Here is a 72,089-nt window from a genome sequence, read left to right as displayed (position 1 = left end):
GGCCAATAACTATGGAAGAAATTGAAGCAGTCATCAAAAAGCTTCCAGCAAACAAAAGCCCAGGACCAGATGGCTTCACAGGGGAGTATTACCAAACATTCAAGGAAGAACTAAAACCTATCCTTCTCAGACTACTACAAAAAAATACAAGAGGATGTAACGCTCCCAAGCTCATTTTATGAAGTCAGCATCGCCCTAATACCAACACCAGGTAAAGACAACACAATGAAAGAGAATTACAGGCCAACATCCCTCATGAAAATAGATGCCAAAATCCTCAACAAAATCTTAGCAAATCGGACCCAGCAGTACATCAGACAGATCATGCACCATGACCAAGTAGGATTTATCCCAGGGATGCAAGGATGGTACAATATCCGAAAATCAATAAACGTGATACATCACATAAACAAATTGAAAGAAAAAACAACATAGTCATATCAATGGATTCAGAAAAAGCATTTGACAAAATTCAACACCCATTTTTGATAAAAACTCTCAGTAAGGTGGGAATAGAAGGATCATACCTCAACATAATAAAAGCCATATATGACAAACCCACAGCCAACATCATACTCAATGGACAAAAACTAACACCATTTCCCCTAAGAACAGGAACAAGACAGGGATGCCCACTCTCACCACTCCCGTTCGACATAGTACTGGAAGTATTAGCCATTGCAATTAGACAAGAAGAAGAAATAAAAGGCATCCAAATTGGAAAAGAAGAAGTAAAACTGTCCTTTTTTGCAGATGACATGATATTATACATAGAAAACCCTAAAGACTCCATCAAAAAACTTTTAGACTTAATAAAAGAATTCAGCAATGTAGCAGGATACAAAATTAATGCCAAGAAATCTATGGCATTTCTATACACCAATAGTGAACTTGCAGAAAGAGAGACTTAATAAACAATTCCATTTACCGTCGCACCAAAAAAATTAAGCTACATAGGAATAAACTTAACTAAAGAGGTAAAAGACCTCTACTCAGAAAACTAAAGGACATTGAAAAAAGAGATAGAGGAAGACATAAACAGATGGGAGAACATACCATGTTCTTGGATTGGTAGAATCAACATCATTAAAATGTCCATACTACCCAAAGCAATCTATAAATTCAAGGCACTTCCCATTAAAATACCAACGGCATATTTCACAGACCTAGAATGAACTCTCCAAAAATTCATCTGGAATAAAAAAAGACCCCAAATAGCTGCAGCGATCCTGAGAAAGAACAAAGTAGGTGGGATCTCAATACCAGATATCAAGCTGTGTTACAAAGCCACTGTTCTCAAAACTGCCTGGTACTGGCACAAGAACAGAAATATAGATCAATGGAATAGAATAGAGAGCCCAGAAATCGGCCCGAACCAATACGCTCAATTAATATTTGACAAAGGAGGCAAGAACATACAATGGAGTCAAGATAGTCTCTTCAATAAATGGTGTTGGGAAAATTGGACAGATACATGCAAGAAAATGAAACTAGACCACCAACTTACACCATACACAAAAATAAACTCAGAATGGATAAAGGACTTAAATATATGACAGGAAACCATAAAAATACTAGAAGAATCCAAAGGCAACAAAATCTCAGACATATGCAGAAGCAAGTTCTTCACCGATACAGATCCTAGGGCATTGGAAACTAAAGAGAAAATGAACAAATGGGACTACATCAAAATAAAAAGCTTCTGCACAGCAAAAGAAACCATCAACAAAACAACAAGAAAGCCCACTACATGGGAGAACATATTTGCCAATGTTATCACTAATAAGGGTTTAATCTCCAACATTTATAGGGAACTCATACAACTCAAGGAAAGGAAGATAATCCAATCTAAAAATGGGCAAAGGACCTAAATAGACACCTTTCAAAAGAGGACATGCAGAAAGCCAAGAGACATATGAAAACATGCTCAAAGTCACTAATCATCCGAGAGATGCAAATCAAAACAACAATGAGTTACCATCTCACACCTGTCAGACTGGCTATCATCAACAAATCAACAAACGACAAGTGCTGGAGGGGATGTGGAGAAAAAGGAACACTCATGCACTGCTGGTGGGAATGCAGACTGGTGCAGCCACTATGGAAGACACTATGGAGTTTCCTCAAAAAACTAAGAATGGAACTCCCATTTGACCCAGTGATCCCACTTCTAGGAATATATCCCAAGAAACCAGAAACACCAATCAGAAAGGTTCTATGCACCCCTATGTCCATAGCAGCACAATTCACCATAGCTAAGATCTGGAAACAGCCTAAGTGCCCATCAGTAGATGAATGGATTAGAAAACCGTGGTACATCTACACGATGGAATACTATGCTGCTGTAAAAAAGAAGGAACTCTTACCATTTGCAACAGCATGGATGGAACTGGAGAGCATTATGCTAAGTGAAATATGCCAGTCAATGAAGGAAAAATACCACATGATCTCACTCATTTCTGGATAATAAAGACTATTATAAACTTATGAACAAAAATAGATACAGGGGCAGAGCTGCCTCAAATAGACTGTCAAACTACAGCAAAAAGGCCAGGGAGGGTTGAGGGGCAGGACGCGAGGGCGGCGGGGGACGGGAGGGCGGGGGGCGAGATCAACCGAATTACTTGTAGGCATGCATATAAGCATAACCAATGGACATAAGACACTGGGGGGTAGGGGAGGCCAGGGGATTGTCAAGGGCGGGGGGAAAAAAAGGAGACATATGTAATACTGTTTGTAATACTTTAAGCAATAAAAAAAAATGAAAAAAAAGAGAAAAGATATTTCTTGATTTTCAAATTCAGGGAGAAGCTCAGCTTTAAGGTTAGGAATGATAGGGCGTGGCCTGCCAAACAAGATTTCATAGGGAGTAAAGCCCAGGGTGTAAGGGGAGTTCCTCACTTGGTAAAGGGCATATGGTAGGAGAGCCACCCAGTCCCTGCCAGTCTCCATGGTTAATTTAGTAAGGGCCTCTTTTAGGATTCTATTCATCCTTTCTACCTGCCCTGAACTTTGGGGTCTATAGGCACAATGCAATTTCCAATCTGCCCTTATAGCCTTGGCTACTGCCTGTGTTACCTGTGAAATAAAAGCTGGCCCGTTGTCTGATCCTATCATAGCAGGAAATCCATACCTGGGTAGGATGTCTTCTAGCAGTTTCTTGGCTATCGTCTGAGCTGTTTCATGCTTGGTTGGGTATGCCTCTACCCATCCAGAAAAGGTGTCTGTAAATACTAAAAGATATTTATAACCATACTTCCCTGGCTTGATTTTGGTGAAGTTGATCTCCCATTGAGCTCCCGGCTTGGTTCCTCTGAGCCTGGTTCCTTTTTGACTCGACCTGGCCCTCACGTTTGTGAGTTGGCAGGTCTTACAGGTGGATACAACTTGATTTATTTTGGAGTTTTGCTGGTGAATCTTGATTGTGGCATGCTGGATTAAGTTCTTTAATTTCCGGGCCCCCAGGTGGGTGGACTGGTGCATGCTTTCTGACACTGGGACTCCGAGCTGATCTGGCAGTATGAGCTCCTTGTCCAGTGTATACCACCATCCCTTTATCTCCTGGGCTAGGGGAAGTTTCCTGATCCACTGCAACTCCTCCTGGGAGTATCTGGGTTGGTCTGGTATAACTGGGTCCCCTGGGTCGGGTAGTTGTAGGGCCATGGTGGGGACCAAAGTAAGGGCCACTGCCTTGGCTGCCTGGTCAGCCTTTTGGTTACTTCTTGCTACCGGGTCATCAGTCTTCTGGTGCCCTTGGCAGTGGATTATGACTAACTTGGCAGGAAGCCATAAGGCTGTAAGCAGGTTGAGAATCTCCTGCTTATTTTTTATAGTCCGTCCCTCTGCCGTCAGTAACCCCCTCTCCTGATAGATTGCCCCATGAAAATGAGCTGTGGCAAACGCATAACGGCTATCCGTGTAGATGTTGAGCCGTTTTCCAACTCCCAGTGTCAGCGCCTTAGTGAGGGCGATGAGCTCTGCTCGCTGGGCTGACGTTCTGGAGGGTAGAGCTTCTGCCCATACAGTGTCCGTTTCAGTGACCACCGCTGCCCCCGCACACCTGTGCCTGTCCTGTATAAAGCTGCTCCCATCCGTGAACCAAGTGGCCTCAGCATCTGGGAGAGGCTGGTCGATCAACTCCTTCAGGAATCCATGTACTTGCTCTAGGATTCCCCCACAGTCATGCAGTGGGGCATCTAGGTCAGGGTCGGGCAGCAAAGTGGCAGGGTTAAGGGCCGCACTGGGGTGGAACCGCACTCTAGGGGGGTTGAGCAGAAGGCTCTGATAATGGGTCATACGTGCGTTGCTCATCCATCTATCAGGAAGCTGTTTCAGGAATCCCTCAATGGCATGCGGGGTTGTGATCCAGATTTCCTGCCCCAGGGTCAGTTTGTCGGTGTCCTTGACTAAAAGGGCTGTTGCCGCAATAATTCTTAGGCACGGCAGCCAGCCGGCAGCTACTGGATCTAGCTTCTTAGACAGGTAAGCTACTGGGCGGGTCCAGGGGCCCAAGGCTTGAGTTAAAACCCCCTTCGCTATTCCTCTGTGTTCATCTACAAAGAGGTGAAAGGGCTTTGTAATGTCTGGCAGGCCCAGGGCTGGAGCAGCTAGGAGGGCTTTCTTTAACTGGTTAAGGCAGCCTCTTCTTTCTCAGTCCATTCAAATGCCCTCCCCTCTTTGGTAGCTTCATATAGGGGCCTGGCGATCTCAGCAAAACTCAGTATCCAGAGGCGGCAGTAGCCGGCCGATCCTAGGAATTCCCTTACTTCCCTTCGGGAGGTGGGAGTAGGGATTTTCAGGACAGTTTCTTTTCTGGCATCTGATAACCACCACTGTCCGCCCTCTAGGATGTATCCCAGGTAACTTACCCTCTCTCTGCATATCTGAGCCTTCTTCGCAGATGCCCGGTACCCTAACGCCCCCAAGGTGGCCAGCAGATCCTGGGTCCCCCGCTCAGTCCTCGGCCATGTCCGCATTAGTCAGGATGTCATCTACGTACTGAAGGAGGGTGAGGCTGGGGTGCTCCCTCCTGTACTCACACAGATCCTCGTGTAGCGCCTCGTTAAAGATGGTGGGCGAATTCTTGAACCCCTGAGGCAACCGTGTTCAGGTTAATTGTCCACTGTAGCCCTCCTCCGGGTCCTGCCATTTGAGGGCAAATAAGGGTTGGCTTCGGGGTGCCAGCAGCAGGCTGAAGAAGGCATCCTTTAAATCTAATACGGTATACCAGACTCTAGAGCAGCCGTGGGCAAACTATGGCCTGCGGGCCGGATCCGGCCCATTTGAAATGAATAAACCTAAAAAAAAAAAAAGACCGTACCCTTTTATGTGATGATGTTTACTTTAATTTATATTAGTTCACACATACACTCCATCCATGCTTCTGGTCCGGCCCTCCGGTCCTGTTTAAGAACCCATTGTGGCCCTCGAGTCAAAAAGTTTGCCCACCCCTGCTCTAGAGGGTGCCAAGGAGCTCAAGAGAGTATATGGGTTGGGAACTGTTCGGTGTATATCCATGACTCTTTTACTTACTTCCCGGAGGTCCTGTTCTGGTCGGTAGTCATTCGTGTGAGGCTTCCTGACGGGCAGGAGGTGGGTATTCCAGGCAGACTGGCAGGGAACTAGTACCCCTAGGCTTCGCAGTCTCCGGATGTGAGGCTGGATTCCCTTCCGGGCTTCCTGAGACATAGGATACTGCTTCATCCTTACTGGGCCTTCTCCTGGTTTAAGCTCTACTAGGATTGGGGTCCTGTGAGCAGCTAGTCCTACCCCGCCCCTTCTCTGCCCAAGCTGTGGGGAATTCTTGTAGCCATCTGTCCATGTTGTTCTGTATTGGGGACACTTTCTGGTGGAGGCAGTACTCATCCTACAGTCTCAGAGTCAGGACCTGGATGGGGTGGCCTTTGCCGTCGGTGACCTGAGGCCCCCCTTGACTGAAAATTATCTGAGCTCCAATCTTGGTCAGTAAGTCCCGTCCTAATAGTGGGTAAGGGCATTCTGGTATCACCATAAAAGAGTGGGATACCCGGCCGGTTCCTAGATCTACCGTTCTTCGGGTAGTCCATGAATATTGGCTCATACCTGTTGCCCCTTGTACCCAGGACTTCTAGCTTGCTAGCTTCCCCTGAGGTGTGCGGAGGACCATATATTGCACTCCTGTGTCGACGAGGAAGTCAATAGGGATCCCCTCCACGATAAGAGTTACCCTGGGCTCGGGGAGGGGGTCCAAACCCCGACTCCCCTAATTGCTCAGTTCATGCAGCTCTAAGATTTTCACTCGATCAGTCTTGCTTCACTTCCCGCCGGCCTTCTTTGGACATTCTCAGGCCCAATGCCCTATCTCCTTGCAGTAAGCACACTGATCCTTCTGCAGCCTCCGCCTCCCTTCCCTGGCAGTCTCCTTACCTCTTTTCCGGTCACTTGCAAGCTGTCGGAGGTGACGGTCCTGTTCCTCAGGAAAGTCCGCGGTGGTAGCCAGCAGTATCCTGGCCAGGTCTCGGGTTTGCTTACTGCTGGCAGCCACCACAGTGCGAACCTGTTTATCTTCAGGAGCCTCCTTGTTGTTGTACACCTTTTCGGCTATTACCAGCAAGTCCTGAAGACTTTTCTCCCCTAGTCTATCTTCTGCAGTTTTCTCCTAATGTCTGCAGCAGATTGGTTTACAAAGGCCATGATAACAGCCACCTTATTTTCAGGAGCCTCTGGGTCCATGGGGTTATAGGTACGGAACGCCTCCATGACCTGCTCTAGGAAGGCCGCTGGAGATTCATCCTTTTCCTGCTGAATATTTCCTACCTTAGCCAAATTAGTCAGCTTCCTAGCAGCCATCCGAAGACCACCCCCCCCCCATTAGAGTCTGCGGTAGACTCAGAGCCTCTCCTTACCTTCTGCCGCGTTGAAATTCCATTCAGTCCTAGTTAGAGGAAAGGAGGTATCTATCTGAGCCTGGTTGGTGGTAGGATTCCCGTCCACGCCCAGGACTAGCTTTCGGGTCACTGAGGATCCTCTCCCTCTCCTCGGTGGTGAATAGGACCTGCAAAAGCTGCTGACAGTCGTCCCAGGTAGGCTGATTGGTGAAAAGAACAGAGTCTAGTAAATCAATGAGCCCTGCCAGCTTTTCAGAGAACTTAGGATTCTGAGCTTTCCAATTATAGAGGTCACTAGTGTCAAAAGGCGAGTAATGATGGGGCTGATGGCCCCCCTCATCCGGGGGACTGGTGGCTCGCAGGGGTAGAGTCTTAATAGTGGAGTCGGTGACGGAGGAAGACTGCTCTCTCTGAGCCCTTTGTCTGGTATAGGGTGGGCTTCCCACTGGAACTCCTCAGCGCTCTGCTTTCGGAGCAGCGTCTGCTTCCCCAGATGGGGGCTGGCTGGATCCCTCCAGCACTGTAGGGGACTGATATGGGGGAGGAAAAATTAGTTCTTCTTCAGTTCCCCCCTGCAAGACAGGGTAAAGGGGAGCTGATGGCTGAGTGACCTTCTTCTCCTCCTCCATCTCTGTCCCCTGCAAAGCAAGAATAGGTCTCGGCTCTGGAGGATGTGGATCCTGGAAGGGCTTAAGCAAAGAGGGTGGGTCCTCCACAAGGTCCTGCCAAGTAATAATGTAAGGGAGTTGATCAGGATGACCCTTCTTGGGCTGGGAGACGACGTCTCTGACCCGACGGATGGTAGGGAGGTCGAAAGTTCCCCCTGCGGCCATCCGACATTGAAAGTGGGCCACTGACCCTTCCGTACCTCCACAATGAGGAAGTTGGCTCTTCCCCTAATCTCTTTGAGATGATCAATCATAATACTTAAAGGAGTAGTCTGAGTCTGTCCCATAATGTTCGTCCATTAAGTCCACAGAATAAAATAGAGAGACACAAACACAGACAAACAAAGGGTACCAAAGAACAGTCTTCCAACTCCGCGGAAGCAAAACCGAAAGCTAGACGATGGCCTCAGGCTGACCGGCGGATCCATGTCCCTCCAGAAAGGAGGATCGGAACGTCTTCTGAGTCCTCCTGCCTGTGGTCCTCCAGTGCGTCCACTTAGAACATGTCGGGCACAACCAGAATACCAGAGATGAGCTCACACCAGAGGGACAGAAACACACAAACACACAGACACCTACCACAGTCAGTCAGGCTCTCCAGGTCGGGGTCCCTTGTGGGTCTTGGGGATCCCGGACGAGCCCCCAAATATTATGCCCAGATTTCAAGATCCCCAAAGACCACCATGGAGCCGGGTCTGATGCAAAACCAAAGAGCCTTTATTCAAGCTCGAGCTTGGTCTCTCCGCCTCTACCAACGCAGCGGCAGGATGCAAAAGAGCCCCCAGTCCCAGAAGTACAGCAAGTTTATAGGGCTTGGGGTCAGGTGGTGGGGTGATGCTCGGACCACTGAGTTGGCTGATTCCGATTGGTTGGGTGAGGGCTAGGGTCCAGTTACACAAAGACAGGATGTGGTTAGCATACCTTTGGCTTTAGGTTATTCCCCTTGCATTTCCATTGGCTGATTTAAGGGTGGGCTGAGTAACTGACACATTCTGTGGATTTTTTCAGAAAGAGGTCATGTCGGGGACATAGTTTCACAAGATGGAGGATGCAGTACAAAATGGAGTCAGTCCTGCTCTGCCCTTTCATTATCAAATTACCCAGGTCCACACCTTTAACACCAATAGGCAAGAGTTGATGCTGAACTTCACAACAATCTGGAATTGAGTTTGCTGCCTCATGATGTATTAAAGGTTGAGCTTTAACATCCATAGAGGATTTTGGAGGTTGACATAGACTCTTCAGAATGATTTGAGAAGTTTGTATATCATCAAGAGCAAAGGTCCTCAAACTTTTAAAACCGGGGGCCAGTTCACTGTCCCTCAGACTGTTGGAGGGCCGGACTATAGTTTAAAAAAAAACTATGAACAAATTCCTATACACACTGCACATATCTTATTTTGAAGTAAAATAACAAAACGGGAATAAATACAATATTTGTATTTGCATGTGGCCCGTGGGCCATAGTTTGAGGACCCCTGGACTACAGGATCTTCTGTCCCACTGATACTTATCTCTCCTCTCCCCTCTCACATGCAGGAACACCAACTTCTGTTTCTCGAAAATCCTGACATGTCCCTGACCCAGTCCCCAGCTCTAAAGCCAGCCACTCTCCTTCCTGCTGCCTCCACCCTACCTGCGGCAACGCATTCTTGCCCCAAGGTCATCGAGGCTCTCACTCAGCCTTGGGCAGGACTCTCAGATTCTCCTCTCTCCAATCCTGACTTAACTCTGTTTGTGGATGGAAGCTCCTGCCTGGACCAACAGGGAGGTCGGAAAGCCTTCTATGCAGTAGTGATACCCGAGTGGACCCTGGAGGCAGCCCGATTCCCAGAGGGTACCACCTCTCAAAAGGCCGAGCTCATCGCACTGACCCGCTACCACACCTGGCCAAAGGGAAGAGAGTAAACATATATACAGACTCCAAGTATTCCTTTCTGATAGCCCATTGCCATGTGGTTATCTGGAAGGAAAGGGGCTTCCTCTCTAATAAAGGCTCACCTATTATCAATGCTAGACTCACAACACGCTTACTTGATGCCTTACAGCTTCCCTCCCAGGTAGCCATCATGCACTGCTGAGGCCATCAGACAGACTCCTTGCTGGTTACTCCTCGCAGGGAAATGCCCAAGCAGATGTGGTACCCACAGGCTTAACTCAGGGTGAAGGGTCCGCAGCCCCGGTCCTGTTCCTTTCCCTTCCATCCATTACCCCTCAATACACAGAAGAAAAAAAACAAATTCCTGCAGGTGTAGGCTCTCTGGTCCTGAGGGACGGATCTTTATAAACAACAAAATCGCCCTTCCTCAGGCCCAGACAGGGGCCATTGCCCAACAAATCAACCGGTCTTTGCATATTGGACCACTGGCACTTTGGAGGTTCCTCGAACCCCTCTTCACCTCTTCCAAACAGCGGGAGGTGATCACAAGTACCTGCTCCTCCTGCCCCACATGTGCGGCTGTCTCACCCCAGGGAGGGTTGCGCCCCAACTTTCCCACCCATCAAATGAGGGGACACCTTCCAGGGCAGGACTGGCAGGTAGACTTCACCCATATGCCTCCCCACAAAAAGACCAGGTATCTGCTTACCATGGTAGACACCATGACAGAGTGGGTGGAGGCCGTTCCCACCAGCAAGGAATCTGCTGAAGTGGTGGTGAGACCCCAATAACACACATAATCCCAAGGTTTGGCCTCGCCACCTGCATCCAATCAGACAACGGCCCAGCTGTGATATCAAGGGTGGTCCAGCAGGTTAGCACTTCTCTTGGCATCTTCTGGAAACTACACATACCCTACCGACCACAATCATCAGGTAAGATTGAGAGAATTAATGGACTCCTTAAAGACCATCTAACTAAACTCTCTCTAGAAATTTGCAGCTCCTGGCCAGACCTCCTGCCCATGGCTCCGACCAGAATCCGGGCTACACCAAGGAGCCCCACCTTCTTAAGTCCTTTTGAGCTTCTATATGGGAGATCCTTCTTGCTCAACAACTGTCTCCCTATTGATCCTCCTCCCTTGGGTCCTTATGTTCCATATTTGTCCCTACTCAGGCAGCTGCTCTGAGAACACACAGAGAGGTTTCTGCCCAAGCCAGAACCAACCAACCAAGGATCTCTAGGACTAGCCCTTCACCCTGGTGACTTGGCCCTCTTTAAGAATCTACATCCAAAAGCCTTGGAGCCTAGGTGGACAGGACCTCACACTGTAATCCTAACAACCCTCACCGTGGCCAAACTGCTTGGTGATCCGTCGTGGGACCACCTATCCAGGCTCAAGAGGACCCCGGAGCAGCATGACTTTTAGAATGTGAGGTGCTGGGCTCCACAAAGGTCCGCCTTAGTCGCCCCCCCCCTCCTCCTTCTCCTCCCGGCCCTGAGCAGCCTACACCCACCCCACCCGCTTATGTATGGAGGTTCAAGGTCTGTGAAACCTACTATCAGGATGACAAACAAGTCACCCGGCAGGTAGGATCTCAGCATTGCCCTCTGGTCAGATGCCAGATGGAGATCCTGATGGCTGTCGAACTCCAGTCAGTGTCCAACCGGGGGCAATCCTATGTCTGTTTTGCTTATGACCAGCAGGACCCAGAGACTTGAAATCAAGATGTTGACACCTATGGGCGTTGCCACTGGAGAGGCTGGGTCACTCATGATGCCTAAGACGAGGTTTGGACTAGGCCCTTTTTCTGGAAGGATGGGACCTTCAACATCAGGGTCAGGGATCTCTGTGACCAGCGATGGGTTACGGGTGTTATGGGAATGCTATACTGGAATGATTGGAGCTCTACCCCTTCAGGGACCATTTATATCTCCTGGGAATATGTCTTGGACCAGGAGGCTCAAATCCAGGTTTCCAACAGCATCCTTAAAGGGAAGCTGCCTGACTCCCCCGTGTAGAAGTCCTATCCTCTTGACTCCGACTTATTCAACATACTCTACTATTCCTCAATGAGACCCACACCCTGCCCAATGTCTCCCGCTGCTTTCTATGCGACTCTCTCCAAAGGCTTTTGCTGGCTGCCGTCCCACTCATAACTCCTCCAGGAGCCCAGGGGCAAGGTGAATGTGAGCCTCCCTTGGCTGTCATTCCCTTTTGGAACCCAAAACTTCAGAACCCATGCTTCCGCCACGGATATGCTACAAACCAGTAATCCGGTAACTGGGGGACGAGAAACTTGGAACTCTACCCAAAACTACACCGCAGCCAGTCTCACCAAGGCCAGCCCGGGTACCTTCTTTTGGTGCAATGGCACCTTCAGCAACTGCAAAAACTCCTCTGACCCCGGGCCTTGCTTCGTGGTCACAGTAGTTCCCCAACTAACCTTGTATGGAGAGTTGGAGCTCACCTGGCTGCTCCCTTCATCCTGCTCCTGGGCCTGCTGGGCCGCCTTCCTCCCTGTCATGTTAGGGGTAGGTATCGCTGCCTCGGTAGCCCTTGCGGGGGAGGGAGGGGGCTCAGGAACAGTCCGGTCACTGCTCAGGAATTCACTGACATGCTCCAGTTAGCCCTGGAGTCTCCAACCACCTTTTTAGCCTCCCTACAATAACAAGTAACATCAATACCCCAGGTAGCCCTACAGAACTGGCGTACCTTAGATCTCTTGACAGCAGAAACAGGAGGGACCTGCATATTCCTTCAGGAAGAATGCTGCTACTACATCAACGAGTCTGGAGTAGTGGAACAAAAAGTGCAGATCCTGACTAAGCTGAGTGAAGAACTACGTGCAAGACACTCCCAGAACAACTCTCCTTTCGGCTGGTTCCAAAGCCCCTTAGCTATCTGGATCCTACCCATGATAGGACCCCTAATTCTCATCTGTGTCTTTTTTCTCCTAGCCCCCTGCCTCCTTAAGTGCATCCGCTCCTGCACTGCGGAGATGTCACGGGTGACTGGTAATCAGCTTCTGCTCCATCCCTACACTCGGCTACCCTCCGACCTGCTTCTGCCTGACCCCGGCCTTTAACCTCCCCCCCGCCCTTTGTCCCTGGTCAGCTGGGAGTAGTCAGAACGAACCTGCGCCCCCTATCACCAAAACACCTGGATGTTAGGTCGAAAGGGGGTCCAGGAGCTGATGCATGCCTCCACCAGGCAGATGGTAACATAAATACTGAGCCCTTCCTAGAATCTGTAACAGGACAGTTCACCAGGTCAATAGTGACGCAGATACTGGTCCCGCCCTGGAATTCCTAACAGATCAGCTACCAGACAGATGATGACACCTGGAAACCATGTCAACCCCCGAGGCGGGAACACTCACAACTCATGCTCCCCCACCCTCACTGAACAGCTGTATAAAAAAAGCGCCCCCCTCCCAATTGGTGCGGATCCACATGCCCTGTCTTTGGGGTTCATGGGTCGCCCAGGGACGCAGAATAAAACCTCTCATTCCTTCCTTTTCTGATCAGCTCTCTTTATTTCCCATGCTGCCTCCTGAGCCACCTAACCTAACAACTACCTGGTGCACATGAATTTTGATTATTGAAAAAATATCTACTTACTATTTTTATGTCTCCAAAATCATCTTTAAAAGAGCGAGTTAGCCCAACTGGCTCCCAGACAAAATTAAGTATTAAGAATCTCAACAGAATTTTTTTCAAATTATTAAAAGTACTACCACATATACTATGATAGAAAATAAACAAGAATTACAAAAATGTGGTAACATTAAATTTAAAACAAGTTCCCAGTATTATCATGTGTAATAGTACAATGAATTGTGAGTCAAAGCTTAAAAGATTTAAAAAAAAAACCACACACACTCACACATACACACAAACACCCAGGACTAGTGGCTGCCTAAATTTCAGAAATATTTATCAGATCCACCTGGTTTCTTGCCCTCTTTGTTTTAGCAGTCTCCTCTCATCAGTGAACCAAGCAGAACACTGTAGTCATTCACTAAGTAGGTAGGTGGCTTTCTGACCTACTCCAGGAATCTCCCTGGGGGAATTCCCAAATCTCTTCAGACAAATCCAAATTACTGATTTCTTATCTGACCAGGAATGATACTTACGATAAACCTGTAAATGCATCCAGGTTTATTCTGAGTCTGGTTTACTAGTCTGATGATGGCATCTGCTTTGTAAAGGAGTGCTTCAGAGGCAGTGTTTTGGTGTGAGAGAAACAGCTATCCCTCTAGGAGAGAGAGTGCTTTTGTGGGCATCCCACTTTCTGAGTTACACTTGAGCCCCACTCTGGAGCCAGAAAGCCTACAGTGACGATCCCACTTAGTACTTGTATTATCTTGGGTGGTTTACATAACTTTTCCGTACTTCAGTGTCCTCATCTGTAAAATGAAAATAATAATTTTAACACTTACCTCAATAAGTTCCAGTGAAGATTTTGTGAATTAATGACTATAAAGTGATTAGGGAAGTGCTACGTGTTAGATAGTAATGACTTAGAGCATGGACTACAGTGCTGTTTCCTGCCTTTGAATTCCAGCCCCATTAGGTAGGTGATCTTGGGTAGGTGACTGTACCTTTCTGTGTCTCCATTTCCTCTTCTGTAAAATTGAGATAGTATTGAGCTCAACGGGTTGTGTATTGAATGACTTAATATAGGTTAAGCGCCTAGGACAGTGACTGTAATGTGGGACGTACTATAAAATGAAATTACTATCATTATTATTTTTTTAAATATATTTTATTGATTTTTTACAGAGAGGAAGGGAGAGAGATAGAGAGTCAGAAACATCGATGAGAGAGAAACATCCATCAGCTGCCTCCTGCACATCTCCTCCCGGGGATGTGCCCGCAACCCAGGTACATGCCCTTGACCGGAATCGAACCCGGGACCCCTCAGTCTGCAGGCCGACGCTCTATCCACTGAGCCAAACCGGTTTCGGCTACTATCATTATTATTGCTATTATCATCATCCTAGGTTACAATTCAGTGCAAGATTTTTGAGACGTTGATGTCTTCCAGGTCTCCTGCTTCTTTAATCACTCTTTCTCAGGCTCCTTTGTTGCTTCCTTTCCTTTGCTGGATTTCTGAAAGAATAGTCATTCCCTAAGGATATGTTCCCAGCCTTCTGATCTCATCCTATCCCTTCTCCCCTTGGCAATATCATTGCTTTAATATGTCCATTATTACGTCTTAGGAAGATATTTTCTAAAGCTGAACTAATAGCCCAGGTCCCTCTGGGAGCTCCACATCTTATCTGAACATGGATGTTCCTCAGCATTTCAGACTGTCTCTGTGCAGAACAAAGCTTATCTCTGTTTCTTCAAAATGTTTTCTTGTGTTCTTGTCACATTAGCTTTGACTCCTCCCACCTTATCCTTCATATACAGTCACCAAATTCTACTGATGCTAATTCATGAGAAATTTTGAATGCATGCTCTCCTCTCCATTTTTCCTGCCATTTCTCCAATTCACAATGACATTAGCCTTTTAATGAGTCCTGGCATCTCCTGAAATTACCCTCTAAAATTAATACTACATATTATTTAGCATAAAGAGTCATGGAATGAATACAATGTAGACATATATGATATACTGGGGTTGACCAGTATCCCCACAAAACATTTGTTCACTCAGAACCTGTGAATGTAACCTTGTTTGGAAACAGGGGTTTTGCAGACGTAATCAAATTTAGATGAAGTCATACTGAATTAGGGTGAGCCCTAAATAGAGAGGCAGAGATTAAAATGATGTATATATGAGGTAAGAAATGCCAAGGGTTGTCAGATACCACCAAAAGGAAAGAAAGTATCCTCCTGTAGAATTTTCAGAGGGTACATGGTGCTGTTTACTAGGACATTGTGATTTCAGACTCCAGAATGGTGAGAGAATATATTTCTATGGTTAAAAGCCAACCGGCTTGTAGTAATTTCTTATGGTAGTCCTAGGAAACTAATATAAACGGTATGGATATGCCACCTTTTGTTTATCCATTCATCAGCTGATGGACTTTTGGGTTGTTTCTACTTTTTGGCTAATAGAAATAATGCTGCTGGGAACATTGTGTACACCTATGATACATTTTGAGTTAATTTTTGAAAAGAATGGAAGGTTAGATTCTTTTTTAACCTATGAATATTGAGTTGGTCTAGCATCATTTGTTGACGATTATCCTTCCTTCAATGAATTGCTCTTTCATCTTTGTCAAAATCATTTGTTCTTACTTCTAGGCTCTCTATTCTGTTCCATTAATCTATGTAGCTATCCCTTCTCTAACACAATCCAGTCTGATTACTACAGTTACACAGTAGGTTTTTAGATCAAGTAGAGGAATTTCTCCTAATTGATTCTTCTTTCTCAAAATTCTTTTAGCTATCTAGGTTCTTTGCCTTTCCACATATATTTTAGAATAATCTTATCTATTACCATAGTCTGCTTGGGCTGCTATAAGAGAATAAACACACTGGGTGTTTTATAAGTAACAAAATTTTTTAAAATGTATTTTATTGATTTTTTATAGAGAGAAAGGGAGAGAGATAGAGAGTAAGAAACATCGATGAGAGAGAAACACCAATCAGCTGCCTCCTGCACATCCCCTACTGGGGATGTGCCCGCAACAAAGGTTCATGCCCTTGACCTGGGACCTTTCAGTCTACAGGGCGACGCTCTATCCACTGAGCCAAACCAGTTTCAGTGAGTAACAAAAATTTATTTCTCACAGTTCTGGAGGCTGGGAAGCCCAAGATCAAGGTGCTGGCAGATTTGGTGTCTGGTGAGAGTTGGCTTCCTGATTCATACAGCGTCTTCTTGTTGTGTCCTTACATGGTGGGAGGAGAAGGGAGCTCTCTGGAGTTTCTGTCATGAGGGCACTAATCCCATTCATGAGGGTTATGCCCTTCCCCATGACCTTCCCAGCTTCCAAAGTTTCCTCCTCCACAAACCATCATTTTGGGGATTAGGTTTCAGCATATAAAATTTTTTTTGGCGGGGGGGGGGGGGGGAGATTAGAAACATTTAGTCTAGAGCATCTGTACTTACAACTATTTTTTTCTGAGTAAATCCCAAGTTTGAAAAATCAATTACATATTCAATTAAATGAATAAGTCACATATTTCTATCTCTTAACTCCAGCCTTTCTCCTGAGATGCATATTTGAATATCCAACTAACCACTTGACAGCTACACTTCAGTATTTTGTTTTGAATATGTTAATTTTGAGATGCTCCTTTTATCTTCAAGTTTATCCTCTAGTCTTCTCCCTTTTAGAAAATGGCACCACTACTTAGCCAGATGCTCAAAACAAAACAAAACAAAACCTTCTTGTACTGGCTGGATGGCTCATTTGGTTAAAGTATCGTCCTCCTCTACACCAAAAGCTTGTTTGTTCAATTGCAAGTGAGAGTACCTACCTAGGCTGAGGGTGTGATCCATGCTCAGGGTGCCTGCATGTGTGTGTGTGTGTGTGTGTGTGTGTGTGTGTGTGTGTGTGTGTATGTGTGGCAAATGATCAATGTTTCTATCTCCCTTCCTTTCTCTCTAAGATCAATAAAAAACAGCATGTACTTGGGCAAGGATAATGAAACAATAACAAAAAACAAACAGAAGAGTTTTAGTGTCTTTAAATACACACACACACAAGCACAGCAGAACATGTCTTTGTTAGTTTCAAAACATTTCAGGTTCTGGTGAAGTTGGCAGAATAGGTAAATGCAGTGCTCACAGTCTCCTACAACCACATCAGAAGCACCTGAAATATAGACGAACAGAAGTCCTAAAACTAAGGATACGCAGAAGAAGGCACATAAAGACTAGCAGGAGGGGCACAGAAGCAAAAGTTGCTGGTCCCACATCCATGTGTGGCAGGAAAAAATCGGGAGGGATATTTCATCATTGGAGATTCCTCCTGAGGAGCTGAGGAGCAAGGAGTCCCAGTCCCACACCAGGCCCCCCAGCCAGGGTTCCAGTGCCATGAAGAGAAGTGCCCATAATTTCTGGTTTTGAAAACCAGCAGGAATTGTGACTGACTGAAATGGAGGGCTTCAGGAGTCCCAGGTTTTTCTCTTAAATGGCCCATGCCCAGTGTTACTTGAACTCACTTGTTCTGAGCTCCAGTGTGTGTGGAGTAATAGCTCTAAAGGCTTTAGGGGAAGGGTTGGCGGGGCAGCTTTCTGCAAGACAGAAGTGCTGGCAGAGACCATTGTTCCTTCGCTGAGCCTTCACCCCACAGAGAAGGTGCCTTGTCTGAGACTCCATTCATCTAGCTAACACTGTTTGCCCCACTCTGGAGATTCCCTGAGACCCTGCCCCAACCAACTTTTGGACCCACCGAACTTTCCAGTGGCTCCTCCATACAAATGGCCTGTCTTGGCTCATGCAGCAAACTTTCCTAGAATTTCTCAAAGGTTCACAAACCCCCAACAAGTAACATCTGTCCTCAGCATGCTCCATACCTCTTGCTAAGTGGCCCCAGGCCCAGCACCAATAGCAGCTGGTCATGGGTTGCAGCTTGGCATTTCCCAGGCATCTCCAAACCCAGCACAGGTAACAGCCATCTGTAGATCTCTCTGTAGCTCCTGCGGAACAGGGCACTCGCGGCAAATGATCCCGGTCTGCACCTACTGGAAGGTCCCAGAGCCAGCGCATCCCGTAGACAGCTTCAGATCATACCAGAGCACCACCCAAGCACCCCCACAATGACACACTCAAGGGGTGAACTCAGTGGGCAGTGGAACCCCTCTGAAGTGGAGTTGGCCCCTGCACAGCAGCTCCTCTGCTGCCATCTTGGGCAGTCCTCAAGCCAACTGACCTGAGGGTAAGTCCCTCCCAGTGATGTGCCAACAGAAATCAAGGCTCAGCTACAGCCGGAGGGTGCACAAAGTCTCACAGGGTGAACCCCTGAAGCACCTCGTTCAGGTGACTGAGAAGTCTGAGTGGGCCACTGGGCCCTACAGGACACTTACTACATTAGGCCACTCAACCAGCACTCTACCCAATACATAGAAACATACACAGGCAGGCAAAATTAGGAGATAAAGGAATAGTATGTCTCAAATGAGAAACAAAACAAAACAAACACATACACACACACACACACACACACACACACACACACGCAAACCCCAGGACAAGATTGCAGAAAAAGAATTAAATAAAATCGAAGCAAGCAACAGATCAATGTTTCTCTTACATCAATGTGTGTTTCTCTCTCTCAAATCAATAAAAACATGTCCTCAGATGAGGATTAACAAACAAAAACACTTGTGAGCTCCAAGAGACAGCTTGTTTTGTCTGTGATGTTGTCTCCCCAAAGCTAGCTGTGTTCAGTTATCCATAACGCTTATTGAATGGGTGCATTAGAAAGAGAGGCATGACCCCCAAAGTACCAAACTACCTAAAAACAGTTATCTCTGAAAATCTCTGAAGTAAATAACTCCAAACTCTTACATCAAAGATTCCTTAAGGAAAAAAAAAAATCATTGCCAAACTTTCAAAGAATAGCACATGGTTACCTTTCTTTTCAATCAGCCTCGGGTGATAGTCCGTGCTGTTCCTCGGTGGATCTACATTTCTCTGGCATTTCTCGTGGAGGTCAGCCGCGGAAACGTGGGTCTGGGCTGCCTTCACCTGGAGCTGTTTGTATTATTGACTTGCTCTCTGAACATTTAAATAATTTCTTCTTCCCAGCTCTTGGTCCACTCTCTCCCCTTCCTTCCTTGACTGAATTTTTCCTTGAGTGGGTTTACACTCTCTAGGTGGGAAAGCGTGGGGGTTTTTTTTGTTTTAACTATATTTTTATTGATTTCAGAGAGGAATGGAAAGGGAGAGAGAGAGAGATAGAAACATCAATGATGAGAATCATTGATAGGCTGCCTCCTGCATGCCCCCTGCTGGGGATTGAGCCCGCAACCCGGGCATGTGTCCTTGGCTGGAATCGAACTTTGACCCTTCAGTCCACAGGCTGACACTCCATCCACTGAGCCAAACCAGGTAGGGCTGGGAAGCGTTTTGATGCTCTTATATTTCTGAATCTACAACGACATCTGATCGCATGAAGTTTATTTTTATTTTTTAAAATATATTTTATTGATTTTTTACAGAGAGAAAGGTAGAGGGATAAAGAGTTAGAAACATCGACGAGAGAGAAACATCGATCAGCTGCCTCTTGCACATCCCACACTGGAGATGTGCCCGCAACCCAGGTACATGCCCCTGACCGGAACTGAACCCGGGACCCTTCAGTCCCCAGGCCGACGCTCTATTCACTGAGCCAACCGGTTAGGGCAAACCCCATGACATTTAAAGGGAAGGATTCTCCTGGCTCGTTCGCCAGCGCCCATGTGTCTCGCGGCTTCTTGCCTGCATGGCTGGTGCTCCTTAGGGATAATATGCTCCCCTCTCCAAGGGTAGCATGTCCGGCGGTGGGTTTGGAGGCGGGTGGGAGACGGGGGCGGCTGAAGGGGAGAAAGCATAGGCATACCTTGGCGTACAAATCCCAATTCCGCCCCAGCGACAAGTGGGGCAACCCTGAAAGCCCAAGGACTTCTTCAAACGCTGCCAGCCCCACCTGCTCCATGAGACATGCAGGTCCCATCTCATAGCCACTGGCCACCAAGAGGGATGAGGGCGGCTGCGAGAGGACACGCGCCTGCGCACCTGCGCCCAGGAGCCCCAGGTCCTGGCTGGAGCACGCAGGTCCCGCCTTCCCGGGTAAACCAGCACGGCGCAGGCGCAGGCGCAGGCGCAGGCGCAGGCGCAGGCGCAGGCGCAGGCGCAGGCGCAGGCGCAGGCGCAGGCGCAGGCGCAGGCGCAGGCGCAGGCGCAGGCGCAGGCGCAGGCGCAGGCGCAGGCGCAGGCGCAGGCGCAGGCGCAGGCGCAGGCGCAGGCGCAGGCGCAGGCGCAGGCGCAGGCGCAGGCGCAGGCGCAGGCGCAGGCGCAGGCGCAGGCGCAGGCGCAGGCGCAGGCGCAGGCGCAGGCGCAGGCGCAGGCGCAGGCGCAGGCGCAGGCGCAGGCGCAGGCGCAGGCGCAGGCGCAGGCGCAGGCGCGAGCCAGTGGAGGGGCAGGGTCTCACGCGGGCAGGGCGGAAGGGAGGGGCAGGCGGCCAAGGCTGCGGACAAGGCCTCCAGCGTGTTCTGAGGCCTGGCGGTGGCTGGGGGAGGCGAGAGTAGCGAGAGCGAGGATGACGGCTGGGAGATTGGGTATCTCGACCGGGCCTCTCAGGTAGCAGGGGAGGCTGTTTCTTCTCCGCGCCGAGGTCTGCCTCCCCGGCCTTGGAAGACCCGGCCTCCTTGGGAACCCTCTTCCTTCCTCCCCTGTTTGCCCTTCCTCCTTCGTTTCTCCAGTGGGAGTACAGGCGCTGGGGTTGGAGAGAAACCCGCAGCGTGTTGGTCTGGTTTCCTTACTGTGCTTTCCATCGCCGGCGCCTCGCCAGGTTGTCCACGTGGTAGCTCGTCCCGTGGGCTCGGACCCGCCATTACCCGGCCCCTTTCGAGGTCATTTGAGACACGAATTCTTTGCAAACTTCGGGTGTCGCCCACCACCACCGTCCCGTCCCCCCTCCTCCCTCTTCCAAAACGATTTACCGGTTACGGTGGAAATGAAAACGTGTATAATTGTTTTTTTTTTAAAGGTCTGCTTTTTTTAGAAATTAAAAGGACCGTGACCCACTGAAGACAAGAATGAAACGTTTAAGAAAGCGTTGACCACAGGCGATATTTCCTTGGTCCAGGAGCTCCTCAGTTCTGGTGAGAAATACGGGGTAGTTTCAGCCCAACACCATTGTCTAAGTTCACAGCTGTTTCTGATTTTAAAAGGTGTGAGTTGCTTTTCTCAGGGGGTCACAGCGAATGTTAGTGGATCGAGTGTCCTGCAAATCATTCTGACTCTGAGTTCTCTCTGCCTTTTCTTCCTCTAGTTTGAATGCCACCCTGTTACCTTCCATTAGTTCTTCCACCTCAAGACGCTTATTCTGACCAGTCCTACCCAACTAATACTGTTGTTGTTTTTTTTCTTTACTTTTTTCAGCATTTCTTAATCTATTAATATGTTTCTCAAGAGTTGATTCTAGTTAGGTACATCTCAGTTACGGTCTTCTCCTGTGCCTGGTGTGTGTGTGCGTGTGGGTGTGTGTATGTGTGTGTATGAGAGTGTGTGTGTGTGTGTAACATGAGGCCTGGGGTAGGAATCAGAATATCTGGGTATCTGTCCCAGCTGTATTGACTGCAGTGTGGTTCCCTGGAAACGTCATTTAAACTTCCAGAGCATCAATTTCTTTGTGTCAAGCATCATAATGCTGGCCCTGGGTCCCCTGACATTTTATTTTCCGTGGATCAAATACTATTTTTAGGAATTGCCTTGACGTAGAAATGTGAGTCGTTGATCATAATGATTGAAATTATCCAAAGGAACACCAGGCATTTACCATTGGAGTGGAGGTGTGGGGGTGGGTGGAGGATTGAGCAAAAAAGAAAGAGAGAGAGAACTCATAGACATAGACAGCAGTGTGGTGATGTAGGGGGCAGGGATAGAGAACGTGGAAAATGCATGGAGGCGGTAAATGGTGATGGAAAATAGAAAATAAAAACATTCACACACAAAAGAGTTAAATAATATTGTATATAGAAAAACGTTTGTCTTCTACACTAGAGATGCCTCATTGTATAGTGGAAAGGAAGTCATTTTGTTAACAGTACAGCTCTGGGTTTGAGTACTAGCCCTGCCATGGGTGGCTCTGTAATTTTGACCAAGTTACCAAACATTCCTAAGCTTCAATCCCCCACCCCCTTTTCAATGGGATACATTTTATAAAGATATTTTTCAGGGAGGGATGTTAAAATGAGATAATACATTAATAAAGTTATTAGAACAATAGGCATTAGGTAAATATTAGCTGTTATAACAAAAAAGTTTTATGTGAATTTGTGGACAATGGAACTTGAGTTGTAAGTGAAGAATGAAATTCGAATAATTAAACAGGGCCTACTACCTAACATAAGCACATGCAAAGAATGCACATAGTGTTGGATGTGATGTATTGTCTTTCTCTGACTTATTTCACTTAGCACAATGCCCCGAGATACATCATTCCTGTTGTTGCTGAAGGGAAAATTTTGTTATTTTTTATGGCTAAGCAATGTTCTATGTAGTTGTTCTTTTTTTTAAACATTTCTTTTTTTTCTTTCCTTTTTTTAATATATTTTATTGTTGTTTTTTTTACAGAGAGGAAGGGAGAGGGATAGAGAGTTAGAAACATCGACGAGAGAGAAACATCGATCAGCTGCCTCCTGCACACTCCCTATTGGGTATGTGCCCACAACCAAGGTACATGCCCTTGACTGGAATTGAACCTGGGACCATTGAGTCCGCAGGCCAACACTCTATCCATTGAGCCAAACCGGTTAGGCGGGTTATGTAGTTCTTCTTTATTCATGCATCTGTTGATGGACATTCATGTAGCTTCCTTATCTTGCCAATTATAAATAATGTAGCAGTGAAAATATGTGTGCATATGTGTTTTCAAATTCGTTTTGGGATTAATTCAGATAAAATACCCAGAAAAGGAAATGCTGTGACCTTTCTTGTCTCTTGTTATAGTCTTTGTTTTAAAGTTTGTTTTGCCTGGTATAAGTATTGCTACTTCAGTTTTGCTTGTTTTCATTTCATGAAATACCTTTTTCCATTCCTTTACTTTTCTTTCTTTTTTTTCTAACATATTTTTTTAAATTGATTTCAGAGAGAGGAAGGAAAAGGGAGAAAGAGATAGAAACATTAATGATAAGAGAGAATCTCCTATTGACTGCCTCCTGCATGCACCCGACTGGGTGGGGATTGAGCCTTCAACCCAGTCATGTGCCCTTACCAAGAATCAAACCATGAATATTTGGTTCATGGGTCCATGCTCAACTACTGAGCCACACCGGTTGGACCCTCCTTTTACGTTTCAATCTGTGTGTGTCTTTTGATCTGAAGTGATTTACTTGTAGGCAACATATGCAATGGTCTTGTTTGGTCAGCCAGTCAGCCACCCCATGTCTTTTGATGGGAGCATTTAATACATGTACATTTAAAGTAATTGTTGATAGATATGTATAGTTATTGCCATTTATTATAAATATTTATTTCTTTCTTAATGAAGTCCGTTTAACATTTCTTATAATACTGGCTTATTGTTGAAGTCCTTCAACTTCGTCTTGTGTGGGAAGCTCTTTATCTTTGATTCTAAATGATAGCCTTATGGTTAGAGTAATCTTGATTGTAGGTCCTTTCTTTTCATCACTTTGAATATTTCTTACCAGTCCTTTCTGGCCTGCAAAATTTTTGTTGAAAACTTAGCTGAAAGTCTTGTGGGATCTCCCTTGTAAGTAACTACCTGCCTTTGTCTTGCTGGTTTTAAGATTCTCTTTGTCTTTAATATTTGGCATTTAATGTATGTGTCTTGGTGTTGGCCTCTTTGGGCTCATCTTCTTAAGGACTCTTTGTACTTCTTGGACTTGTATGTCTATTTTCTTCACCAGTTTAGGGAAGTTTTCTGTCATCATTTCTTCGAATATTTATCAGTCTGTTGCTCTCTCTCTTCTCTGATACCTCTGTGATAAGAATGTTGTTATGCTTGACATTGTCCAAGTTTCCTCAGACCATCCTAATTTTTTTATTCTTCTTGTGTGTGTTTCCTTTCTTTTTTTTCTTTTTGCTGTTGCAAGTGCCTGTTTTTCGCTACCTTGTATTCCACATTGCTAATTTGATCCTCCACTTCATCTAATCTACTATTAATTCCATCTAATGTATTCATTTCCTTTTTTGTAATCTTCATTTATGAGGGTTCCTTTTTATGTTTTCTCTCTTCTTTTTTATGTGTTTTATCTCTTTGTTGAAGTTCTAAGTTCCTCTCTTCTTTCCCTAAATTCGCTGATCATTCTTATAACCAGTGTTTTGATCTCTATATCTGGAAGATTGCTTGCTTCAGTTTTATTTAGTTCTTTTCCTAGAGTTTTATTAGGTTCTTTCATTTGGGACATGTTTCATTGACTCCTTGTTCTGATTGCCTTCCTGTGATTGTTTCTATGTATTAGGCAGAGCAGCTACATCTCTCAGTCTTGGTAAAGTGGCCTTATGTGTTAGGTGTCCAATGAGGCCCAGCAGCACAGTCTTCATGGTCACCTGATTAGGATCCTCCATGTGTTTCTTCCATATGAGTTATGTGTGCCCGCTTTGATTGAGGTTGGCACCTTAATGGGAGGGATTGAACCTCAGGTGATTGGTTGTGATTATTGGCAGTTAAGGAGCTGTTGTGAAGAGGCTGACCTTACTAAGATTCATCTTAATGGGGCTCTAGTGCTGGCTGAGACTACCCTTTTAGTGTGTGGTTGGTAGAATTGTTTGTGCAGTGCACTGGTGTGGTCTGAAGCTGGCCACCAGGTGTATCGGTTCTGGACCTTTTGGAAAGGGTTCTGGGGCAGGCCAAGGTCAGCTGCTGCCTGTACCTGCCCACGACCACTTGGTTTGAGCTAAAGAGTGACCTGAGGATGTTTCCCACTTATGATTGGCATGGAGGTCCCTGGAGGATGCTAAGCTGTGAACTGAGGTTGACTGCCTCTAATGCTGGGCTTGGAGCTGTTTATTAAGAGGACTAGAGGCCCAGTGCATGAAATTCATGCACTGTGGAGGGGGGTGTCCCTCAGCCCAGCCTGCACCCTCTCCAATCTGGGACCCCTCGTGTGATGTCTGACTACCTGCAGTCGGACATCCCTCTCACAATCTGGTACTGCTGGCTCCCAACCCGTCGCCTGCCTGCCAGCCTGATCACCACCTAACCACTCCCCTGCTGGCCTGATCGACCCATAACTGCTCCCCTGCCGGCCCGATCGCCCCCAACTGCCCTCCCCTGCCAGCCTGGTCACCCCCAACTGCCCTTCCCTGCAAGCCTGGTCACCCCCAGCAACCCTCCCTTACTGGCCTGATCACCCACAACTGCCCTCCAGTGCTGGTCATCTTGTGGCTGTGGGTGCTGCCATCTTTGAGGGTGGGGCATTGAATTACCATATTTCCTCCTTGACTGTGGGTGCCCCCATCTTTGTGACAGTGTGAGGGTCAATTAGCATATTCCCTCATTATTAGATAGGATAAGAGGCTGCTGTTTGGGGTTGTATACCTTTGAGAGATGTTAGGAAAGACGAGCACGAGCCAAGATAGGCCATTTGTATAGAAAAGCCATTGGAATTTACTTGAGTGGGCCCCAAATTTGGGAATGTTGGGGTCTCAGGGACTCATCAGGATGAGGCAAATGTTGTCAGCCAGGTTGATGGAGACTCAAACAGATATGGCACCCATCAGTGTGTGCAGGCTAAGTTGGGCAAGGGCTCAACAAAGGAACAATGGCTCTCCCCAGTACTCTGTCTGGGAGAAAGCTACCCCTACAGCTCTTGTCCTGAAGCCAGACAATTCACTTCCTGCACATCTGTCCCTGGTGCCTTGAACTGCTGCCCCAGTGCTGGAGTTCAGAGTGAGTGAGTCTCTCAGTGAATATGTGTGTGGGCCCTTTAAGAGGAACATTTGGGACTACAGCAGCCTATTTTCTCACTCAATCACAATCTTTGCTGGTTTTCACAGCCAGAAGTTACGGTGACTTCTTTTCCTAATACTAGAACCCTGGGCTGGGTGGCCTGGTGAGGGGTTGCTCCGAAAGGGGGACCTCTGCATGTGAAATAGCTCTCTGGATTTTGAACCACCACACATGGATGTGGGACTAGCCCCCTCCTACCTATCTGGCTGTGGCTTCTTACGTATACCCTTAGCATTGTCTACATTTTCAAATTGGTTTTTACTTATATTTCGTCTGTTAGGTCTTTAATTTTTTCTGTTCCATGTAGACTTTTTTAATCTTGTGGAAAATGGCATTGACTTAATATTTAATGATTAGCTTTCTATATAAGTACATAAAGATCTATTTTGTTGTTTTATTTTTTCTTATGTTTAAAAATTCTTTTTTATTTTCCCTCCAGTGGGACTAATAGTCAAAACATGATAACTTGAGCCTGGCCGGAGTTGCTCAGTGGTTGAGCATTGACCTATGAACCAGGAGGTCACAGTTCGATTCCTTGTCAGGGCTCATGCCCGGGTTGTGGTCTTGTTCCTCAGGTTGGGGGGTGGGGAGACAGGGGGGAATGCAAGAGGCACTGGATAAATGATTCTCTCTCGTCATTGATGTTTGAGTCGCTCTCTCCCTTCCTCTATGAAATTAACTAAAGCATATTTTTTTTTTAATAATGTCAGCTTGAAAACCATTTTTAAATTAACACAAATCACATCTTACGTTTCTCTTGGATCTTGCTATTGGCAATACTTAGCGCATTGTTTTTTGTCTAGCAAATATGGGAATTTAATACTGTCTTATTTATTGGGGTCTTAGAATTTGTTTCTGGGGTGATGTTTTTTAGTTTTTAAAGGAAACATGTATTGAATGTTTTCTGTGTACTGGTTATTGTGTTAATTGCTTTTAAGTGTGTTATTTAATATATTCCTTACAACTAGAGATAGGTGCTATTTTATTTGTACATAAAAGAAAATTGGCATGAGAGCATTTAAGTCTTTGAGTGCAGCAGAGGTTTAATCTGAACAGGATCTACCATTGGAATGAAATTATATTTTCCATTTTCTCTGTATTTGGGATTATATTACATATTTTCTCATTGTTGCAAAACACATGTCTGTGTTACATTGCCGTATGTCTTTGGGTTTTTCCCTCCCTTTCCCTAAATTGTTGTAGGTAATTGAATATTTGGGTTTAAAAAGTCTACAGATTGCAATGGGAAGCACTATATGAACAGAAAAACATTGTTACTTTAATTTGACATAATATTTAGCCCTGAAAACAAGGTAGCCTGTGATCAACTTAAGTGAAACTTGGCAATTGTGCCAAAGTATGGATTTAACATTCCTTTTTTATTTGCAATGGTAATCTACACTTCTACACTAATAAAAGAGAAACATGGTAATTGGCGTACGACCGCTACCCTTCCCATTGGCTAATCAGCGTATCCTTATGCAAATTAACTGTCAGCCAAGATGGCGGCCGGCAGCCAGGCACCAGGCCTCTATTCTATATAGTAAAAGGGTAATATGCCTCCCGGCACCGGGATCAGCGGAGCAGCGAGGCTTCCCGGCACCGGGATCAGCGTGACAGGGGGCAGCGCCCAATCCCCCTGATCAGCCCTGCTCTGTGCCTAATGGGGGGGAGCTCCCCAATCCCCCGATTGCCCTGTGGCTCTGTGTTTGACAGGGTGCAGCGCACCAACACCCTGATTGGCCCTGCTCTGTGTGTGACAGTGTGCGGCGCCCCAATACCCCCCCCATGGGCCCTGCTCTGTGCCTGACAGGGGGGAGCTCCCCAATCCCCTGATTGCCCTGTGGCTCTGTGTTTGACAGGGTGCGGCGCACCAACCCCCTGATCGGCCCTGCTCTGTGTGTGACAGGGTGCGGTGCCCCAATACCGTCCCCCCCCCCACGGGCCCTGCTCTGTGTGTGACAGGGTAGAGCCATAACCTCTCCATTGGCCCTGCCCTGAGTGTGACAGTGGCGGTGCCCCAACCCCCTGATTGGCCCTGCTCTGTGGGTAATAGAGGGCGGCGGCCCAACCCCCCTCCACGGGCCTTGCTCTGTGTGTGACAGGGTAGAGCCATAACCTCCCCATTGGCCCTGCCCTGAGTGTGACAGGGTGCAGCACCCCAGCCCCCTGATCTTCCCTGCTCTGTGTGTGACAGGAGGCAGTGCCCCAGAACCCCTATCGGCCCTACTCTGTGAGTGACAGGGGGGAGCTCCTCAACCCCCTGATGGGCCCTGCTCTGTGAGTGACAGGGGGCAGCGCTCCAACCCCCCTGATGGGCCCTGCTCTGTGAGTGACAGGGGGCAGCGCCCCAACCCCCTGATCAGCCCTGCTCTGTGAGTGACAGGGAGCAGCGCCCCAACCCCCTGATTGGCCCTGCTCTGTGAGTGACAGAGGGCAGCGCCCCAACCCCCTGACCGGCCCTGCTATGTGCGTGACGGGGTGGCGCCGCAACCTCCCCATCAACCCTGCCTTGAGTGTAACAGGGGGCGGTGCCCCAACCCCCCAATCAGTCTACCCTGAAAGTGACTGAGGGTGGCATTGCAACCTCCCGATCCGCCCTGCTCTGTGCATGACGGGGTGGCGCCCCAACTCCCCAATCGGCCCGGTTCTGAGCCTGACCAGGGGCTGCAGTTAGAGATTGGGCCTGCCCTCTGCCACCCGGGAGCAGGCCTAAGCCAGCAGGTCGTTATCTCCCGAGGGGTCCCCGACTGTGAGAGGGCACAGGCCGGGCTTGGGGACCCCCCCCCGCAGTGCACAAATTTTTGTGCACCGGGCCTCTATTGTGTTAATAAAAGATAGTATAAATTATGAAAGTCTAAAAGGTTTCTATTAGATTATTAAATACATGATAAAATTTGAAACCTCCTTCAATCTTGCCTTAAATTTAGAATTGACATTTGTATTGTTGGAGACTTTTAAAAGTATATATAATAAACATTTCTGGATTTAGGAATTAGGTGGGTTTTCTTCCTAGTTTGCTGACACATTTTTTTAAATAAATAAAAAAATTCATTACACTTAGAAGGCAGTTTTCCTGGCAGAAGAGGGTGTTCTATTGAGATTGCTCAGTCACGAGGTAAAGGTTTTGTAAAATGATGTGACACTTTAATTTCAATAGGTGTTTTATTAGTGTTGATAAGACAGCACACATTAACTAATGTCCGAGGTTTTTACGTAATCATTGTGCGATCATTAACTTGTCAAATGTTAATGCCCATTTTAACAAATAGAAAATACCCTGGGAAAAATGTTGCTTTCTTTCTCTGAAGAGAAATTTAGTTGTAAATGTCACTGAAGCAGTTTGGTAGATTGAGGCCTAATTTTGTATTATAATGTTATCTTGTTTTTTAGTTATGAGGAATTAAGTGATATATCTTTGTTGAAGTCACACAAATATTTTCAGAAAGGGTTTGTTAATAGCTTATTTAGAAAACCTTACTAGAAATGGTGATTTTTCTGATTTTTTTCCTGTATTTTTTCCAATAAATTGCCTGTCCATATCCTATGCTCATTGTTTTATTTACCTGTTTTCCTTATGTACCTTTAGGAGCTGATCTTAACTTTGTTAGCAGTTTTACATGTTTGCAGACAATTAGGAATATCTTAGTGTAACTTTACATGAAGAGGGCATAGCATTCATATTGCTGTTTATGTACCTGGAAATCTACTTGTTCCTTTTGAAAGCACAGAATGGAGATGAAGGAAGTCCTTCGCAAAGGCACAGAAGTGAAGTCTTAACATTTAAAAAAAGAAAGAAAACTACCTTCCAGATTCTGACTTGACTTTTTGACTTACTGGTGTCTAGAACCAGTGGTAAGTTGTGTGCTGGCATTTATTCTCTTTCATTGTGGTCACATGGGCATATATAACTTCAAGGGAGTGAGAAAGTATAATCTTCCTGTTTTCACAGAAGTGAAATCAGTAATAATGGTGGACAGTCCTGACTATTTACCACCTAAATATATTTTCTTCATGACCACAATAATTGTATTTCTTTTTACTATGTGGTTAAAGCAATAACTAATTTGAAAATAAATTTGCACCAAGAAACATTATTTATCGCAAATTATTTCATTTACTCTTATATATAATTTGTCCCAAATTGGTTCTTTCTTTGTAATGTCTGTTAGATTCATTGCAGTTTTGATATTGTAATCCTTTAGGGCAGGGGTGTGGTACATCCAGCCTGTGGGCTGTCAGGAGGCCCTGGAAATCATTTAGTCAGACCCTGCCAATGCATTAGGAGTGAGTTAACAATGTTTTACCAAATAGAGCAGGCTAATTTTTAAGGTGATAATTTTGTATGGCCTATGAATGATAATATAAATGGCCCTTGGCAGAAAAAAAATTCTACACCCTGCTTTAGGGGTTACTTTTATAGCCCCCTAATTGATATTTTTTTAAATATGTATTTTATTGATTTTTTACAGAGAGGAAGGGAGAAGGGTAGAGATTCAAAATGCTGACACGCTGAGCTCAAAAGGTTCGACATCACTGGTCTAAGAGAAGACTAATTTGCTGTTTTGTCAATGCGGTTTCAATTAACCCTTGGATGAGACCCACAACACGTGGGATGGTGTGAGATCTCATCACTGTAGCTCCTAATCAAAGGGGTGAATGTGGACACCATTGCTCTAGTGCAGTGGTTCTCAACCTTCTGGCCCTTTAAGTACAGTTCCTCATGTTGTGATGACCCCCAACCATAAAATTATTTTCCTTGCTACTTCATAACTGTAATGTTGCTACTGTTCCGAATTGTAATGTAAATATCTGATATGCAGGATGTATATTCATTGTTACAAATTGAACATAAAGCATAGTGATTAATCATAAAACAATATGTAAAAGTTGTCCCAAAGTCACAAGAAGAAGTAATTTTGATAGAAAACACAGGTTTATAATTCAAAATTGTAAATTTCTTATTGATTCATAAAGTATACCATATAGGGTTATGTATGGAATAGCATATAGGGCAAATGGCCTCAATGGCTTCACTGGCACATACGCACTCTTTTTTTTTTTTTTGTAATATACTTTATTGATTTTTTTACAGAGAGGAAGGGAGAGGGATAAAGAGTTAGAAACATGGATGAGAGAGAAACATCTATCAGCTGCCTCCTGCACACTCCCCACTGGGGATATGCCCGCCAACAAGGTACATGCCCTTGACCAGAATGAAACCTGCGACCCTTGAGACCACAGGCTGAAGCTCTGTCCACTGAGCCAAATCGGTCAGGGCACATACGCACTCTTGTGTTGAAGTTTTCCATGACCGTTTTACATAAATGTGGCTGAATTTTGTTGATACAGTGCTCAATTTCCTCCATGAAGACGTGGGTGGTCATGGGCTTGTTGGAATAAACCTTAGAATTCAAAAAACCCCAAAGAAAAAAGTCCAACGTCGTTAAATCCCATGATCTGGGTGGCCAATTCTGATCACCAAAACGGGAAATTACACCACCAGGAAATGACTCATGCAGTAATTGAATTGTTTCTCAGGCGTATGTGGCAGCAAAGCCATGGAGGCCATTTACCCGATATGCTATTTCATACATAACCCTACACTGTATACTTTATGACTCAATAAAAAATTTACAATTTTTTATCATAAACCTGTGTTTTCTATCAAATTTACTTTTTGGGACACTCTTTAATTATATGTGTTTACTGATGGTCTTAGGCAACCCCTGTGAAAGGGTTGTTTGATCCCCAATTGTGTCACGAGCCACAGGTTGAGAACTGCTACTCTAGTGCATCAGAGAAAGGACCCTCAATCCCAGGTTCCAGCTCACTCATCAGGTAAAGCTGCCAATGCCTTAGGGCAGTGGTTCTCAACCTGTGGGTCGCCACCCCTTTGGCGGTTGAACGACCCTTTCACAGGGGTCGCCTAAGACCATCCTGCATATCAGATATTTACATTACGCTTCATAACTAGCAACATTACAGTTATGAAGTAGCAACGAAAATAATTTTAGGTTAGGGTCACAACATAAGGAACTGTATGTAAAGGGCCAGAAGGCTGAGAACCACTGCCTTAGGGCCTTAGTGATGGTCTGTGTGCTGTGTTGTCAGGGATGAATGTGCAGCACTGGCCCACATCTTCCTCCTCCTGCCTGTTCTCCCAGGTCACCCTGCTGCCGGCATCTAGCTGTTCACCATCCCTTTAGCTGCATCTTAAGGAGAGTTAACAAGTGCTGGTTCTAGAAAATATAATTAATCCACCACATTCCTGTTCACACCTCTATGGATAGGTGGTCAAATATCCTATCTAATAAAAGACAAAAAGGGTAATTGATGGTACCTTTGCTACGCTTCCCATTGGTTAATCAGGGTGATATGCAAATTAACTGCCAACAAAGATGGTGGTTAATTTGCATACATAGGCTCCAAGCCCCCAAGTCAAATTGCCCCGAAGCCCGCCGAGCAGCCAGGCCTCCTGGCCACGGCGCCAAGCATATCCGCAAGGCCTCCCAGCCCCAGGATCAGTGGAGCTGCAAGGCCTCCCCGCCCCAGGATCAGCAGAGCCGCAAGGCCTGATAGCTGGGGTGGGGCTCTGACCTGAGCCCAGCCAGAGCAAAGGCCTTGGTCCTGGGTGCCAGAGGAAAACTGGTGCCAGCAGCCAAGGGAAGGGAAGGCCTATTGCACAAATATCTTTATGCAACAGGCCTCTAATCTATATAATAAAGAGGTAATATTGTAATTTGTCCATTACGGTGTCCCAGTCACAACTAGTCTGTGGGCAGGGCCGGGGCGGGCACTTCTGCCCCCAGCACTAACATCAAGTTGCCTGGGTGCATCCCCATTCAGCACTGATATGATGCTGGGGGGGTGGGAGGGGGGAGTGGGGAGGCTGGGCTTGGCGGGGGACCTCAGGCCACATCCCCTTGTATGACTCTGGGCCAGGAGACCTCAAGTTGCACCCCCCGCGCCAGCACTGTGCCGGGGGACCTCAGGCCATGCCCATGGCCCACAGGGCTTGATGGGGAACTTCAGGCCATGCTGCCCGCCCTGGCTCCAGGCTAGAAGACTTCAGACTGGGCCCCCTGCCCTGGTGCCAAGCCGGGAGACCTCAGACTGCGCCCCCCACCCCAACACTGGTCCGGGGGACCTCAGGCCATGCCCCCCACCCGGCGAGGCTTGATAAGAACCTCAGGCGGTGCCCCCTGCCTGGTGGGGTTTGATGGGGAACCTCAGGCCGCATCCCCCACCCCGGCACCAGGCTGGGAGGCTTGAGGCTGTGCCCCCACCTGGAGGGGCTTCTCAGGGGTGTGGTCAGCCGGGTCTAGGTCTCACCCAGTGGGGATGTGGCCGGCTGGGTCTGGGTCTCCTGCATTTTCGAAGTGCATGAGGGTGGTGGGCAGGGACTTGACTCTAGGTCCCGCAGCATGCCCCAGACTCGGACAGGAGGGAAATTTTATATACATTTTACTAATTTCTTTCATCTCTGGCACTTCTATTATAGAGAAACGGCAAATAGCAATATTAAAATATTTCTTCTCATTAATTCTCTTTTAATGTGCATGAATTTCATGCACTGGGCCACTAGTGTTATAACTGATGAGCCAAGGGGATAGAGCATCAGAATAACCTATACCCCTGGGGGAGGAGGTGTCTTCCAGTTCTCAGGGACTGAGTGTCTTGGGGAAACAAGGAAGAGAAGACCTCTTCACCAGGTTGGACCACACTGCTGCTTGAGGAAGTATTGGCTTCCCCAGGGATTCTAGCTTCAGCCCAGCTTTTCTTGTCTCTGGCCCTTCTTATTTGTATATAAATACTTGACTATTTACACTATAATTCCTTACCTTAAGGCTAGAGTTAGCTATGAATTGATACATTCAAATGCATGCTTTAGTAACTATACTAATAAAAGCCTAGGTCAGGGGTAGGCAGCCTTTGTGTGAGTTCATGCCAAAACCAGCAAAATCTCTGCCTCAAAATTCTTCTGCCTGCCAACCCTAATTTTTTTAGAACATGTTACACCTACTTGATATCTCTTAAGGTGTACGTATGTGAAGAACCTTGAAGAAATAATAAAATTCAATCGAGCGACAAAAACACAGTATATGATGATGAAAAATACATTTATTTTTTTAAATTAAATCTTTATTGTTCAGATTATTACATTAGTTACTCTTTTTTCCCACCATAACCTCCCTCCACCCAGTTCCCACACCACCCTCCGCCCTCACTCCCCACCAACTGTCCTCATCCATAGGTGCACGATTATTGTCCAATCTCTTCCCGCACCCCCCACAACCCTTCCCTCCCGCCCCAAGAATAGTCAGTCCATTCCATTTCTATGTCCCTGCTTCTATTATAATCACCAGTTCATACTGTTCATCAGATTATTTATTCACTTGATTTTTAGATTCACTTGTTGATAGATGTGTATTTGTTGTTCATAATTTGTATCTTTACCTTTTTCTTCTTCTTCCTCTTAAAGGATACCTTTCAGCATTTCATATAATACTGGTTTGGTGGTGATGAACTCCTTTAGCTGTTTCTTATCTGTGAAGCTCTTTTTTTAATTTTTTTATTGCTTAAAGTATTACAAAGGGTATTACATAGGTGTCCCTTTTTTTCCCCTGCCCTGACAATCCCCTGGCCTCCCCACCCCGCCAGTGTCTTCTACCCATTGGTTATACTTATATGCATGCATACAAGTCCTTCGGTTGATCTCTTACCCCCTCCCTCCTGCCCCCCAACCCTCCCTGGCCTTCCTGCTGCAGTTTGACAATCAGTTTGAGGCAGCTCTGCCTCTGTATCTATTATTGTTCAAAAGTTTGTAATGGTCTCTATTATCCATGAATGAGTGAGATCATGTGGTATTTTTCCTTCATTGACTGGCTTATTTCACTTAGCATAATGCTCTCCAGTTCCATCCATGCTGTTGCAAATGGTAAGAGGCCTTCCTTTTTTACAGCAGCATAGTATTCCATCATGTAGATGTACCACAGTTCTCTAATCCATTCATCTACTGATGGGCACTTAGGCTGTTTCCAGATCTTAGCTATGGTGAATTGTGCTGCTATGAACATAGGGTGCATAGAACCTTTCTGATTGGTGTTTCTGGTTTCTTGGGATATATTCCTAGAAGTGGGATCACAGCGTCAAATGGGAGTTCCATTCTTAGTTTTTTGAGGAAACTCCATAGTGTCTTCCATAGTGGCTGCACCAGACTGCATTCCCATCAGCAGTGCATGAGTGTTCCTTTTTCTCCACATCCCCTCCAGCACTTGTCGTTTGTTGATTTGTTGATGATAGCCAGTCTGACAGGTGTGAGATGGTACCTCATTTTTGTTTTGATTTGTATCTCTCGGATTATTAGTGACTTTGAGCATATTTTCATATGTCTCTTGGCTTTCTGAATGTCCTCTTTTGAAAGGTGTCTATGTAGGTCTTTGCCCATTTTATGATTGGATTGTTTATCTTCTTTTTGTTAAGTTGTATGACTTCCCTATAAATTTTGGAGATTAGGCCCTTATCAGATATGATATTGGCAAATATGATTTCCCACGCAGTGGGTTTTCTCATTGTTTTGTTGATGGTTTCTTTTGCTGTGCAGAAGCTTTTTATTTTGATGTAGTCCCATTTGTTCATTTTCTCTTTAGTTTCAACTGCCCTAGGAGCTGTATCAGTGAAGAAATTGCTTCTGCATATGTCTGAGATTTTGTTGCCTTTAGATTCTTCTAGAATTTTTATGGTTTCCTGTCATACATTTAAGTCCTTTATCCATTTTGACTTTATTCTTGTGTATGGTGTAAGTTGGTGTTCTAGTTTCATTTTCTTGCATATATCTGTCCAATTTTCCCAACGCCATTTATTGAAGAGACTATCTTGGCTCCATTGTATGTTCTTGCCTCCTTTGTCAAATATTAATTGAGCATATTGGTTCGGGCTAATTTCTGGACTCTCTATTCTATTCCATCGATCTATATGTCTGTTCTTGTGCCAGTACCAGGCAGTTTTGAGAACAGTGGCTTTGTAATACAGCTTGATATCTGGCATTGAGATCCCACCTACTTTGTTCTTTCTCAGGATCACTGCAGCTATTTGGGGTCTTTTTTTATTCTAGATGAATTTTTGGAGAGTTCGTTCTAGATCTTTGAATTAGGCCTTTGGTATTTTAATGGGAAGTGCATTGAATTTATAGATTGCTTTGGGCAGTATGGACATTTTAATGATGTTGATTCTGCCAATCCAAGAACATGGTATGTTCTTCCATTTCTTTATGTCTTCCTCTATCTCTTTTTTCAACGTCCTGTAGTTTTCTGAGTAGAGGTCTTTTACCTCTTTAGTTAAGTTTATTCCTAGGTAGCTTAATTTTTTTGGTGCGATGGTAAATGGGATTGTTTATTAAGTCTCTCTTTCAGCAAGTTCACTATTGGTGTATAGAAATGCCATAGATTTCTTGGCATTAATTTTGTATCCTGCTACATTGCTGAATTCTTTTATTAAGTCTAAAAGTTTTTTGATGGAGGCTTTAGGGTTTTCTATGAATAATATCATGTCATCTACAAATAAGGACAGTTTTACTTCCTCTTTTCCAATTTGGATGCCTTTTATTTCTTCTTCTTGTCTAATTGCAATGGCTAATAATACTTCCAAGACTATGTTGAACAGGAGTGGTGAGCATGGGCATCCCTGTCTTGTTCCTGTTCTTAGGGGAAATGGTGTTAGTTTTTGTCCATTGAGTATGATGTTGGCTGTGGGCCTGTCATATATGGCTTTTATTATGTCGAGGTATGATCCTTCTACTCCCACCTTGCTGAGAGTTTTTATCAAAAATGGGTGTTGGATTTTGTCAAATGCTTTTTCTGCATCAATTGATAGGACCGTGTGGTTTTTTTCTTTCAATTTGTTTATGTGATGTATCACGTTTATTGATTTTCGGATATTGTACCATCCTTGCATCCCTGGAATAAATCCTACTTGGTCATGGTGTATGATCTGTCTGATGTACTGCTGGATCCAATTTGCTAAGATTTTGTTGAGGATTTTGGCATCTATGTTCATGAGCGATATTGGCCTGTAATTCTCTTTCATTGTGTTGTCTTTCCCTGATTTTGGTATGAGGGTGATGCTGGCTTCATAGAATGAGCTTGGAAGTGTTCCTTCCTCTTGGATTTTTTGTAGTAGTCTGAGGAGGATTGGTTTTAGTTCTTCCTTGAATGTTAGGTCAAACTCCCCTGTGAAGCTGTCTGGTCGTGGGCTTTTGTTTGCTGGAAGCTTTTTGATTACTGCTTCAATTTCTTCCATAGTTATTGGCCTATTGAGATTTTTAGATTCTTCCTGATTGAGTGCTGGAATGTTGTATTTTTCTAGGAATTTTTCCATTTCCTGTAGGTTGTGTAGTTTGTTGGAGTAAAGCTGTCCATAGTATTTTTTAACAATCCTTTGTATTTCTGTGGGGTCTGTTGTTATTTCGTTTCTATCATTTCTGATTTTGTTTATTTGGGTCCTCTCTCTTTGCTTCTTGGTGAGCCTGGCTAGAAGTTTGTCAATCTTGTTTATCCTTTCAGAGAACCAGCTCTTGGTTTCATTGATTTTCTGTATTGTCTCTTTGGTCTCTATGTCATTTATTTCTGCTCTAATCTTTATTATCTTCTTCCTTCTGCTCACTCTGGGGTTTTCTTGTTGCTCTCTTTCTAATTCTTTGAGTTGTAGAGTCAGATGATTTACTTACCATTTTTTCTTGTTTTTTGAGATAGGCCTGTAGAGCTATAAACTTCCTTCTCAGGACTGCTTTCATTGTGTCCCATAGGTTTTGGATTGTTGTGTTTTCATTGTCATTAGTGTCCAGGATGTTTTTAATTTCTTCTTTGATCTCATTGGTAACCCAATCAATATTTAATAACATGCTATTCAGCTTCCTGTAGAGGGCCGCCTGGGAGGCACCTAGACATTTTCTTATTATTATCAGCTGAACTCAGAGTATAGGCAGCCATGCCCTGGGAACATGCTTCCCCAATAAGGCTGGGCATGTTAATCAGGCAGGCGCGGAACTAGATATGTAAATCTAGGCCTTTAAAATAAACCTGCTGTGTGGCTCAGCCGCTTTTGCCGCCCCTCCATCAGAGAGGATGGCGCCCACCTGGCCCCAGCTTAAGATCTATTTCTGCATCTTGGTCTTTCTTTAATTTCTTAATCCCCAGCTCCTCCGCTCAAGAACCTGTCGTTTTCCCGTGCGGGTCGTGGGAAACAGAAATAGCCCACCGCAAGCTTCCAAGTGTTTCAGTATTTTGGGTTGTTTTTATTGTAGTTTCTTTCTAATATTATGCCATCGTCATCTGAGAAGATGCTTTTTATGATTTCAATCTTCTTGAATTTGGGAAGACTTTGCTTGTGACCCAATATGTGGTCTTTTTTTGAATCTGTCGCTTGAGCACTTGAGTAGAACATATATTTTGTGGCTTTGGGGTAAAGTGTTCTGAAAATGTCTATTAAGTCCATCTGATTTAGTGAGTCATTTAGGATTGCTGTTTCTTTGCTGATTGTTTGTCTAGAGGATATCCCATGATGTCAGTGGTGTATTAAAGTTCCCTACTATGATTGTATTCTTGTTGATCTCTCCTTTGATATCTTTCAGGAGTTTTTTTATGTATTTGGGTGCTCCTGCATTAGGTGCACATTTGTTTACGATGGTTATATCTTCTCGTTGTATTGATCCCTTTAGTATTAAGAAGTGGCCTTCCTTATCTCTTGTTATGGCCTTCACTTTGAGGTCTATTTTGTCTGATATAAGTATTGCTACCCCAGCTTTCTTTTCCTTTCCATTTGCCTGAAAGATATTTTTCCATCCCTTCACATTCAGTCTGTTTGAGTCCCTTCTAATGAGGTGGGTCTCTTATAGACAGCAAATATATGGGTCATGTTTTTTTATCCATTCAGCCACTCAAAGTCTTTAGGTTGGAGCATTTAGTCCATTTATGTTTAAAGTTATTATTGAAAAGTACTTGTTTGTAGCCATTTCTTTTTTTGTGTGGCGGTTTTCTTTCTGAGCTTTTTATTTCTTCTTTTTACACCAGTCCCGTTAGCATTTCTTGCATTGCTGGCTTGGTGGTGATAAACTCCCTTAGCCTTTTTTTTTTTTTTGTCTATGAAGCTTCTTATTTCCCCTTCAATTCTGAATGCTAGCCTTGCTGGATAGAGTATTCTTGGATTCAGTCCTTTGCTTTGCATCACTTTGTAAATTTCCGTCCATTCTTTTCTGGCCTGATGTGTTTCTGTTGAGATATCTTTTGATAATCGAATGGGAGATCCCTTGTATGTATCTTTCCATCTCTCTCTTGCAGCCTGTAAGATTCTCTCTTTATCCTGAACATTTGCCATGGTAATTATGATGTGTCTTGGTGTGTGTCTTTTCGGGTTCACCTTGTTTGGGACTCTCTGTGCTTTTGTGACTATTTTCTCCCCCACCTCAGGGAAGTTTTCTGATATTATTTCTTTGAGTAGGTTTTCTAATCCTTGTTCCTCTTTCTGTTGTTCTGGCACCCCGATTATTTGTATGTTGTTTCGTTTCATGTTGTCCCAAAGCTCCCTTAGGCTCTCCTCCTGTCTTTTGATTTTTTTCTCCAATTGCAGTTCAGTTTGGGTGTGTTTTGCTTCCTTGTCTTCTAATTCACTAATTCGGTCCTCTGCTTCTCCTAGTCTACTGTTGATGCTTTCAATGGTGTTTTTTATTGCAGCTATATCACTCTTCATTTCTTCTTGGGTCTTGCATAAGTTATTGATTTTTTCATCTGTTTCTTCTTGCTTCTTGCATAAGTAGTTGATTTTTTTCATCTGTTTCTTCTTGCTTCTTGCATATGTTGTTGATTTTTCCCTCCATCCGGTTTATGCATGCTAGCACACTTATTCTGAATTCTTTTTCTGTCAGGTTGCATGCCTCTGTCTCACTTAGCTGATTTTCTGGTAAGTTCTCCTTTTCTTTCCTTTGTGGGTTTCTTTGCCTTCCCATGTTTGATCTCACTGACATATCTAGATGTTGAGTCTTTCAGTGGCTGCTCCATGGGTGGCATTGGCACCTTGGGCTGTGGTTGCGATAGAAGCTCCTTCTCAGTTGGTAGCAGCTCCTTTGGTGGGTGCTGTTCACAGGTGTGGTGGCTCTTCTGACTAGTGGGGGGAGGCTTCACGTACAGCTGCGGTTCCTCAGACGGAGGGTGTGGTGATCAGGAGGCTGCTGTTGCTTGGATCTGCTGCGTTGATTTAAAGGCACAAAATACAACACAACAAGGCACAACGTACCAGGCACTGAACACAAATATATTCACGATATTAATAACCCCAAATAAAGGTGACCACCCGAAGTAAGAGAATTAGGGGATAAGGAAGAAAGAAGAGAAAAAGATAAAAGAGAAAAAAGAAAAGAAAAACAAAATCACAAAAAAGGAGTGCAAAAATGAAATTGGGAAAAAAAGAGGGGGGTGGGAAAAAGAGCGAAAAAAGAATGAAGTAGAAGAGAGGAAGTGACTATTTGTATGAGGAGAAAACTGATAGAACTGCCACTAATCCCAACAAATTCCAGCAACAGATCCTTGGAGATGAATGCAAACTACAAACAACCAATGATATCAAGAGAGGTCAAGGGAAAACAGAAGCACAAAAATACCCGGGGGGTGGGGGAGGGGAAGGAGGGGGAAAACCAGCAGAAAAAAATAAAAAGAAAAAGCAAAACAACCTCACAACCAGTTCTAAAAAAGCAAAGAAAAGCACAAAACATAACAAACAAAAAAACAATATACTCAACAATCAAGCAAACAGCAAGAAAACAATAGAAAGATAAGAGAAAAAATATTTGGATAGTGAAGAAGGATAAGGGATAGGTGTATAAGGATTTAGAGCAGTGGATTGGAAATAGGATATATAAGTAGGGTGAAAATAGACAGGGGGTAAAAAGACGGAATAGGGAAAATCTAAAGCAGGAATAGGGTAAGAGAAACAGGACACCAAAAGGGGAAAAGTGAGGAAGAGGGTTTTAGCATAGAGGTAAAATTGAGGTAGGGAAAATTGATGCTAAAGGAATGATGAAAATAGAATGGAGAACACTACTCCCAAAATAAAATAAAGAGAAAATAAAATGGCACTTTAAAAAATGGTAAAATGATAGCAGTAATAATACTGGTTAAAAATAAAAACGTAGTAATTAAAAGGGTAAAATCAGGTGATGGAAAAATAAGAAAAAGAAAAAAAATTGGTTTCTTAGTTAAAAGGTGAAAAAAGAAAAAATTTGCAGTAGTGAAGGTCTTTCGGTTCTCCTACTCTTCAGCCTGGCTCGCCTTAGTCCTGCCAGGTATTCAGGAGAGTGTTGAATTTCCCTGCGATACACTGTTCCTCCGTGTTGTAAATCACAGTCCTGATTTTGAAGCAGGACGTATTTGTGATCCAGATTGCCTTAATTTGTATTCACCTAAGAGTCAGTTTGTGGCTCAGACTCTGGGTGGCAGTGTTTTGGGGTTGGCCTCTGAGGCTATACGGCTTCTCTATTCAGCAGCAAGGGTTTATTTTCTCTCTTGCACTTAAAACTGGTTTTCAAAGCTCTTTATCTGACCTTCACTTCTGAATGATAGCTTTGCTGGATAAAGTAATCTCAGTGGTAGATTCTTGGCATTCATCACTTTGAATATTTCTTGCCACTCTCTTCTGGCCTGCATAGTTTCTGTTGAGAAATCAACTGGAAGTCATATGGGTACTCCCTTGTAGGTAACTGACTTTTACTCTCTTGCTGCTTTTAAGATTTTCTCTTGGCATTTTAATCATGATGTGTCTTGGTGTGGTCCCCTTTGGATTCCTTTTGTTTGGGGTTCTCTGTGCTTCCTGGGCTTGGAAGTCTATTTCTTTCACCAGGTAGGGGAAGTTTTCTGTCATTATTTCTTCAAATAGGTTTTCAATATCTTGCTTTCTCTCTTCTTCTGGCACCCTTATAATTCTGATGTTGGTACTCTTGAAGGGGTCCCAGAGGCTCCTTACACTATCTTCATATTTTTGGATTCTTTTTTCATTTTGCTTTTATGATTGGGTGTTTTTTGCTTCTTCGTATTTCAAATCTTGGACTTTATTCTTGCTATCCTCTGGACTGCTGTTGGGAGTCTGTATAATATTCTTTATTTCAGTCAGTGTATGCTTAATTCCTAGTTGGTTCTTTATCACAACATCGAGGGTCTCACTAGATTTCTCGAAGGCCTCACTACATTTATCGGCAGTCTCACCAGTCTTTTCGAGGGCCTTACTAAATTTATCGGCGGCTTCTAGATAGTTCTTTAAAGTCCTTAAAAGTGTGGTTTTGAACTCTATACCCAGCAGTTTGCCTTCCTCCATTTCTGTCATTTGAGTCCTGTTTCTTTGTCTCTGCATATTTTGTGCTTCGTTGTGTTGATAGAGTACCTTTCTGTGCTAAGTGTCCTAATTACCTGAGGTAGACACTCTAGGTGCACCCCTTTGTGGGCTTTGTGCACAGTCTTGTTGTAGTTAAGCCTTGATTGTTGTAGTTATCACTGTGAGGAATTGACCTCCAGCCCAATTGGCTGTGAGAATCAGCTGTGTCTGCAGTGGGAGAACTTCTGTGCTAGAGACTCCCCTCTGGGGCAAGACTTGCTTCAGTGGGGCTTTGGTGCTCACGGAGTCTGCCCCCTGAGTGTGTCTTTTATGGTCCCATGGAGCTGCCAACTGGATGGTCCCACTCTGACCTCTGGGCTTCCTGGCTCCTGAATCTCTAGGGAGGTGCTAATCTCGCCTTTGCCTGTGGCTATCCAGCAAAAGCCTCCCAGCAGGGCTTGGTCCCATGGGATCAATAGGGTGGGACTAGCAGTTATGGCTGCTCTCAGTCTTGCCCTCAGAGGCTCTGGGAATCGCTGCAAGCCCCAAGGAGAGAAAGCTGCCCTCGGGTTCTGACCGATGCTAGACAGTTGCACTTCTCCTGTGGGAGTCTGGGTCCCTAGAGACCCGCCCGGAACTGGAGCTCAGAGCCTGAGACTCCCTCCTGATTGAAAATGACAAACGCGCCCTCAGCCGCCAGCCTGCTCCCCATGCACTACGCACTTTAGTATTTTACTTCCGCACTGGGCCTCCTCTGAGCCTCGGTGTGCTTTTTTCTTTCCTTCTAGTTGTAGAATTTCTACTCAGCCAGCCTTCCTGTGGTTCTGGATGATGTCCATTATGTCTTTTATTTGTATTTTTGAAGTGGTTGTTCGAGTCAGCAAACTCCGGTGTTTTTCACATATATATTTTTTTAATATTTTATTGATTTTTTACAGAGAGGAAGGGAGAGGGATAGAGAGTTAGAAACATCCATGAGAGAGGAACATCAATCAGCCTCTTCCTGCACACCCCCAACTGGAGATGTGCCCGCAACTAAGGTACATGCCCTTGACCGGAATCGAACCCTGGACCTTTCAGTCCGCAGGCTGACGCTCTATCCACAGAGCCAAACCAGTCCGGGCTACATTTATTTTTTAATGTATACATGTACACTGATAGTCTGACCGAAAACTTTATGACTCTGATATTATCCGTGGGACTTTTGCTGCTGTATCACTGATGACAGAGATTTTACATCAGGTTTATATTTTGTGACCTTCAGAGATATGCACGAGCTACTACTTTCATCCGTCCGACTATTCCTATTAGGAGACTTAACAAAATTCATCAGTGAGAACAAAGATTCACAAGCGTATATGGTTGAAACCAAAACACTGGTGGGATATAGGAAGGCAGGAAGAGTTAAGGCAGAGGCATAGAAATTGCTCTTCCCCTCTCTCGTCAATCCATGTCTATGGTCTTAAAGATAACTTGTTATGTTAAATTGTTTATTTATCTAAGATGCACCTACACTGAATTTATCTGAAAAATAAAAAAGTCGATATTAAGAAAGAAATTGTAAATGGAAGATTATGAGAGGGTTTTGCATACCAGCAGAACTTAGTGGCGTGCCATGTTTGGCATGCGTGCCAAGGGTTGCCCACCCCTGGCCTATGTGGTCCTCACGTCCGTGCAAGCGATGTCATCACAAGATGGCCATCACAAGATAGCCACCAAAAGATTGCCACGTGCCCAGTGCCGCTCTACGTGGTGAGGTCTAGGACTCCCATGCCTCCACACGGCACAGAGGAGGCCAGTATCGGCATCTCCTCCACCTCATGTGAAGGAGGCGGGTCCCAGTGGAAGAGACGGGTCTCGGTAGAGGATGGCAGCTGAGGGCGATTGGGCCCACAGGGGAGGGCAGCTGGGGTCAAACAGGCTGGCAGGGGAGGGCAGCTGGGGGGAATGAGGCCAGTGGGGAAGGGCAGCTGGGGGAGATCAGGCCAGCAGGGCAGTAGTTAGGCATCAATTGGGCTGGCAGGGGAGCGGTTAGGGAGCAATCAGGCTGGCAGGCGGAAGCACTTAGAGGCAATCAGGCAGACAGGCAGGCGAGTGGTTATGAGCCACTGGTACCGGATGGAGAGAGGGATGTCCGACATCCCTTGAGGTGTCCCAGATTGGAGAGGGTGCATGCCGGGCTGAGGGACACCACCACCCCCCATGCACGAATTTCACACACCGGGATGCTTTATTAATAAGCCATAATCAATCATCCTTAAGTTGGCGTTCATTTTGATATTTTAGGTAGAACTTTCCCCTCCTGTGTCCTCAGCTGACTCTGAGTCAATGTTTGTTAAAGAAGGGGAGGATGTACTCTGCTTCCTAGGGTAAGAAGAAAAAGAAGAAGGTCAAGGTTTTGACTCTTGAAAGGAGCAATTCAACTATTCATTATTTCCTCATTTTGCATAAGAATTCTGAGTGTTCCCAATTATTTACTTTTTTAGGAAGACCTCCTGCTCCTCTGACTTTGGTGTGTTTTTCTTTCTTCCATAAATATTTTTTAGCCAAAGAAGCCGCTTTCTCCAAAATCCACGTTCCTAGAAAACAGATCGGGAGACATGAACTCTACATTTGCCCTGCTTTGTCCCGCCACAGTACTTTGTCCTCCTCAAATTTACCTCAATGTCATTATCTGATGATGCCTTTGATGTCTTGAACTTGGAGAAAAAGCTGCTTGGAGGAAAATACATACCAACAGTTAGTGATTCATGCCATTCTCCATGACTCTCGCACATATAGTTCTGGTCTTATTCGGACTAATTGGGTACCTGGGTCCATATTCCTGAGCAAAATCACCACAGACCTGGGACCTTGAAAATGATTCCCTGCGTGCTGGGCTTCCAGTTCTCTGTGACAGTTTAAAATGGCCCTGCAATGTCTCTGGGAGACCTATGTATGTGGTTTGGCATGGGGTATAGGCAGGATTTTCAGTGTTGCTTACTGCATTTTTAAGCATGTGCAGTGTGGACAAAAGGGGCCACATGCCAACCTGAAAAGCTCAGGGGAGGCCTGCATGGCAGTCTTGCAGACTCAGAGACCTAAAGTAACCACAAAAGATGGTCTGAAAATTACATATTTAACTGCAAACAGGTTATAGTGGGTTGTCATGTCCTAGGCCAGTATTTTCCCTGACAAAGATCAACTTAGATCTTTACTGAGCCCATTTGTCTTTTTACCTCTAAGATAACATATCTGTGAAATGTCTGGGTAATTTGTAAATTCCTTTTTTCTGGACCTTCAGGGTGCAACAAATATCACCAGGACATTTCCTCATTGTTATGTTGTCAAGTTAATTGTCAACTGTTAATGATGTGGAACTATCCTGTGTCCATCTATGTAAAAGCAGCACATGTCCACCATTTCACTTTTTATCCTATCCCAGAGGTTTTCCTGCTTTGCTTAATCCCAACTCTTTAATCTATCACCAATGGATTTCATGTAATCCACCTACATCCCTTTCCTTTGATTGCAATGCATAAATACAGATGTAACCTGCCATTCTTTGGAGCATTACCTCAATTCCTAGAGGTTCTGATTCCCAGCATGTCGACAGTTTGGCTCAAATAAACTCACAAAAATTCTTTACAATGTTTTTTTTATGTTAACAGCAGCAAAAATTCAGCACTCTTTGGGGTCACCAACCTGCACCCAATCCTGACCCAGCCTCTCTCTCTCTTTGGCCTGAGCACGCCTACCAACTCTACCACTGTAATGACAGAATTGCACACATTGCTCCTATAAAGTGACATCCTTGAGATGCTTGGTGGTTTTCAGATATGCGTACCCTTGATGACCCGTGTACTTTCACGAGTGTCCTTAAAGTGAACACAAAGGTTTAAATCTCTTGACTTTCATGATTTTGTGAGGTTTTCTGACTCAAGTGAATAATGAACCATTTTCAGAGGTCACCTCTGGCCGCTTACAGAAAGAGGAAGGTCCTTTCCTTATAAAATTCTACTTTAAAAATCTCCAGACCCTTATTTACCTTGAGCTTCGTCTTTTTTGTAACTTCCTCCGAAAAATCTATTTTGGAAGAAAACAGCATCGTGATTATTCATACAATGACCACTCTTTCTAAAACTTTATTCCTTCTCTTTTAAGTGAGATGGTAACTTTTTGAGGACAGACTCTGCCTAGTCCTTTGACTCTTCCATAGTCCTATCTTAGGACCTTGCATGCAGCTGGCAATGCATTTTCTTGGCTGTTTCAGATAACATTCAGCAGATAATTCCCAATAAAAACTCTTAGAAGTAGCAAAGAAAATGAAAGTATCTACCCGAAACCTACACAGCAGCTCTGTTTTCTGTTACTATTTATCATTGTCGAGGAGGTCCTAATCAATGTAATAGGAAAAATGAAGTACTGGGAAGAAAGAGACAAAACCTATTTGCACATGAGATGATGCACAACCTAAAAAGCCCAAAAGCATAGATTAAAATTTTTTGGCAGTAATATGACAACTCAGTAAGAAGGCTAAATCAAGACATGCAAATTTTAATAGCTTTCCTACATACCACAAATAATTAATAAAAAATGAAATAGGGGAGAAACCAAGATGGCGGCATAGGTAAACACCGGAAATTGCTGCCTCCCACAACAACTTCAAAAATACAATGAAAAGACAAAACAGACATCATCCAGAACTACAGGAAGGCTGGCTGAGTGGAAATTCTACAACTAGAAGGAGAGAGAAAAGCACACTGAGAGTCAGAGGAGCTGCGAAAGTAAAGTGCAGAGGTACGGAGGCTCTAGCGCACGGAAAGGTGCTGGTACCTGAGGACGTGGCTTTCTTTTTGAATCGGGAGAGAGTCTCCAGCTCCCAACTGCTCTGAACTGCAGTTCGGGGAAGTCTCTGGGGACCCAGGACTCATACCGGGAGAAACTGGACTGTCTGGCAGCGGACAAAACTCGGAAGTTGAGGGCGGCTTTCCCTCAGAGTTGCTTGCAGCAATTACTGGGACACTGAGATTCGGGGCTTCTTAGGACAGGGCTGAGGATCAGCCATAGCTGCTTGCTCTGCCCTGTTGATTCCCTGATATCCAGCCGCACCCAGGATGAGGCAGAGGATTTGCATATGAATATCCTGGCCCTTTGCAATCTGAAAATTACCCAACAATTTGCAGCTGGGCCAGACAGACCCAGCACTTGCAAGAGAAGGCCCAAGGCCCCACAGCAGCTTGCATTGCTTCACAGCTGGGCCTCATCTGGGCACCTCCAAACCCCCCGAAAAAGAAGGGGAATCTGCAGATCTCTTTGTAGCTCCTGCTGGGTAGCCTCAGGCAGAGGCTAAATTAGCACCTCCTTAGATCCAAGAGCCAGTGTACCCAGTGGTCAGAGTGGGACCATCCAGATTACAACTCCTCAGATCCATAAGGGTCACACTCAGGTGGCAGACTCAGTGATCACCAAAGCCCCAAGGAAGCAAGTCTTGCCCCAGAAGGGTGTCTTCAGCACAGAAGTTCTCCCACTGCAGACACAGCTGATTCTCACAGCCAGTTGGCCTGGAAGTCAATTCCTCCCAGTGATAACTACAACAATCAAGGCTTAACTACAACAAGACTGTGCACAAAGCCCACAAGGGGGTGCACCAAGAATGTCCACCTCAGGTAATTGGGGAGACTAAGCCACTGGGCCCTATATGACATCTAGCACAGAAGGCCACTCTATCAACACAGGGAAGCAGCCAAAATGTGGAGACAAAGAAACATGACAGAAATGGAGGAAAGCAAACTATTGGATTTAGAGTTCAAAATCACACTTTTAAGGTTTTTCAAGAACTTTCTAGAAACCGCCGACAGATTTAGTAAGACAGAAGAGACCACCAATAAATGTAGTGAGATCCTTAAGAAATCTAGTGAGAACATCGAGGGTATGAAAAATGACCAACTAGAAATTAAGCATACACTCACTGAAATAAAGGATATTATGCAGAGTTCCAACAGCAGACTAGAGGATCGCAAGAATCAAGCCAATGATTTGAAATACGAAGAAGCAAAAAACACCCAATCAGAAAAGCAAAACTAAAAGAAATCCAAAATTATGAAAATAGTGTAAGGAGCCTCTGGGACCCCTTCAAGCATACCAACATCGGAATTATAAGGGTGCCAGGAGAAGAGAGAGAGCAAGATACTGAAAACCTATTTGAAGAAATGATGACAGAAAATGTCCCCTATCTGGTGAAAGGAATAGACTTCCAAGTCCAGGAAGTGCAGAGAACCTCAAACAAAAGAAATCCAAAGGGGACCACATCAAGACACATCATAATTAAAATACCAAGAGCAAAAGACAAAGAGAAAATCTTAAAAGCAGCAAGAGAAAAAATGTCAGTTACCTACAAGGGAGTACCCATATGACTTTCAGCTGATATCTCAACAGAAACTATGCAGGCCAGAAGAGAGTGGCAAGAAATATTCAAAGTGATGAATGCCAAGAATCTACAACCAAGATTACTTTATCCAGCAAAGCTATCATTCAAAATTGAAGGTCAGATAAAGAGCTTCACAGATAAGGAAAAGCTAAAGGAGTTCATCACCCCCAAACCAGTATTATATGAAATGCTGAAAGGTATCCTTTAAGAAGAGGAAGAAAAAGAAAAAGGTAAAGATACAAATTATGAACAACAAATACACATCTATCAACAAGTGAATCTAAAAATCAAGTAAATAAATAATCTGATGAACAGAATGAACTGGTGATTATAATAGAATCAGGGGCATAGAAAGGGCATGGACTAACTGTTCTTGTGGAGGGAAAAGGAGGGTATGTGAGAAGAAACAGGACAAAAATCATGCACCTATGGATGAGGTCAGTGGGGGTGGGGGGCAAAGGGCAGGGTTGGAACTGGGTGGAGGGGAGCTATGGGGGGAGAAAAGAGAAACAACTGTAATAATCTGAACAATGAAGATTTGAGTATTTAAAAAAATTAAAAATCCCATAAAAAATGAAAGACCATTTACAGTATCAATAAAATCTATAAAGAAACAAACTTAACAAAAAATGTTAAGACCCATTAAAACTCTTCTAAAAGACTTTAGAACGAATACACAAGTGAAGTACTATGTTCCTCCAAGGTAGTAAAGATGCCAATTCTCCCTAAATTAACCTACAAGTGCAATGTAATCCTATTCAAGTTCCAAGATGATTTTTAAACATAAACCGACCAACTGACATTTGGTAGAGAAAATATGCAATGAAATGTATGAAAAAGATCAAAAAGGAGGAGTTTAACTTCCAAAAAGGAGTTTAAAAAGGAACCGGAATTATATAGTGACAATTATATCCTCTAGCCAGTTTTGCTCAGAGGATAGAGCGTTGGCCTGAAAACTGAAGATTCCTGGGTTCCAATCTGGTCAAGGGCACATACCCGGGTGGCAGACTCCATCCCTGGCAGGGGATGTGCAAGAGGCAGCTGATCAATGATTCTCTCATCATTGATGTTTCTATCTTTCTCTCCCTCTCCCCTCCTCTCTGAAATCAATCAAAATATATGTATAGTGATACTGCTACTGGTACAAAAAAAGATAACTGGGTCAGCAGAATAGAGTCCACAGATTTCAGGTCAGTAAAGAAAGAATGAGATCTTCAATAAAACATTTTAAGACAATTGGATCTTCACATAGGAGAAAAACAGTCAACTACAAGAAAAACAAATGAAACCAATGATAGTTTTTTTTTTTTTTTAATTTGAGAAAATAAAACCCAAATATTATAAAAAGGACTAGAAGAAAATATCAGACAACTTTCATACTGTGAGGTGACAAAGACCTCGCTAATAAAATCCACACCCCATAAACCATGAGAAGATCAACAGATATGTTGACAGATGTCTACACACAGCCTACTCTTCACAGCCCTTGCCCTCTTCCACCCTGGACTGTCTTCTTCCTGTTGATTTATGGAAATCTTTTTACATTAAATAACTTAATCCTTAGTGGCTTTCATTTAATTTCAATGTTTCAAATATTCCCCAGTGTACTTTTTTGTTGTTAATCCTCACCTAAGGATATTTTTTCCATTGTCTTTCAGAGAGAGTGGGAGGGAGGGGGCAGGAGGGAAAAAAGAGAGAGAGAAATAGGAATGTGATAGAGGCACATCTACTGACTGCTTCCTGCATGGCAGGTGCCCTGCAACCCAGGTACCCGCGCTTGACCTGAATCAAACCTGTGACCCTTTGGCACTCAGACTGATGCTCTCACTATTGAGCAACAGTGGCCTTGGCCCCGTGTTTTTGTCTTTAAGGAGATAGAATAGCGGAGTAAGAAGCAAAGACTTCACAGTCAGGCAAAACAGGGTCCTGCTTTTGACCTTGCCACTGGGAACTTAAGTCGATCTCCATCTTTGGGAGAAGGTGGAACTATCTTCCTCACAGGATTGTGGGGATTGAATCACTCAATATGTATATGGAAACATCTTCATCCTGTGCTTGGGATCAACCAGTGCTAAGTTTGCTAATGGTGTCACAGAAAAGCTGGTCAAATCTATCAAAGTTTCTGCCTGTGGGATCAGACTCAAAAAGCTATTTCCTGCCACCAGATTATAAATATATTGCTTCTGTTTTCTTCTTGTACTTATACAGGTTCTATTTTTTTTTACATTTACATAAATATGTTTGTTTAAGATGAGAATATAGATTTGCTATTATTTTCCCTCTCAAATAATTAGGTGGCTTTTCTATTCCCATTTTTCATTTTCTTCCACAGATTAGAATATTAAAATGTGATATTTCAAAAGTCTTAGGAACACATAGGTCTGAAGCCACTTGGTCTATACACATCTCTGCTCTGCTCTATGATGTGTTCACCTAGGTATTTCTGTCTTGGGGACACACATTTTAAAAAATTGTTTACCATATTTTTAAGTTCTCAAGGGAGGCGAATTCCTTACTATCACCTCAAAAAAAAGAAAAATAGTGACACAGCTCACAAAAGGACTAGGAACAGCATGGCTGGAAGACTCCGGGAAAGCTTCATGAACAAAAATAAACCTGAGCTGGCTTTTGAGATATTCACAGGACTTTCCCAGGGAGAGCACAATAAGGGAATTTTAGATGGGCAAAGGCATTTAAAAAAGTGGGAATGGGCCTGGTGTGGCTAGGTTATGGTGAGGGGTGGCTTTGGCTGGAATGGAGGACTGCCATGACTGTTGAAAGGGTAAATAAAATATATTATGTTGGATTTATAGGGTAGAGTCAAGATCGTCAGCTTATTAAATCATTCTTTTATTTTTTTTAAATATATTTTATTGATTTTTTTACAGAGAGGAAGGGAGAGGGATAGAGAGTTAGAAACATTGATGAGAGAGAAACATCGATTCAGCTGCCTCCTGCACATTCCCCACTGGGGATGTGCCCACAACCAAGGTACATGCCCTTGACCAGAATCGAACCTGGGACCCTTCAGTCCGCAGGCCGATGCTCTATCCACTGAGCCAAACCGGTTAAGGCTTAAATCATTCTTTTAATGTCAGCAATCTGCCTGTAGGGAAAGTACACCATTATGTAATTGAACAAAAGGGACACAGACAAGCTCTAGGAACAGGTGACTCTAACATGACATGCTTTAGAGAAGCCTGATGCAGGATTTAGTTTGCAGTGTTTTAACTGAATCTACTAACACCATGCCTTACACACTGGAGAAGAAAGCTGCTAAGTAAACCTTAAGAATTGCCAAGATCACACTTTTATAGTTATGCCATGTCCCATCTGCTAGGGTGACATAGCTCCCTGAGGTTGGAGATTCTATATCTCTCCTCATTTTAGCCAACACAAAAAGAAGTCAGGAAGAGAGTAATTGGTGAGTACATCAACCTAACATCATTCATGTTGAGTTGAAGAAATTTTGCTATCATATCAATTCTGGCATATCAAACTTAAGTTTCAAAATAGTCTAGTGACTGGTTTGGCTCAGTGGATAGAGCATTGGTCTGTGGACTGAAGGGTTCCAGGTTCGATTCCAGTAAAGGGCACATGCCTGGGTTGCGGGCTTGCTCCCAATAAGGGGTTTGCAGGAGGCAGCCCATCATTGATGTTTCTATCTCTCTCTCCCTCTCCCTTCCTCTCTGAAATCAATAAAAATATATTTTTTAAAGTGGTCTAACGGCTTATTATCTTGATTTAATTTTCACAGATATCTGGGAATGGGCTTCCTTTAAACATCCCTGGAATATAATTTTTAATAAAAAAAGAATAAAGCATATCTCAGTGCTCATGACTAAAGAAGAGTATCAAGTAGGAGTAGACAGGAAAGTGGCTTTGATTTTCAGGTTGTAGGTTCTGAAACTCCTCAAAGATGGACTATATATTAGAATCTGAATTAACTTGTCTTACCACGATGAGACAGAAAACTACAAAGTAAAACATCGTTACTGCAATCACAGGTGTTGCAATGATGACTTCTTTCTTATATCTTGGCACTTCTTGCCTGAGCTAGAAGGAGAAGGAGGAGGAGGAGGAGGAGGAGGGAGAGGAAGAGGGGGAGGGGGGAAGGGGAGGAGAAGAAAAAGAACAGCAACAACAACAACATTAAAAAAAAATCCACAAAGATATGGAAAGCATAAAAACTATTCTTTAGCCTATTCTAATGAATTGCTAACTATTCTTAACTACTATTCTAAAACCCCACCTTTCCACGTGGTTCTTAAGCAACATACCAAATCTTATAGGCTCTTAAAGAACATACCACATCGAATGTGTTATGTTATCTGATCATTAGCATGTTCTTGTACAATTTGTTTATCTTGGAATTTAGGTCCTCTTCTCATGTACCCTAGGAACAGTGGCACAAATCTCTAAATGAGCAAAGTGGAAGATCACTGTCTAAGCCAAAGTCACATGATCAAGACATGATTGAGACGAGGTGCCCCTGGTCTTCCTACCTGGGTACTTTCATGGCATGTCCTAAACGAGTGATAGCGAACCTTTTGAGCTCGGCCTGTCAGCATTTTGAAAAACCCTAACTGAACTCTGGTGCTGTGTCACATATATTAATGTTTTGATATTGGCAACCATAATAAAACAAAGATTTATATTTTTGACATTTATTTTATATATTTAAATGTCATTTAACAAAGAAAAATCAACCAAAAAAATGAGTTCGCCTGTCACCTCTGATACGCCATCACTGTGACCTAAACTGACTATAAATCCAGGTCAGGTGTTTCAGGACCTGTCCTCACCTCATTGGACGCCTTCTCTTCCTGCTTCCTGGGGGCTTGCATCCTCTCATCTTTCCATTGTTCCGCATCCCACTCTGGGTTGGATATCTTTACTTCCTGCTCCTCGGTGAGCAGTTTCATCAGAAGGCCTATTCCAGAAAATAGAGTTTCCTCGGTTAATTTTTGAAACTTGAATAGTTAAGTTCCGGTTTAACAGAAGGATTCCTTCTGTTGTTTTTCAAATGATTCCGGGGCATATCTGCATCGTGTACATTTGAAAGAGGGAGTTTAATGAATGGGAATAAAGTTGATTCTATATCTTCTAGATTTCCCTCCAAGAAATAAGGCAATTGGTTATTTAGTGCACTATTAACATCACTTTTATCACTAAAGCCTAGCTGCTCACTCATAAGGGAAGTGTCGCTCTTTTTGTTTGAGGATGCCCTCTCTGGCTCAATTGTCAGCTCAGTTCTGATGTTCCTCCGGCCTTGCAAGGCTTTGATGACAGGTCCTGCTAATAGTTGTTCATCTGTCCAAAAAGAAGAAACCACATTTGATATTGAAAGACTCATGGGACAGATATTTGTCAGTCCAGAGCCTACATCCCAGTCCAATATATAGGGAATCGGCAAATACTTGAGTGCCATTTGGAGAGGAAAAATATAAACCCCAACTTACATCTATGATTGTTGACAAAACCAAAGGAGAAACTGTATCTTTTTAAACAAGTGGTTATTTACTTAGAACATTCCATAACATGACATATGGTGACTATATTTAGGATTATTCCATTGGTCCCCAAGGGCCAACTGCCCGTTACTGGAGAAAAGCCAGGGCTCGAAGACCCACTCAGTTAGACGCTCTGCAGATCTACTGTGAACTCCTCACATTCACGCACCCCATCCTGTCCTGCTTCAGATGCAGAGGGGGCCTGAGCCTTCCTCTCTCCACTCTTCAGGATGCTTGTGTTCTTGCTACCATCACAGATGACCACGATTCACACCCACTGCTAACACGTCCTCATCTGGACATACCCTTCTCCACTAACCCACCGATTCCTTACTTGGGTGCTGCCTCCACATAAGCCAGCCCCATAACAGACGGCTCTAAACAGAAAAGAACAATATGTCTACCCTCGCTCTGTGCTTAAGATTTAGACAGGCACTTGGGATGTACGTTAAGAGACTTGCCAGGTTGTGCACCACTGTGGAATGTTCAATAAATCTATGGACTAATACTTGGGGTTCTAAAATACAGAAGGGAAAAAATAACTTTTGTCAGATGCCTACTTTGCTATCATTTCATGTCATTTCTTATATTTTCAGCTGTACTTGGGGAACCCTCCCAAGATTCTGACTGTGTGAAGGTCAAGTGTGCCATTGTGCAGCTGGTACACAAGGATTTTCAGAAGAATTAAAAGTATTGCTGGTGGTGATAAGGGTGAGAGAAGAAGGTAACGTCCTGGGAAAGAGCATGGGCTTGTGGAGAGCCCCAAATTGGGAGCTGGAGACCTGGGCACGCGGTGACAGCTCTTAGCCCTTTCTGATCTTGTTTTTACTCCCCTTTAAAGGAGATTAAAATGCCTAATCTGCCCACTATTGGGGCAGAAGGGAGTAATATCATTGGTCAAAACATTGTTTTGAAAAATAAGCAACACTGACTTCATATAAGTAGCATAGATCACTGATGGAAACTTGTATTTAAGCTCTCTGGGCGTAAAAGCACATTTTGGAAGTTATCAAGTAGCTGCCAATAAACCTAATGTGGAGAAAAATACTTAAAAGCACACGACTGTTTGGTGGATAGAAAACCTTGTGCTTCAGCACAAGCTCAGAGTTGGACAGTCTAAGAAAGAGCCCTCCCATGCCTTAGAAGGGCTGAGTAGCAGCTTCTGGTGATGGATCCAAAAACTCTCAGGTTCCAAATAAAACAGCATCATTTGTACTCTTTTCATAAACTTGCAAAAACAAACAAAATAAAAATGTCTACACTGCAAAGGGTAATTGAAACCTGATGCATACAAAAGAGTTTACAAACTGTGACACACTAATGAACAAGTTCTCATTTGGAAGTAAAGCACCCAGCAGAGAGCACCACACACACGATGTGGCCATTAATGGTAAGACCCTTCCCTTCATCTGACTTTCAGCAAGGAGTAGTTCTTAAAATTTTAGAGTTGAACTCTGATTAAATGAATAAAAATAATACAGTTACTTTACTTGGCTAAAAATGTATCGTCATTGATTACAAATAAAAAGTGAAAACAAAATAAAAATTAAAAAGTTTATCATCAGGCAATTGAGACTCACCACAAGGTGTGTTGGTCACACATTCGGTCTGACAAAGCAGTTTGACCGTCTTGGCAACAGCCTCAATATGATTTTTAAATTGGCAGAGGCAGCAGGCCAAATGGGTAGGTAAGATACTATAAATGGAAACACAGAGAATTATATTAGTGACAAAGGAGTTACTTGGAAAATAATTTTTTAAAAAACTTAAACGTACACCTACTGTATGACATAGCCATTCCACTTTCAGGCACTTATCAAGAGAAATAGAAGTATATTTCCATAAACAGACTTGTACATATATATTCACAATAGATTTATTTATAGTGGTCAAGAATTAGAACAACTCAAATAGCCCTCAATGTTGAAAAATACTGATATATCCATTCTTAATGAAATATTATTCAGCAATAAAAATAAATGAATTAATGATAGGCAAAAAAACATTAGGCAAATATGGACTAATCCTATATAATAAAAGGCTAATAAGCAAATCGAACAAAGGGCAGAATGACCAGTTGTTATGATGTGCACTGGCCACCAGGGGGTAGACGCTCAACACAGGAGCTTCCCCCTAGTGATCACTGTGCTCCTGCAGAGAGAATGCCTCTCAGACAGAAGCTGGGCTTATGGCTGGCGAGCACAGAGGTGGTGGCGGGAGCCACTCCTGCCTCCACAGCAATGCTAAGGATGTCCAAGTGCTAGCCTAGGCCCACTACCTATTGGGAGCCGTCATTTGGGCATCCACCAAGATCTGGGCTGAGAGACACTCCCCTGCCCGCCCCCCCCCCCCCACTGCACTATTTTCCTGCACTGGGCCTCTAATCTTGAAATAATCATCAGAATAAAGGAGGCCAGTTAGAAAAGAGTAGATACTATACGATTCATTTATATAAAGTTCTAGAAAATGCAAACTAACCAATAGTAACACAAAGCAGAGCAGTGTTTTTACAGGAATTGGGGAGGGCAAGGAGGAATGGGAAGGAAGAATTATAAAAGGGACATGATGCAGCTTTTTGAGGTTATAGAAAGTTTGTTTTTGATGATGGCTTTGTGGTGTGCACGAGGCAACCAATCAACCAATTGAAATGTCTCTCTCACATCTCTCTCTCTCTCTCTCTCTCTCTCTCTCCCCCTCTCTCCCCCTCTCTTCCTTTTATCCTACTCTCTTCCTCCCTTCCACCCTCACTCAAATTCAATAGGAGAAATATCTCCTGGTGAATATTAAAAAAAGACAAACAAAAACATACAAACAAAAAAACATTCCAGCCTGCCGGTGTATTTTAGAGATTGAGAATTGACATATGAACCAAGAGGTCACAGTTGGATTCCGGGTCAGGGCACAGGCCCGGCTGCAGGCTCAATCCCCAGTAGGTTACATGCAGGAAGCAGCTGATCAATGATTCTCTCATCATTGAGGTTTCTATCTCTCTCTCTCTCCCCCTCTGCCTCTCCCTCTCTAAAATAAATAAAAATATATATTTTTAAAAACTTATGGTCTTCAGTGATACATTTAATAGAAGGCACAACCTTGGAAAATATATTTAGTAAACACATATCTTACCGAAAGGACTTCATATAAAACACTCTTAAAACTCAATAATAAGATAAATGTCAAATTAAAAGGATTTGAACAGACACTCCATTGAAAAATATATTTTCACATAGACATTCCACACCCTCAGCTATTAGAGAAATGCAAGTTAAAATCACACTGCAATACAAATGCATTCCTACTAGAAAGGCTAGTTAAAAAAAACCACAGAAATATAAAGATCAGGTGAAAATGTGGAGCAATTGCAACTCTCATCTACCACTGGTGGGAAGGCAAGATGGTACAACCACTTTAGAACACAGTTTAGCTGTTTCTTTACTAGTTAGGTATACACTCAGCATATAATGCAGCAACCCCACCCTTAGGTATCTTACTCCAAAGCAATGAAAACATATGTTCACACAAAGACCTGCATGTGAGTATTTTTAGCAACTTAATTCATAATAGCCAAAAAACTAGAAAGAGCTCAAATATCCATTACCTGATTACTACAGAAACAAACTAGTATATACACACAATTGGAATACTACGCAGGGATAAAAAAAGAAATGTACTACTGATAGATGCAACAACTAAGATGGATCTCAAAAGGATCATGCTACATGAAAGAAGCCAAACACAAAAAGCTACATTCTACATCAAGCCCATGGCCACCTGCCTCATTTATTTGGACCATGTTAGCCTTTGAGTTTGACACACTTGCTCTACATGATTTCAATTATAAGACACTCTATAAAAGGAAGGACTATAATAATAAAAAATCAGACCGGTGCTGGATAGGGGCTGGTGGTGGGAGGAGGAATTGACTGCGAAGAAATATGAGAGGATCCTAGCCGGCTTGGCTCAGTGGATAGAGCCTGTGGACTGCAGGGTCCCAGGTTCGATTCCAGCCAAGGGCACATGTCAGAGTTGTGGGCTCACTCCCCAGTAAGGGGTGTGCAGGAGGCAGCCAATCAATGATTCTCTATCATCATTGATGTTTCTATCTCTCTCTCTCCTCCCTTCTTCTCTGAAATCAATAAAGAGATATATTTTAAAAAAAAAAGAAATATGAGGGGCCCTGTGGGGATGATAAAAGTGTTCTGGATCTCTAATGTGATGGTGGTACATTTATCAAGACTACACAATTATCAAAACTCACTAAACTGTACGCTTTAAAAGAGAGAATTATTTTAAATACAAATTATACTTCAATAAACCTGACTTAAGAACATAAAAAAGCAAACCCAAAAGAACTAAGTGAAAATAAATATAAGAAAAATCAACTTACAGTTTCTCTAACTCAGGGGCTGTCATGAGAATGTTATCAAGTGTTGTAAATGTCACTTGTGTTGTTCCCATGTCTCTGAAGGAGAAAGACCAAACATGCATGATATGAACCCAAAGACAAAAATTCTATTCTTGAAAAGACACTTAGCAACATCCATTTACTTAAATCCTGGCTTCTCTGTCAAGCCAGCTCCATAATTCAAGGTGCTTTAGTTTACTTTCCATACATAATCATTTTAGAGAGCTCTTCTTGAAGAAATTTAAATGTATTGCATCATCAAATTAATATATTTTCATCATCAAATTAATGGCTTTGGTGAACAGTACAATGTGATATTTTGTTTTTTGTTACCATCATCCTACTTCCCTTCCTCTGTTCCAACCACTATTTGATCACTCTTTTAAAAAGACAGAATGTACAACTTATTCCTTTTTTCTTTCTGAGATGCATGGTATTTCTACATGCATCTACATGTTTCATGTCAGAATGTGTTTGTCAACACTGCTCCCTTCCTCTGCTGGCTGTCTTGCCCTTGTACGGTCTTTATCACTTTCATGTGCCAATAAATCATTTTTGAGAATAACCAAGTTAAAATTTAAATTATGAGTTTTTTGTCAAAATGCAAAATAGTTCATCTTTGACAAAAGAAAGAACAGAAATCATCTCATGAGCCATGAAATTGCTGCAATACTTACAAATATTTCAACGCTGGCAAATTAAAAAGATAAGGATCTTGAATCGTCATCAGAGGATTTTCATGTAGAATTCTGAAAAATGCAATAGAATTAAAATTGTCTGCATTTTTAATAACTGCCATGAAAGTTTATATTCATTTTGTTGGTTCAAAATGTGAACGTTGAAAAGAATCATTTTCTGTCTATTCCCAGAGATCACTGTTAGAATCTGTAAAGCATTCTCTTTTGTTGTTGTTAATCTCACCCGAAGATATTTTTTCCACTTCTTTTTTTAGAGAGAGTGAGAGAGAAAAAAAAAACAACACATCGATGTAAGAGAGACACATCGGTTGGTTGCTTCTACCACATGACCCAATGAGGGCCAGGAATAGAACCTACAACTCAGCTATGTGCCCTTGACCAGGTATCGAACCCGCAACCCCTTGTTGTATGGGCCAATGCTCCAACCACTGTATTACACGGGCCAGGGCTATAAAGGATTCTTTATTGGGGAACTACCCAAGTCTCTGAATGAAAAAGTGGAGAAGAGAAAGTAAAAAAAAAAAAAAAAAAAAAGAGGAAAGAAGTAGATAGCAAAGAAAACTATACTGAAGAACCTTTCAGATTGAAAACCCCATTAGTGACTATGCTGATAGGAAGCTCCTGCTCTACAGGAAATGCCATTTTTTTCTTTTTTATATTTCTTTATTCATATCACAGAGGAAGGGAGAGGAGAGAGAGAGAAAGAAACATCAATGATGAGAGAATCATTGATCGGCTGCCTCCTGCACAACCCCTACTGGGGATCAAGCCTGCAACCCAGGTATGTGCCCTTGGCCAGTATCGAACCTGGGACCCTTCAGTCCGCAGGCCAACACTCTATCCACTGAGCCATGCCAGCTAGGGCAAGGAAATACCATTTCTAATGTCCTCATAATTCAAGGTGCTTTTCTTTCATCTCCAGAAATTTTTAAAAATCCAGCGTAAACCATCCAGTTAAAAAGAAAAATAGACCTAATTCTTTGGTTTTGGAGCCACAAATAGGATAGATGTAAGAGGAACTGGTGAAAGCCATGCTCCTATCACATACTCCTATGTGTATTCTTGCATCACAGGCTTTCTTACAATGTATGTAATCACCTATTTACTTGTCAATTTCTTGACTATTAGTGCCTGACATTTACTAGGAATTTAATGGATGTTTGTTTAAAAATAAATAATATTTTGATTACATATCAATCAAATAAATAAATTTCTTAATTGACACAAACTTTTATTCCCAGTGCTGAAATAAATTTTCCTCTCAATTCAGTATTACCACCCTCCCCCCTCAATTCTTGAAAACAAAGAAGCCCATGCCAAAGGTCAGTTCTGGGAAAGCAGAGCATGGCATATGTCAGTTAAACAAGTCTCTTGGACACTTTGTACCTTAGTTTCCTCATTTAAAGAAGAAAAAAAAAAAACTGAGCTTGTACCCAGCCAACCAATCACTGTATGAAGTTTTTACACATAGCTTTTTACATGTGTTCATCTTCTATTTCACTTACAACTTGTGTAACAGCTGCATTCCATGCCAGGTCTGAAATGTTCCAAAGTTCACTTTGGTGATTAAATTGCAACCAAGATTTCTATTAAAAAAAGACAAGAGCAAAAGAAGAGAAAAAAAATTCTTTCAGATCACTTATCCTTTAGCAGAGATTCTAATTTATATATGATAAAACAACCTCAATACTCCCTCTATATACCAAAATTCTTACTATGGGAGATATTTGCTTATGGTTTATGCTTTCATGTTTATACATGTGGTGCATTAGATAAAAAAAAAAATGCTTCTATTAAACTGATCTATATTTCTCTGAAATAAAGCTACACAACCTCAACACTATTGACATTTGGGGCTAGATAATTCTTTATTATGGGGAACTGTCCTTTGCCTTGAACAATAATTCTGGCCTCTGCCACTAGATGCCATTAGCAAATCTACAGTTCTGACAACTACAACTCTCTTTGGCTATTGCCAAGTGTCACCTGGTGCAAAATCACCCTGGTTGAGAACCACTGCTATAGTATGGTTCATACTGTTTTTAACTTTTTGAGGAAAGTCCATACTGTCTTCCACAGTGGCTACACCAGTCTGCATTCCCACCAGCAGGGGAGGAGGCTTCCTTTTTCTCCACAGTCTCACCAGTACTTATCATTTGTTGATTTGTTGATGATAGCCATTCTGATTGGTCTGAAATGTTATCTCATTATTGTTTTGAGTTGCATCTCTCTGATGATTAGTGACTTTGAACATGTTTTCATATGTCTCTGGGCGTTCTGTATGTCCTCTTTCACAAAGAGGTTCTATTTAGACCTGTTCCCCATTTTTGTTGGATTATTTATCTTCCTTTTGTTAAGGTGTATGAGTTCTCTGTAAATTTTGGAGATTATACCCTTATTGGAAAAATCATTGGCAAATATGTTCTCCCATGCCCTGGGCTTTCTTGTTGTTTTGTTGATGGTTTCTTTTGCTGTGCAGATAGAATGGTTCATTCGGAATGTGACAGAATTCTCACACTAATCTATGCTAGAGACAAATGGGATTTTCTACATAAATTTAGTAGTTTTCTAGTAATAAAATTTTAATCTTACTTCAAAATAAATAACAAAAAGGTTTACAATTACGTTTCATGAAATTCCTAAACACAATGAGGTTATATTTATAACTTACATATATTGTAAAAGAGGTAATGAATCAAATGCATTCTTTTCAATAAATTCTATCTTATTACAGGACAAGTCCCTAGAAAAAGTAAAAGAAAAATAGTGTTTAATTACTTATTAGTATCTAATTAGTAGGAATAACTGGTAGAGCTTACAATAATATTGAATACACAGGTTTAGTCTAAACTGAAAACCTTAAGAATTGTGATTTGAACCATCTAGAACCCATTATACTGCCCTCACTCAAAAGTCTCACCATCAGGATCTTCACAAATACAACATACAACTATAGATCTGGATACATTTTGAAGGTATTTATTCCTGAGAGCAGAAGAATTGATTAGAAGACCCTTTGTGGTCTCATCAAATTTAGATTATGAGCTAAAGTTTATATCTTCGTGTACATTTATAAATGTCTAACATTAAAAAAAAATAGTCTCACATCTACACACCTCCCTGGTTTACTTCTGTGTTTTAGACAAATTCAATACCAGAAGAAATAAAAGATGCCTTTTCACATAACTTAAAAGGAAGTGACTGCTCTAAATAATACAGAACTTTGAACTAATACAGAACGTTGAACTAATGATACTTTCTATTATACTAATAGCAATTCATTTCTTATTATACATTGTTTTAATATCCATGTATTTAATGGCTTCAGTTGTACAGTGGTCGGACAACACAACACAACATGGTGCTGGATTTTTATTTGAAAACACCATCCCTTGTCTATAATTCACTGTCTTATTTCCATTGATTCCACTTTAGTCCCTCACTTTTCTCCTCACTTTTCTAACTGTCTTCTGACTGGTGTTTCCATCTATAATCTCCCCTTTGCTAAACCATCCTGCACACAGCCACCAGATTAACACTCCAGAAGGGGTTCTCAAATACCAAGTCAGCATCACTTGGGAACTTATTAAAGATGGAAATTCTCAGTCTGACTGTGGAGCGACTGAATTAGTAACTGAGGGTACAGCTTGGGTTTTAACAAGCCCTCCAAGTGACTCTGTTGTAGGCTAAAGCTTCTCCTCGAGCAATGGTGTGATAACTTGGTACTTGGTATTCAAAACTCCAGAAGATCTGGCTCTAATCTCCTCCTCCGCCTACGTGTACTCTACAGCTACTCAAGGTACATTTTCCCAAGCTCCTTTTGCAAGCTTATTCTACTCAAGATGTCTGTCCATTGATCCCCAAAAGCCCTTCAAGGTCGTGTTCAAACAGCATTGCTCTACTGACATCTTTGCTGATCCAACATAAAGTCTTTTTTCCCTCTGCTGTCACCAAAACCAATTTATATATTCATTTCTTACCAAATTTTAATAGAGTTATTTTTGCATCCTATCTCCTCTGAGTATAAACTCCTTAAAGTATGGACTGGGTCTTGCTCATCAGCATTGTCTACTGACATGCAAACAGGTGCAAACTGAAATATTTATCAAATAAACAAATAGCTGGGAAGTAGAGAGAAAAATGATTTTTAACAGAAATGTAGTTTTATTATTTCATGGCTCCCTCTTGTGTGCCACTGCAGCACATAGTCTTCCATTTAGCACTTGTGCTCTATGGTTTGAGTTGATATGTTTATTTTCCCTATGAGAGCATCAATTATCAGAAGGGTAGGAACCCTGACATAGCTATCTAGTGCCTATAGTTCTAGGTACAGTGCTTGGCATGTTCTGTTTTAGATTGCTTATTGATAGGCATTTTTTAATGGATGGGAATATTTTATGCTAACATCAAATAGGTAGCTTACAAAGTATTTCACAGTAGAAGTAATGAATGACATAACCTATTGAGCAGTTGTTTACTTCATTTTATTTCCTCCAAACTGTATGGAAGGTTTGAAAGCGAGATAGCAAGAAGACCAATATAAAAGTGGATGTCCCTCTGAAGTTTGAAAGGTTTAATAATACAAATGACTATTTTTAGTGTCATGTGAGGCTCTTTATACCTACTTGCCTGAAGCCTTCCATATTTGCAGAAAGAATCCATTTGCTAAATAGCATCATTCATTAGCCTAATAAGGATTTATGACAGACACACCTCTGGGTGCCATGGACAAAGAATCATAGTTGAGTTTTTATCGTAACCAACATCTCCCTATTTCTAAGTAAATAGGATACGAGAAAAGCATTTCTTCCTTGACAAGGAGGCTGAAGAGATTTTTATTTTCTAATTAGTGAAGTTAGGGGCATTTCTGATATATTTACTTAGTGGAGACATTTCTAATACCACTTAACCATCATTTTAAACATTTACTTTTAGTATTGGTATACCAATTCTTGCATTGAAATCCTCAACACCAGTCTGCTCTCTTCATAATATAATATGTTCTTAATAATATTTTTTACATAAGTCATCTGCTAAAACATTTAATTGTAAATGTTAATCTAATTTAGAATCAATTATAAAAAAATTTTGGGTTAATGGCATTCAAATTAATGTAAATGCTTTATAGTTTCTTGTCCTATAGGAGGCAATTTGAGGTTAAGCTAAATTCCTCTCATTTGACTAAATCAACATTTTAAAACCTTTTATGTAAAGGTCAGACAGTAAATATTTTAGGCTTTGCAGGCCACAAATAGTCTGTCTTGCATATTCTTCTTTGTTTCTTTTCTTTCAAAGTCCTTTAAAAGTGTGAAAATCCTTCTTAATTTATGTGCTGTAAGATCCAAACAATCTGGAGGAGGAAGGAGGTGGCCAGGGAGAGGTAAATGGGGGGGAAAGGATACTTATGTAATACTTTAAAAAATAAAGAATTTAAATTAAAAAAACGTAATGAGCAATCATAGGCCCATTTTGATTCTTGGGCCCTAAACTAAATATAAATATAAGCAGATGGTATATAAACCTTATATAACAAGGCTCATAATGGTGTGTATCATTACTCAGACCTCATCACCACTTTTACTCCATAACTGAAGAGTTTTTCCTATCAATATTTTGTCTAGGGGGCTAAACTGAAACTGAAAATGTATAGGAGATATTAAATGCTAGAGATGAGCTATACAGACTTATGGAATTGTAGAATTTTATTGCTGGAAGAAATTGTAGAAATTTTTTCATTTGAACCCCTTATTTATTTTATAGATAACATAACTAAAATCTCATAAGTAAATACAATTAACTTACAAATACTGGAGGGAAGCCAGGCCTTCAAATGAATCTTTACGTAATTCTCTCAAATTATTTGCACTGAGATTTCTGAAAAATGAAAAGGTTATATCTGGATCAAAATGCAAAATAACTACAATTATTTCCTGCACAGAAATATATATGGGGAAACCCGGGTAATGGTGCCCGCGAAATACCCTAATTTTTATTTAATCGAAGGAAGATAATCTGTGTGTTTTTTTTTCAAACCTTTCTTCTCCTGTCCTCTTTTGCAAACAATATAGCATTCTAAAATGGATTCACTTTCTTTACTCAGCTTTCTTTCTTTCCAAAGAACTTACCAATATTTGAAATGATATGTACCTAGTTAATACGTATATATGTGTGTATATATATACACAATATAGGCCTAGTGCACAAAATTCATGAATAGGGTAGGGTCCATATACCTGGCTGGTGATCAGGGCTAATTGGGACCTTCCGGCTGCCTGGCCAGGGCCTCCCTTCCCTGGTTGCTGGCTGCTGGCCAGGGCCTTCCTTCATTTGTTTCGCACCACTCCCTGATGGTCAGCGCACATCTTAGCAAGCCATCGGCCTCCCAGTTGAATTCCCATGGGGACAATATGCATATTAGGCTTTTATATATATAGGTATTCATTTTCATATTATATACTTGTAAACCCCTTGAAAAATGGAGTAATTTGTCTACTTTGTTCTTGAGCATGTAATTCTGGCACATAAAACAGTTCCTGGCACACAGCAGACGTTCCATAAATACCTTTTCCATGATTTCAGAAAATGACAAACATCATTTTCAGTCTACTACTTTTGTTTAAAACAAATCATCCATTTATTATTACTCATGAGAATAAGCACAGCTTTATAGGCAAGGAACTGTCTTTCTTTTCCTCTACATTTATGACTATGAATCTTTGGAGACAAGAGCCCTGTGAGAATTTCATAAAACTATGGACCCTTTCCCTAGAAAACTACACTTTCTTGAATACATGCCAAAGTGTGCATATAATTTTCATTTGCTGATTACCACTTCAGGCCAGAGTCGGTGAATAGCATTGTATGGATTGAATTCAGGGGGCCAAACCTGAATGGGAAATAAAATTACATCTCTATTTTCATGAACATCTACCAAAAATTAGCATTGGCCTACATTGTGAATGTAGGCAACAAACCATACTAGATTAACAGTATAGTACTTCATTAGGTCTCCAATAAATTCACAGATGTTTTCATATAATATATTTGTTGCAGATATCTCAAAATAACATTTATTCTCATGACTACATTGAAGTTATAATAGTTATCAGATCAACCACTATAGCTTGTGTTACTTATAAGAGGAGCAGATTTGCCATGGCTGGTTTTGCTTAGTGGTTAGAGTGCTGGCCAACAAACCAAAAGGTCATGGGTTCAATTCCCAGTCAAGGGCACATACCTTGGTGGTAGGTTCAATCCCTAGCCCCAAACCAGCAGGAGGCAGTCAATCGATATCTCTTTCTCATGTCTTTCTATCTCTCTCTCTCTCTTTCTCTCTTTCCCTCTTTCCACTCTCTTTGAAAAATATTAATGGAAAAAATATCTTAGGACAAAGATTAAAGAAAAACGTAAAAAAGAGAAGTAGTATCAATAATATTTTTATTGCTTTAATTTAAAAATATACTTTTGTTAATTTTACAGAGGAAGGAAGAGGTAGAAAGAGAGAGAGAAACATCAATGATGAGAGAGAATGATTGATCAGCTTCCTCCTGCACAGCCCACTGGGGGTTGAGCCTGCAACTGGGCATGTATCCTCAATGGGAATCCCACAGGGACTTCGATGTGCATAGGCTGACACTCAACCACTGAGTCATGGTGGCTGGCCTTTCAATAATCTATTTTTTTTAAAATTTTAGACCTAGCTGGTTTGGCTCAGTGGATAGAATGTCTGCCTATTGACCAAAGGTCCCGGGTTCAATTCTGGTCAAGGGCACATACTTGGGTTGCAGGCTCTTCCCCAGCCCAGGCCTGTTAGGGGCTCCTGCAGGAAGCAACCAATCAATGTGTCTCTCTCACATTGATATTTCTCTCTGTCTTTACCTCTCTCTTACACTCTCTCCAGAAATCAAAGGGGAAATATCCTCAGGGGAGGATTAAAAAATAAATAATCATAGGAAAATAAAAAATGATTTTAAATACGCATTTTAATAATAGCTTTCCTTTATTTCCATATATATTTTAACTTATACATCTTTTAAAAATATAGTCCTCAAGAATATAGGCTTCTGCAGATAACCAAGAGATATTTGGGAGGAAAAATGGTAAGAAATGGTGCAGTGTGGGGGGTCCACTGACTCTAAGTTAGGAAGGCAGCCAATCAATGGATTCTCTCTCATCATGGATGTTTCTATCTCTCTCTCTCTCCCTCTTCCTTTCTGGGATCAATAAAAAATTATTTTTAAGAAACAGATGTTCAATAAATAAATAAAAGTATCTGAATTCACAAGTAATCAGAAAAATTCAAACTTAGGTGGGACCGCCTTTATTCACCCATTAGATCAGCCAAAAAATGGAGACTATCTAGTGATGGAAGGATAGAAGACAATAAATACTGTAGTTGCCCACTTAGTGGTGTATAAATTGGCATAATTTCTTTAAGGAAAATTAAATGCTGTATCAATATAGTTTCATCCCAACAATTCCATTTCTAAATATCTATTCTACATAAATACCAGCCCATGGTCCCAAAGATGCATGGACAAGAATGTATGTTGCATCAAATACATGTAACAAGAAAACTGGACATAATCTAAATAGCCATCAATAGGGGGATTATTAAACTATGAAATATTCTGAAACAGTTTAAATGAATTGGGTAACCCTCTCTCTAACAAGAAGGAAACATGTGTAAGATATATTATGAGGAGAAAGAATCAAGACGTAGGATGTCATCAATTATGTAAAGAAAGATATGAAAATCACATAACATACCTATTTTGCTATCTGTAAATATGTATGTAGGCAAATGCATTGAAAAGGATATGTAAGGAAATATAGGAAACATAGAGAAGCAGTTACCTTTGGGTGGGGATGAGGACACAAGCAGGGTTTTCAGTATATCTGCTCTCTAATTTTCATATATTAAAAAAAATAATCATGTATTGCTTATCATAATAGAAAATAAGTTTCAATTGACTGCGATTATAAAGAGGGCCTACCAAATTTAATTTTTTAAAATGAACAGAATTGCAATCAATAGACTTGATTTGGGATACAGAGTAGGAAATACCTTTTCTCAGAGCTACTGACCTCAAAATTCTGGACCAAGAAGTTCTTACAATGCAGTTAGTTTTTTTAAATTTACGTATGGAGAGAATATACTCACAGTTTCTCAACCAAATGGTATGACTTCCACGTATCTTTACCAATGTAAGAAATGGCGTTTCCTTGCAAGTTTCTGCAAAGAAACAGTTAATATCATTGAATAAGTAAGAAACAAATGAACAGAATAAGTAAAACAATCATTGCAACCTTGATATTTAAATGGAGGAAACACAAGCTTTCTAATCTACACATCTGACAGCTTTCCAGTTTGCACAATTAATAAAGATATAATGTGAGCTCCAGTTGGTTTTGCTCAGTGGATAGAGCATCAGCTTGTGGACTCAGGGGTCCCAGGTTCAATTCTGGTCAAAGGCACATACCTGGGTTGTGGCTCCATCCCCAGTAGGGGGCGTGAAGTAAGCAGCAGATCAATGATTCTCATCATTCATCTCATCATTGATTCTCATCATTGACCTCATCATTCTCTCTCTCCCTCTCCCCTCCTCTCTGAAATCAATAATAATGTATTTTTTTTAAAACCCACAAACAGTGAGAATGTGTCCATGAATTACAAGTGTTTAAAAGAAGCTGTTAAATTCCTGAGGTTCAGTTTCAAACACTAATTCTGTGGATGACTTTGAATCTTTAGCTTTGTCCTCATCCCTCAGCAATAACTTACCTATTCAGTTTACATATTTTTCAGGAAGGTCAGAAAAAGTCAGTTATCTGTCTGCCCCTCTGCCTAGTGGACATCTCCTCTCAAGCAGAAGCCTTCTTGTTGCTTTATGCTCACCAATGAAAGAAGCCCAAACTGAGCTCACCTCCTAAACCTGGCTCTCTTTCACAACTGCTGTATGCCCACCTGTCATACCACCATCATTCTCCTCATCATCCAGGACAGAAATTTTCCAGGGTCATATTTGATCTTTCTCTTGACTGTACATCCCATCCTCACTCCAGTCAATTACTAAAGCTTGTCAGTTCTTCCTTTATAGTGTTCTGAGGATTTTCTTTCTTCTTCTATCACAACATTCTGATTCAGAGTCTTCTCACTGAACTCCTAGAGTATTCAACTTGGTCTCCCTGAGTCAAGATTTCCTTTCTAGATCACTCTACCTATGGAATCTGAAATAATCCCCACCCCGCCCCCCCCCCCTTTTTTTTTACTCATCTGTCTTTCTCACTTGAAAACTTTCACTAGAACTCCTTTTTTCAGTGTAACTTCGAAACCCCTAGATCTGATAGTCAAGAGTTTTCATCATCATATTTATCACTACTTCCTAAATCAATTCTTTATAACCAGACTGGTCTATTAAGTCATGATCATTCCTGTAGCCATGCCTTTGCCCTACTGTACTCACTATTTTACCAAACCATAGCCTCCCTTAAGTCCCAGCTAAACTTCTGGGTTATCCATGCAGCTTTCCCTGACTTCCTTACACCAATAACTAAAGATTCTGCTGTATTATAGCACCTCTGGCCTGTATTTCTTTCAGAGCTTAATTATATATCACCTCCTTTTTTATGTATATTCCCTTTCTTCCCCCCTACCACTGTCATGTTCCATAGACAAAGTCATACTTCTGTGGCTCACACAGTACTTAAACCTGGGCTGGGAACAAAATGGGTCATTTATATAGAAAGCCAGGGGACAAAGATAAGTTCTAGATATGACTGAGGGATCAAATAATAATAGCGAACACAGACATATGTTAGGAAACTTTATAAATTATATATATGTATACACACACACACACACACACACACACACACACACATTAACTCTCCTAAAACTCACAACAATCCTATGTAAAGGTAACTATATAATCTTCATTTTACAGGTGAGGAAATTGAGTCTCAACACTAATAAAGGCGTAGTGGGTTCAAAGCCAGTCACTCTGGCTGTAGAATCTCTACTCCTAACCACTTTGTTGTATCACCACCAATGAGTCTGGGAGAGGGCCATGTGGCTATAAAGAGAATGAAGCATAAGTGGGAGGACAGTAGAGGTTAAGGAATGAAGTGCTAGGGCTAAAAATTTGGAAAAATAATATGGGCAATTACAAGCAAAAGACTGGTTAAGGGGGAACAAAGTATTAAGAAGAATAAAGATAAGGAAGAGCTATCAAAGAAAGATAAAAACAAAGTCATTCAACATGATTTGGGGGAGATGAGGAAGGTCCAGGAAGACCTCAAGGAAAAGGCTGCCATGTCAGCCAGGATGCAGAGAGCAAATGAGGAAAGGCAATACTTACAAGATGGTGAAGGTGCCATTATAGGTGCTGGGCTCTGGTACTGGCACTCTGTTGAGCCTCTGCTTTGAGTCAAAACCAATACACGACAGTGTCCCATTACTGCAGGTACAGAGCTCACAGATGTTCATGGTGGCACTCTGTTCAGTCATTGGAGGAACTGTCTCTGATGTCTCTGGAGGCGGAGTTATGGTGACTTCTAGGTTGAACAGTAGACCTGTGGCTGTGACCTCAGGAAAAGTTGGCTGCGTAACCTGAGCAAGTTCTGGATGTTGAAGTGTCACCTCGGGGTGCTTTGCAGGAGCTGTAGTCTGCTGCAGGGCTGTAACATCAGCCTCCAAAGTCGGTTCTGGAGTGATGGTCATCTCCAGGTCCATAGCTGGCAAGGTTGGCTGAGGAGCCTGAACCGGTGCTTCCTGTGGAAATGTCACCTCAGAGGACTTTGGAGGAGCTGCATTCGGCTTCAGGGCTGTAGCCGCAGCCCCCGAAGTGTGTTCAGGAGTGATGGTGAGTCCCAGGTCCACGGGTGGAATGTTTGGCCACTGAGCCTGAACCAGCAATTCCAGTGGAAATGTCACTTCAGAGGGCTTTGAAGGTGCTGCAGTCTGCTGCAGGGCTGTAGCCGCAGCCCCCGAAGTGTGTTCAGGAGTGATGGTGAGTCCAAGGTCCACGGGTGGGATGGTTGGCCACTGACCCTGAACCCCCGCTTCCTGTTGAAATGTCACATCAGAAGGCTTTGAAGAAGCTGCATTCTGCTGCAGGACTGTAACCGCAGCCCCCGAAGTGTGTTCAGGAGGGATGGTGAGTCCAAGGTCCATGGGTGGGATGGTTGGCCACTGACCCTGAACCCCCGCTTCCTGTTGAAATGTCACCTCAGAGGGCTTTGATGGAGCTGCATTCTGCTGCAGGGCTGTAGCCGCAGCCCCCGAAGTGTGTTCAGGAGTGATGGTGAGTCCCAGGTCCACGGGTGGAAAGGTTGGCTGCTGAGCCTGATGGATGTGAGAATTTTTTATCTCTTCAAGAGGCACAGAAGGTAGAATTGATCTCTTTGAAGAGCGAACATATTCACGATAGGGTTGCTGTTTATCTTGATCTCCGTGGTGGTCCAACAAAAATTTCAACGGCTCAGAGGACACTGCAGGCTGAGTTGCAGCTTCTTGTTGGGGTGGAAGCTGAACTAAAGCCTCCTGAGGATTTGGAGAAGGTTCCGTTTTCTCAGGGGCCTCTGCAAGTACAGCTGAGACTTCATGTTTGACAGAAGAAAGTTCAAGGTGTGCAGGATTTTGCTGATCCCAAGACCAGGGCTTGGTGGGCCCCAGGGGCATGGGGGTCAGCAGGAGAGAGTCCATGGCCACCTC

General features: G+C 42.9%; 1 protein-coding gene and 1 long non-coding RNA gene across 2 annotated transcripts; one reads left to right on the top strand and one right to left on the bottom strand.

Annotated features, from left to right (window-relative positions):
- The first annotated feature begins 20,595 nt into the window (after positions 1 to 20,595).
- Positions 20,596 to 30,940, top strand: LOC139016134 (uncharacterized). Its single transcript, XR_011472608.1, has 4 exons — positions 20,596 to 20,661; positions 21,071 to 21,185; positions 29,731 to 29,854; positions 30,472 to 30,940. It is a non-coding gene; the product is annotated as an uncharacterized lncRNA (long non-coding RNA).
- A 13,626-nt stretch (positions 30,941 to 44,566) lies between these two features.
- On the bottom strand, positions 44,567 to 70,779 carry LOC139016132 (leucine-rich repeat-containing protein 37B-like). The gene is made up of 15 exons (XM_070423774.1): positions 70,735 to 70,779; positions 68,541 to 68,612; positions 65,180 to 65,251; positions 62,049 to 62,120; positions 60,883 to 60,963; positions 59,357 to 59,428; positions 58,662 to 58,736; positions 55,858 to 55,973; positions 53,955 to 54,077; positions 53,570 to 53,697; positions 52,722 to 52,820; positions 46,383 to 46,420; positions 45,016 to 45,070; positions 44,834 to 44,934; positions 44,567 to 44,719 (listed from the first exon to the last, which is right to left on the bottom strand). The coding sequence occupies exons 5-15, from the start codon at positions 60,900 to 60,902 to the stop codon at positions 44,638 to 44,640; spliced, it is 909 nt and encodes a 302-aa protein (XP_070279875.1). The 5' UTR covers positions 60,903 to 60,963; positions 62,049 to 62,120; positions 65,180 to 65,251; positions 68,541 to 68,612; positions 70,735 to 70,779; the 3' UTR covers positions 44,567 to 44,637.
- Positions 70,780 to 72,089: the final 1,310 nt, after the last annotated feature.

Source organism: Myotis yumanensis, unplaced genomic scaffold, assembly GCF_028538775.1.
Source record: "Myotis yumanensis isolate MYYU_CA2020_CCGP unplaced genomic scaffold, mMyoYum1.0.hap1 SCAF_9, whole genome shotgun sequence".
Lineage (NCBI taxonomy): Eukaryota > Metazoa > Chordata > Mammalia > Chiroptera > Vespertilionidae > Myotis > Myotis yumanensis.
Note: the sequence above shows the minus strand (reverse complement) of the source record. Positions and strands in the feature narration are given on the sequence as shown.

Bases quoted from the DNA above. Each gene is read 5' to 3' on its own strand.
- LOC139016132 (XM_070423774.1), bottom strand. From the start codon at position 60,902: ATGCAGCTGTTACACAAGTT. The intron at 58,737-59,356 runs GTAAGTATTGCA...TTTCTCCTTCAG, and splicing joins TTGCCAGCGTTGAAATATTT to AGACATGGGAACAACACAAG. The intron at 53,698-53,954 runs GTGAGCAGCTAG...TTTCTGGAATAG, and splicing joins GAGCGACACTTCCCTTATGA to GCCTTCTGATGAAACTGCTC.